The sequence below is a fragment of the Podarcis bocagei genome (genome assembly GCF_964188305.1).
Source record: "Podarcis bocagei genome assembly, chromosome: 13".
Lineage (NCBI taxonomy): Eukaryota > Metazoa > Chordata > Lepidosauria > Squamata > Lacertidae > Podarcis > Podarcis bocagei.
Window position 1 is genome coordinate 11,577,307 of NC_138138.1, and position 60,948 is coordinate 11,638,254.

Genomic DNA, 60,948 nt, shown 5'->3' on the forward strand with positions numbered 1-60,948 from the left:
ATCCAGCCCCCAGGCCTTAGTTTGCCTACCCATGTCCTAAAGATTCTCAATATTTCCTCTGCCTCCTTAATCCCCCTTACCTGATATTAATCAGGGGACGTTCCTGAAGGGATTCCTTTCCTTTATCTATGAGCCGCCTTGGTATTAATTGACACTGTTTGCTCAGATGTTCAGCATTGAGGGTTCTCTGACTGGCATCCGGATTGTCTTATCAAATGTGGATGTTTTGTGTAAACTGTGTCTGGAACTATGCAAAACTTGCTAAAGCCTCAGGAATATCACCCCTTGGCCTGCCTGAGCCACAGTAACCCCACCTGAAGTGCGATGTAATTTCTGACTTTTTGTAGAATGGATGCCCTTCTTCTCCATGCCAAAATGCAAACCCTGGAAAAGAGGTTTTCTTCTGGCTTCTGGGTCTCTCTTGCCTCCTTGCTAGGAGGGGAGGAAACTCTGTTGCAACAGAAAAATAAAGATCTGCCTTGCTTTCACTTCATCCTGACCTCCATCCATTCATCTCTGACTGATCGTGGACTTAGGGGAATCAGTCCCTTGGGGAGTTCGGCAGCAAAAGCCAACCACCCCTATTTTCTCTATATCATGGGTCATGTGGCCAGCATGACTAAACTGCTTCTGGCGTGATAGGACACCATGATGGAAGCCAGAGCGCACGGAAATGCCGTTTACCTTCCCGCCGCATTGGTACCTATTTATCTACTTGCACTGGCGTGCTTTCGAACTGCTAGGTTGGCAGGAGCAGGGACAAAGCAACAGGAGCACACTCCATTGTGCAGATTTGAACCGCCAACCTTCCGATCGGCAAGCCCAAGAAGCTCGGTAGTTTAGACCACAGCGCCACCGGCTCCCCTTCTCCAGAAACAGAGTGGTGTTTGAGCATTTTCCTGGTTTGCAAGTCTTGCCTAGGGGCATCGCACGTTAAAGAGTGCTGTGGAAAAGCAACAGTTTATGGTTGGGTAAGATTCTTGTGATTCTTAAAGGGGAAAGTCGCCCATTCCTGGGGGGTAACAAAACGCAGCTTGTTTTGGGGTGCAGGAGCAGGGAAACCTCACTTTCTTATTGAGGCATCTCACGTTTGGCTCTGTTTTTGAGCTCCCCTGAGAATAAGGGGAAAGGAAACAACTGTAACCTCATAGAGCAAACATGCTTTTTTGAAAAACAAAACAAAAAAAACAGAAGTGCTCAACACTGCCGCTTTTATCTTGAAGGAAAAGGAGTTGATTGGCAGTTGTTGCTGGTGGAGTGAAGAGGGACATCCAGATAGGAAACAGTAAGTACAACATCTCCCTTACCCTGCCCTGAGACAGAGGTTAAAAAAAGCAGTGGTGGTGGTGGTGGTGCTAAACACACACACACGCGCGCACACACACACACACACACACACACACACACACACACTTTCTCTTTCTCTTTCTCTTTCTCTTTCTCTCCCAGGACATTTCCAGATAATCCCTTGAACATTCATCCCAATTTGTTTCTAGGGAGATTAGACGACGTTGGCAATGGCATGAGCATTCATTCTGTTTGCGGGGAGGTTAGATGATGCTGCATCAGACCACTGTAAGCAGACGAAAACATTAAAGGTAAAGGGACCCCTGACCATTAGGTCCAGTCGTGACCGACTCTAGGGTCGCGGCGCTCATCTCGCTTTATTGGCCGAGGGAGCCAGTGTACAGCTTCCAGGTCATGTGGCCAGCATGACTAAGCCGCTTCTGGCAAACCAGAGCATCGCAAGGAAATGCCGTTTACCTTCCTGCCAGAGCAGTCCCTATTTATCTACTTGCACTTTGAGGTGCTTTCAAACTGCTAGGTAGGCAGGAGCAGGGACTGAACAACAGGAGCTCACCCCGTCATGGGGATTCGAACCGCCAACCTTCTGATCGGCAAGTCCTAGGCTCTGTGGTTTAACCCACAGCGCCACCCGCATCCCGACGAAAACATTAGCAGGGTTTTAATCTCACTTGTAATGTAACAAATGCTATGGGCAATACGTATAGATACAAAACACAGACTATGAAATTATATGCAGTTGGAAATGTTGACAATAGGACCCATGGCGAGGATGGGGGTGGGGGAAGCCTCAAGATTCAGAGAAATTTGTATTTTATGGATATGTATTTGGTATTGTGGGACGCAATTTCTATTACACATTGTTATCCATCTTATTTAGTATTCCTGTATTTAAAACGGAACTTTTTATTCTAATAGGAGTTCTGATTTTTCGATATGGTTTTGCAAGTATCCTTTAAAAACCTTCCAGTCCCTGTCTATCTTCTCTTTTGAGATCCTTCCAATTTCTCCCATTGTTTTGGATATATTGTAGTACTCCAATAATTTGGCAAGCCACTCTATTTTTGTCGGTATAATACCACTTTTCCAATTTTTCGCAATCAATAGCCTTGCGGCTGCAACCCCATAGTTGCCTTTGACTGGAGGTAACCGTCCAGGGGTCCTTTACCTTGTTTTACATGCTGTTTTCTAGCCTCTGCTGAAGGATGGGAGAACGAGGGAGAGGCTACTGTTTACGGCTTGATCGTTCTTCCTTCCAGTTAACAGCGGCAGTAAAAAGCATGCTGAACACCACAGTGTACTTTCAGTCGATGAACTTGATAAGGCCCTTGGTTCAGCACTTGCAAAAGAAACGACTTATCTTCTCTGTTCCTTTCTGGCACAGTGCACGAATTAATTCCCAGCATTTGCAAGAGGTGGGTGGGAACCACTAACTCATGCGCCTTAAAAAAGAAAAGAAAAAGGATTAGAGAAGCTAGGGGATTGTGGCCTGTCTTTGGATTGTAGTTTTGTTTGCACCCAGCAAAGATGATTCATTTCCCTTTGCCAAGGGATTTATTTACAGCACTGCTCTTTGGTCTCGCCTGCTTGGCCCTCAGATCATTGACCAGATGAAAATCTGGCCCTTGGACCAAAAAAAGGTTGCCAACCATGGAGTAAGTAGACCACATCAGTCAGTAAAAGGTAAAGGTAAAGGGACCCCTGACCATTAGGTCCAGTCGTGGCCGACTCTGGGGTTGCGGCGCTCATCTCGCTTTACTGGCCGAGGGAGCCGGTGTACAGCTTCCGGGTCATGTGGCCAGCATGGCTAAGCCGCTTCTGGCGAACCAGAGCAGCGCCCGGAAATGCCGTTTGCCTTCCCACCAGAGTGGAACCTATTTATCTACTTGCACTTTGACGTGCTTTCGAACTGCTAGGTTGGCAGGAGCAGGGACTGAGCAACGGGAGCTCACCCTGTCACAGGGATTCGAACCGCCAACATTCTGATTAGCAAGTCCTAGGCTCTGTGGTTTAACCCACAGCGCCACCCGCGCCCCACACCAGTCGGAGACCCACCTTAATTTTACGGTTGTTGTTGTTTTGTTGGCATCTATCTGCCTTGAGAGACAATGGAGTATGCCTTCGGAGGTGAAGCCAAACCGCTGAGTTAGCAGCACTGAAGTGACCTCCCTGGGCTGCGAGCCTGGGCAGTGCGCATGGAGGTCCTGGGCTGCTCAGACAACAAGACCCCCTCCAGGCCTCGCTGATGTGGTCCAAAGGAAAGCAGAGCAAGATGATTGGCACCAGCTTGGCTGCAGGAGTTGCCGGAAGGATGGAAGGCGCCATCAAATCTTTGAACTGTGTGCTTACTGACCAGGATGTTCCTGTGACATTGGCATAACAGTGCAATAGCAGTGGATTCATACAGGACCTTCCTCGTATTATTCTGCTTTATTAGTTGTTCTGCGTTGCCTCCCCAATATTATTAAAGGAAAAGGGACCCCTGACCATTAGGTCCAGTTGTGGCCGACTCTGGGGTTGCGGTGCTCATCTCGCTTTATTGGCCGAGGGAGCTGGCGTACAGCTTCCAGGTCATGTGGCCAGCATGACACAGCCGCTTCTGGCGAACCAGAGCAGCACACGGAAACTCCGTTTACCTTCCCGCGAGAGCGGTACCTATTTATCTACTTGCACTTTGACGTGCTTTCGAACTGCTAGGTTGGCAGGAGCTGGGACCGAGCAATGGAAGCTCATCCCGTTGCAGGGATTCAAACCGCCAACCTTCTGATTGGCAAGTCCTAGGCTCTGTGGTTCAATCCACAGCACCACCCATATCCCCCAATATTATTACATTAAGGTAAAAAAGGTAAAGGACCCCTGGACAGTTAAGTCCAGTCAAAGGCGACTATGGGGTTGCGGCGCTCATCTCGCTTTCAGGCCGAGGGAGCCGGTGTTTGTCCACAGACAGCTTTCCGGGTCATGTGGCCAGCAGGACTAACCTGCTTCTGGTGCAACGGAACACCGTGACAAAAACTAGAGGGCACGGAAATGCTGTTTACCTTCCCGCCACAGCGGTACCTATTTATCTGCTTTCACTAGCGTGCTTTTGAACTGCTAGGTTTGCAGGAGCTGGGACCGAGAAACAGGAGCTCACCCTGTCTGGGGATTCGAACCGCTGACCTTTTGATCAGCAAGCCCAAGAGGCTCAGTGGTTTAGACCACAGTGCCACCCACGTACCATTACATTGGTACCTCTGGTTGCGGACAGCATCCGTTCCAGAGCTCCGGTCTGGAGGGACTGCTTCTGGGCATGTGTGCACGGCAAAACCCAGAAAAATACTTCCAGGTTTGCCACGTTCGCATCCTGAAGGATATGCAACTGGAGGTGTGCGTATCCAGAGGGACCACTGTATTACATTATTGCCATGCAGAAGGGCACCCTGGAACTATAGTGCGATTTAGGCTTCAGGGGAGTGTCTGCAATATTTTGGTCATGCCCAGAAGACTCTTGTTTAGGGAATTTGATCCTCCATTCCAGTGCAAGTCATCCCTAAGGGACAAATGTGCCGTTTCCTTGAACCTGCGCTGAACTCCTGCCAAATCCTCAGGGCTGGCTGACACAAGGATGAGCCCAAGTTTTGTGGTCGGGATGTCTGGCCCTAAGACTGAGGGTGTGTCCCAAAGAAGAGATTGCAGCGCTTTAGCCTCAGCCAGCCAGAGTCAGGAAACACAAACATTTCCACACTCTGCTTATCAGTTAAATACGCCACGTATCGGCTCTAATCCCATGAAACGCAAGAGGAGAAAAACAGCTCTTGCATCTGGAGTACGATGCTCTGGAATGATTCATGGAGAGAACAGGGCAGACTGCTGCTTGTCCGTCCTCTCAGAGCCAGCACAGGGCTGAGACTCTGGTTTAACCAGCAGGGCCAGCCCTATCATTAGGGAGAGTGAGGCGGTTGCCTCCGGCGGCAGATACTGAGCGCTGGAGAGTGGCAACGTGGTGTCAGAAGTGCCTAAGCTAAGTCGCTTTCTCATCACCAGCGCTGGGCCAGTTTGGTTGCTTCCTCTATGAGCAACTGTGTGTGTCACTAGTTCCCTGTTCACTAGGTCTGTGTGTCACTAGTTCCCTGGTCATTAGTTCTGTCTGCTTTGCTTGTAATTATGGCAATTTTCTGGATTAGGCATGGGAGACTCGGATGCTAAGTGGTTGCCCGCATGCCAAATCAGAGGCCGGAAGTAAGTGTGTGGGTGGCTGCTATAATAAGATACCGTATTTTTCGCTCTATAAGACGCATCAGACCATAAGACGCACCTAGTTTTTGGAGGAGGAGAACAAGAAAATAAATATTCTGAATCTCAGAAGCCAGAACAACAAGCGGGATCGCTGCGCAGTGAAAGCAGCAATCTCTCTTGCTGTTCTGGCTTCTGGGATAGCTGCGCAGCCTGCATTCGCTCCATAAGATACACACACATTTCCCCTTACTTTTTAGGAGGGGAAAAGTGACTCTTATAGAGCAAAAAATACGGTATTCACTTGCTGACAGTCCATATTTGGGGGGAGGGTGTTGGAGGGGCCCCTTCATCCTCAAATAGACCCTATGTTAGAGCAAGTCGCTGTGATTGGACCACATCTCAATCAAATCTCTGTGTGCTGCGCAATATTTAATTTCATTTGCTTTTGCATCTTCAGAAAACACTCGCACCTTTGAAAGCAGCAGTTCTTTCCCTTGCCACCTAAAGGATGCCCCCCCCCCAGCAATAGACATGCTATTCTCTGCATTTAAATTTTTTATTTATACTTTTCATATATATACATTTTGTAGTGGGTATGAGTTACTCGTGCGTAAACTGGTGCCTCTCTAGGCTAATTTGCCTTGTTAAACCTTTCTGACTGCACAGCCCCTTCTCATAGTGGCTGCCTCAATCGCTGGCAGAATCCGTCAGTGGGCGTTTCTTGAACCTCTTCCAGCATAAACGTTGTTTGACGCCCAGTCTCCGCCTTCTCTCACTGCGCGGGAGTCTTCTGCGCAGGGAGGGCGTGGGTAGCGGAGGACCTGGGCTCTCCTCACTGATGTCCAGTGAAGAGTCCTGGAGCCCTCTCTCCACTTCCCCCGTCTGCCCCCCTTCATCCCTGGTGTTGCGCTGAATTGCTTCCCCCTCTACTGGGCTGTTTCTCCCCCTGTTGCTGGGTCCTTCTTCCGCATCATCCGAGAGCCTCCCCTTCGCCTCTCGCTCTGATGTCTGTTCCCTGACACATTTCATTGATTTTACAGTCATTTTCACATTTTAAAACTAGACTTCCTTCCCCCTCTTTCTGCAGTTCCTTAAATTTATTTTTAACATCTTCTGCATATCCAAATTAACTTAACTTACTCATTTATTTATTTATTTATTTATTTATTTATTTATTTATTTATTTATCTTCTTTAAATATATACCCTTATGTAACTGCAAGGTTATTACAATAATCCCGCCAGTGTTTTTATCTGTTTACAATTTGTCTGTAAATATTCCAAAAACCATTTCCATTCTTTTATAAAAAGTTTGTTATCTCGATTTCTTATTCTTCCGGTACGTTTCACCATTTCTTCATATTCCATAAGTTTTGAATCCATTCTTCCTTTGCTGGGACTTCTTCTTCTTTCTGTTTTTGGGCAGCTATCATTCTTGCCACTGTAGTCGCATACATGAATAAATTTCTATACAATTTAGGTAGTTCTATCCCTATAATTAGGGATGCGGGTGGCGCTGTGGGTTAAACCACAGAGCCTAGGACTTGCCGATCAGAAGGTCAGTAGTTTGAATCCCCGCGACGGGGTGAGCTCACGTTGCTCGGTCCCTGCTCCTGCCAACCTAGCAGTTCAAAAGCACATCAAAGTGCAAGTAGATAAATAGGTACTGCTCCAGCGGGAAGGTAAACGGCGTTTCCATGGGGTGCTCTGGTTCGCCAGAAGCAGCTTATTCATGCTGGCCACATGACCCAGAAGCTATACGCCGGCTCCCTTGGCCAATAAAGCGAGATGAGCACCACAACCCCAGAGTCGGCCATGACTGGACCTAATGGTCAGGGGTCCCTTTACCTTTACCTTTTTATCCCTATAATTCCCAAGAGAAAAACTTCTGGGTTGTTGTTTTTTATATACAAACATTCTTTTAAACATGCTATTCTCTGGCACATACTATTAGCGCAAGAAAAAGCTTCAGAGCAGAACTAAATGACATTTTAAAAAAATGTGTGCCTTCAGCTAGGCATGTTGTCACCAGCAAAGTCACAATCTTTTGCTTCACATGTGCAATATTGGGAAGTTTCTGGGCTCCCCCTGCCCTCTTATGCAATATTTCACAGGCTGTCACTCGGAAGCACTTCCACAAAATGTGCTGAAAAGGCCATCTGTGCTTTGAGTCACAGAAAGCCAAGAACATACAAAGAATGAAACGTTCAAAAAATGACCCTGTCTGCTAATAGGCTGAGCTGCTTGGTAGCTAATCAGGGTATCTGGCAAATGTTTACCTGCCCAATAGCCAGAGCAAACCATTTCTTGATCTAAGGCTTGCGCCCACCTATCCTGTCAAGCCATTTCCCCATTTATTCATCGCATTTAAATCCCACCTGGCTGTAATTGTAATCCAGTTCTTTCATCTTGCAATAGTCCCTTCATATTCTCCACCACCCTAAGGCAGTGATGGCGAACCTTTTAGAGACCGAGCGCCCAAACCGCAACCCAAAACCCACTTATTTATCACAAAGTGCCAACACGGCAATTTAACCTGTATACAGTGGTACCTCGGGATAAGTACTTAATTCGTTCCGGAAGTCTGTACATAACCTGAAACTGTTCTTAACCTGAAGCACCGCTTTAGCTAATGGGGCCTCCCGCTGCTGCCACGCTGCCATCTCATGATTTCTGTTCTCAACCTGAAGCAAAGTTCTTAACCTGAAGCACTATTTCTGGGTTAGCGGAGTCTGTAACCTGAAGCGTATGTAACCTGAAGCGTATGTAACCCGAGGTACCACTGTATCTCATTTTTTTCTGTGTGTTTCATGTTTCTTCTTTATGACTGGTGCTGTAATAAATAATCCTTCAGAAAAGTTATTGCATTACATTCTTCATTAAATTATCTTTCCATAATTTTATGGTATAACTCAGTGTGTTTTTTCTTTAAAAAATGCTTAGGGGTACTCTCATATTGACTCAATAAAGTCACCACAGGGCGGGGGGGGGGGAATACAGTTCAAATAGGGAAAAATAAATGCAGTGGTACCTCAGTTTTCGAACAGCTTAGTTCTCGAACTACAGTGGTACCTCGGTTTACAGATGCTTCAGGTTACATACGCTTCAGGTCACAGACTCCTCTAACCCAGAAATAGTACCTCGGGTTAAGAACGTTGCTTCAGGATGAGAACAGAAATCGCGCGGTGGCAGTTGCATGGTGGCAGCAGGAGGCCCCATTAGCTAAAGTGGTACCTCAGGTTAAGAACAGTTTCAGGTTAAGAACAGACCTCCAGAACAAATTAAGTTCTTAACCCGAGGTACCACTGTACTTGGAACCTGAAGACTTCAAGCCCGGAAATGAGTGTTTTGGTTTTGGAACTGGTGGTTTAGTGAGTGAGAGCAGGTAGCAGAAGTTATAGGTCTGGATAGGCACCCCATGATTGTAATGGACCGATACGGTTTATGAAACCACAAACTTGTTAAGCTGCAATAAATACAAGATCTATACAAGATCTCAAAGTAGCTGTTTTACTACAAAGGAATTTCAGAAATAGACTGGAAAGAGAAGCTGCTGAATTGCAACTCATTACCAAACTCAAAACCATGGAGAGACCTGGTCTGAACAGAGACATTGGATTCTTATCTCATTATACATGACTAAGCCATTTCTCACCTTCTCACCCCTTGCCTTTTCCTGTAAGACCTATTACAGTCGTTAAGAGTCGTCAACAGGCTCATCTCAGCTATCTGCCAATCTCCCATTCCCACCACTCTTCTGAGTAATACCCCTCCCCACCTTCTCACTATATAGAAGGATCTGGCAACTTCTGTTTCAGTGTATCTGAAGAAGTGTGCATGCACACGAAAGCTCATACCAAGAACTAACTTAGTAAGTCTCCTAGTAACAGCCCACTAAGTATGGGCTGTTAAGCTAACAAAGGAACTGGCTTGAGGAGGGAATGTGTTGTCTGTTTCCTCATTATGCCCCCTCAAAAAACGAGCCTGGAGCCACGGCCCGCCAGCCTCCTCTGCTATGCCACTGGTGAGATCTCACCCAGAATCGGAGCCAATGTTGATGCCACTCTCGCTCTCTTGCTCTCAAGCCGCAGCTTCTCCCCAGCTTCCTTAAACCTATTTATGTTGTTACAGGGGTGGGAGAAAGAAAGAAACTTCAGATGTTCAAAGAAAGATTATGTCCACGCCCAACAGGCTTCGAATTAATCCTTCTTTGAGGGCATGTTTTGAAAAGCGTTTCTCAGCAAGTACATCAACGGTGACAACGTCTCCTACTGTGATAGAAGAACGATTATTCCGAAACACATCGGGCCTGAATAAAGTTTTTTTTCCAAGTGCATAGAGTTTCTTCCTCTTTGCCCACCCCCACCCCCCATCCTGTCAGCGGTGCTTTCCCAGTTTTATAGACATTTTTCTATCGTTGAACTGAAAGATTTGTCAGTTTTCGTCCTCTCACTTCCTCATATTTCCTGTCTTAACCCTAGTTCTCCACAGTTCTCTAGCAATTTCAATTGTTTAAAATAAAGAAAACCTCACAGAAATCCAACACTGAATTTCTCTTAATAAACAAATTTTACAGGCAGTTTTGACTAATGTACTTTTCTTTTGCAAGCAATGTTCCCTGGTATAATGCACTTTTTGTATACAATTTTCACTAATATATAAATTGCTATGCATACTTTCCCATAATATATGCATTTTTTCGAAGCACTGGTTGGTTGGATTACTGAATTGCAAATTTGGATAAGTTCAAATTTCAAAAGAAAGCTGTGTTTCAGTTCTCACCTTATTTCAGAACGATCAAATTTGATAGATTCGCTTTTAAATGTGAACTGAATCAAATTTCCTTCCCATCCTTAACACTAACATAAACATAAACATATCAACACCTTTATTAGCCCCTCCCTTCAGATGGGAAGGAATAAGAAAATGTTTGTACCCCCCCCCCCGAAAAAACCCCTTATGATATATTTTCCCATTCAGAAATTTCAAGAAATATCTCCAGCTATTTTCCGTCCATTAGTTCTGATAAGGAACCATAAACCACTCACCCCAAGCCATTAATTCTCATTTGTCCAATACAGTCGTACTTTGGTTTTCGAACAGCTTGGTTCTGAACATTTTGGCTCCCGAACGTTGAAAACCCGGAAGTGACTGTTCCAGTTTGTGAACTATTTTTGGAAGCTGAACGTCCGACGGGGCTTCCGCAGATTCTGATTGGCTGTAGGAGCTTCCTACAGCCAATCAGAAGCTGCGATTTGGTTTTCAAACTTTTTGGAAGTCGAATGGGCTTCCCGATCGGATTCTGTTCGACTCCCAAGGTACGACTGTACATGCAAAAAGTCGTGGTTTTTAATACATGGGTTCACATGCACTGAATGTACAGTGTTGGAAAGATTCATTTATAAAATAAATATCATAGCAAGCAATAGCCAATGGTTAGTAAAAGTAAAGGGACCCCTGACCATTAGGTCCAGTCGTGGCTGACTCTGGGGTTGCGGCGCTCATCTCGCTTTACTGGCCGAGGGAGCCAGCGTACAGCTTCTGGGTCATGTGGCCAGCATGACTAAGCTGCTTCTGGCGAACCAGAGCAGCGCACGGAAACACCGTTTACCTTCCCGCTGTAGTGGTACCTATTTATCTACTTGCACTTTGACGTGCTTTCAAACTGCTAGGTTGGCAGGAGAGCCAATGGTTAGGTCTACAGTTTGGGGGAGGGGTGGGCTCTATGCTTCAGTCCAGAAAGGGTTAAAATCTAATAGAGGACCTCATTGTTGAATTAGCCAGGCAAAGGGCCATAATGGCCCCCAAGTATGAGTTGTTCTGTGCTAGAGGGCAAATGGATGGACTTGGTTGGTAGATAGACAGACAAAGGCTAGGGCATGGGTGTGAGAGAGCTGAGATAGAAACAGGCTGAAGCCAGATGCCAGAGAGTGTATGTCGCACCCCTTGGAGATTGGCGTGCCGTACAGCAATATATGAGATTTTCAGACTGGTGTTCCATAGATCCTAGGGTACACTGCCATATGCAGTTTGCACAAGACAAATATCTTCCACAGCCAAGCATGTTTTGATCCAACTCAGTGACAAAACCTATTTGTTGTTGTTTAGTCATGTCCGACTCTTCGTAACTCCATGGACCAGAGCACGCCAGGCGCTCCTGTCTTCCACTGCCTCCTGCAGTTTGGTCAAACTCATGCTGGTAGCTTCGAGAACACTGTCCAACCATCTCGTCCTCTGTCGTCCCCTTCTCCTTGTGCCCTCCATCTTTCCCAACATCACGGTCTTTTCCAAATACAGTGGTACCTCGGGTTACATACGCTTCAGGTTACAGACTCCGCTAACCCAGAAATAGTACCTCGGGTTAAGAACTTTGCTTCAGGATGAGAACAGAAATCGTGCTCCAGTGGCGCGGTGGCAGCAGGAGGCCCCATTAGCTAATGTGGTGCTTCAGGTTAAGAACAGTTTCAGGTTAAGAATGGCCCTCCGGAATGAATTAAGTACTTAACACGAGGTACCACTGTAAAAGTAAATTGTTGCATGTCATAAGGCTTTTTCAGCCTATTGGCTTTAAGATGAAGAGACAGCACCCTGGGGATATTTTCATTCTGATCATGAAACTGTCCCAAATAATTAACACTGAACTGGTACGCAGGCTGAGACCCTACCTCCCCATGGACTGTCTCGCCAGAGTGGTGCATGCTCTATTTATCTCCCACTTGGACTACTGCAGTGCGCTCTACGTGGGGCTACCTTTGAAGGTGACCCAGAAACTGTAACTAATCCAGAATGCGGCAGCTAGACTGGTGACTGGGGGCGGCCGCCAAGACCGCATAACACCGGTCTTCAGAGGGCCTTCTCAGTAGTGGCACCGGCCCTGTGGAATGCCCTCCCACCAGATGTCAAAGAGAAAAACAACTACCAGACTTTTAGAAGACATCTGAAGGCAGCCCTGTCTAGGGAAGCTCTTAATGTTTAATAGACTATTGTATTTTAATATTCTGTTGGAAGCCGCCCAGAGTGGCTGGGGAAAGCCAGCCAGATGGGCGGGGTATAAATAATAAATCATTATTATTATAAACCCACTTGAAGAATCCTACCAGACACACAAAGGATCAAAGAGAGAGTGCCTGATCATTATTATTTTTAGTAATTTTAAAATTAATTTTCAATTACAATCCTGTTTATTGCTTAATTCTTTTCATGGCCAGTTCCCCATGACCCTGGGCAACCTAGGCTGCAAGTAGACAGCAATTTGGACAGCTCTGGTGACTAATCCCTTTAAAAGCTCACTCCACCCACAGTTTGAAAATCCCTATTCCGTTTCACGTGGCCAAACCTGTTCTCCCTGCTTGTTATTTCATGGTGCATTGCTCTTCCTGTAATTGTGTGCATTCCATGAAATTCATCTATAGATCATAGAGTTATTTTTCCTCCGCTGCATGTTTGTAAACAGAAGTCCTCAGATGTGTTCCACCAGTAGCTGTTCCGGCAAAACCTTGTATTGCGCCGGGAATTCAAGGCTTCTTCACTTGCCAACAACAGCATCCTCAGAAGTAGCAATGAGTTAGCAGAGCCCCAGCTTTTTGATCACAATGATTTTTGCAGCTTCCTTTTATGTGTGTGTGTGTGTGTGTGTGTGTGTGTGTGTGTGAAGGTTTTTTTTAAAAAAATTACATATAAAACATAGCGATTTCAAACATTAAAATACAGAGTTCTTTCGAACCCTTAGACCTCCTTCTCTCCCTCCATGGGTTCCATCTTTAAGATTAAATTTACTGCATCTTTTACCCTTATCTAACTATTGCCAACTATTGCTCCTGCCAACCTAGCAGTTCGAAAGCACATAGTGCAAGTAGATAAATAGGTACTGCTCCGGCGGGAAGGTAAACAGCGTTATCGTGTGCTGCTCTGGTTCACCAGAAGCGGCTTAGTCATGCTGGCCACATGACCCGGAAGCTGTACGCCGGCTCCCCCGGCCAGTAAAGTGAGATGAGCGCTGCAACCCCAGAGTTGGTCATGACTGGACCTAATGGTCAGGGTCCCTTTACCTTTATTAACTATTGTATAATAAGCACAATTACCATTAAAACTTCCACATTACAAGTGTCTTTACATCCCTGCCAAAGATTTGAACAGTTGGGATTCAAACCGCCAACCTTCTGATTGGCAAGTCCTAGGCTCTGTGGTTTAACCCACAGCACCACCCATGTCTCTTTCGCAATTTTACTCGGTGTTAAATACCAATGATACATCATTTTCATATAATTTTCTTTCAATGAACGGCATGCAGTCAATTTTATTTCCTCTTTCCATAACTTTTCTCAGGATGAAAGTTGGCTATTATATGCAAAGTCTCTATCATCACTGCCTTGATTTTTGCAGCCTTCTTGGGGCATGAGCAATGTGCAAGACATGACTTGTCCTGAGTGCTGGATTTACGTATAAGCTGAAGAAGTTATAGCTTAGGGCCCCACAAAAAATTAAAAGGGAAAAAACAACCGGATGTACATTTCCAAAATATAAGATAAAAAACAAATAAAATAAAACCTACCTACAGCAACAGCATTTTGTGTTGTGTAGGCTCCTATGATGTAAGTAATGGGGCCCCCGCCTGCTAGCCTGCTCCCTAAAATATCACTGGTTTGTTCATTTCTATATATAGGGTGCCTACATTCTGCATGTGCAAATGGCTTTAGATACCTAGTAAAAGTAAAGGGAGCCCTGACCGTTAGGTCCAGTCGCGAATGACTCTGGGGTTGCGGTGCTCATCTCGCTTTATTGGCTGAGGGAGCCGGCGTACAGCTTCTGGGTCATGTGGCCAGCATGACTAAGCCACTTCTAGTGAACCAGAGCAGCGCGTGGAAATGCCGTTTACCTTCCCACCGAAGTGGTACCTATTTATCTACTTGCACTTTGACGTGTTTTCGAACTGCTAGGTGGGCAGGAGCAGGGACTGAGCAACGGGAGCTCACCCCGTCACGGGGATTCGAACAGCCGACCTTCTGATTGGAAATCCCTAGGCTCTGTTGTTTAGACCACAGTGCCACCCACGCTGCAAATGGCTTTAGATTTTTATTTTTTTAATTTGATCCTGTTATGGCTTTAGATACCTATTAGGCCGATAAATTACCATATAGCATATATTCAACATGAAAAACAGCAACAATTTGTTGTTGACAAAGGACAGCTGGACATATAAAGGGCCTGTTACCTTCAGTAGCTTAGGGCCTCATCAAACCTAAATCCAGCCCTGGCTTTGCATTTTAGCCTCACAACAATGGCTCCATATCCATACTCCTGGAACGGCATGATGGAACACAATTTTGAATAGAAAGAGATGCAGGGGCAGTCTTCTGAAGCTGCTCCCGGGCTTCGGGTGTGCAGAGTTGAGTAAGGGCTCTGTTCCACACATTTGAGTGACACGTGTCATTTCCCCCTCGGTCAAGGCAGAGCAATGCACGGGGAAGAGGACATTTGTGCAAAGAGCAGCCAAATTCAAATCACAGGTCAGGAAAATCTCTGTCTTGTGGCTGCCTGCTTGCAAGGAGTACAACATCCTGTCCCATGCCTTGGCCGGCTTCTGAACCGTAGAAAATACTTGCGCAGCCAGCAGCCTTGTTTACGCAAAGGAAAATGCCAAGAAGCATGTCAACTGTGTGTGCTACTCCTCAGAACGCGCCCAAGCATTAATGCTTACGTAAAGGGAGAGGCTGGGGACGGTGTAGTCTTTTTTAAAGATTAAAGGTAAAGGTAAAGGGACCCCTGACCATTAGGTCCAGTTGTGACTGACTCTGGGATTGTGGCGCTCATCTTGCTTTACTGGCCGAGGGAGCCGGCATACAGCTTCCAGGTCATGTGGCCAGCATGACTAAGCCGCTTCTGGTGAACCAGAGCAGCGCACGGAAACGCCGTTTACCTTCCCGCCAGAGCAGTACCTATTTATCTACTTGCACTGGTGTGCTTTTGAACTGCTAGGTTGGCAGGAGCAGGGACCGAGCAATGGGAGCGCACCCCGTCGCGGGGATTCGAACCACTGACCTTCTGATCGGCAAGTCCTAGGCTCTGTGGTTTAACCCACAGTGCTACCTGCATCCCTTTTTAAAGATACCCCATCATAAATCTGGTAACAGGAGAATTTGGTGTGGGGTGAAACCTTTAGACGAATGTCTCCCTCATTCCTTCTGAGAATGTGGTAGTGATGATGATCTTTGCCTGGATCAAAAGGTAAAAGGGGTGGTGGTCTTGTAGTGAGGTTAAAGCTTAATGATATATAATGAAATGAATAAGATGTTTACAGTAACGTTTGTAAAAACAACACAGAAGCTTTTCTTTTGGGAACTGTAGGGACATATAAACTGTATATTCATGTAGGTGACTACAGTGCTAAGAATGTTACCTGCCCCCAAATGGAAAGAGGCAGAAGTCCCAGGAAAGGAAGAATGGATACAAAAACTTATGGATGGCAAAACATACTGGAAGAATAAGAAATCAAGGTTACATATGCTTCAGGTTACAGACTTCGCTAACCCAGAAATAGTACCTTGGGTTAAAAACTTTGCTTCAGGATGAGAACAGAAATTGTGCTCTGGCGGCGTGGCAGCAACAGGAGGCCCCATTAGCTAAAGTGGTACCTCAGGTTAAGAACAGTTTCAGGTTAAGAACGGACCTCCGGAACGAATTAAGTATGTAACCCGAGGTACCACTGTATCTTAAATTGTAAAACAGGAAAATTAATAAAAATTATATACAAAAACACATACACAAAGGGAATCAGAGGATAACCATAGCTCTCCTGAGACCACCATACCCTGCCTGGGGAGGCTGCCATTTGGGGGGAGCCAATGCACCCTGACTGCTCTCAGACACCACATACACCCAAGTCACCCCCAGGAGAAGGGACAGCGGCATCTCTGAGTGGCAACCCCAAAATGGAGATGTGTCTGGTACCACAAAGGCGACCATCTCCTGTCCTTGCTTCTCAGGAGGAAGTCAGATTCCTCAAGTGCCCAAAAGACAGTGAGGTAGAAGAGCAGTCTAGGCCTAGGCCAGGCTGAAGCAAAAGCTTCTTCTTGCTGGACAGCTCCCTGTTTGTCCTGAATACCTTGATTCCTGACTCACTGGACAGCTCCTCGTACTGGCAAGCAGGCCATTAGGCAGTTAAAGTGGCCATTGGAATAGTCAAGGCAGCTTTCAGACTAGGCAGCCAATGTCAAATCTGTTCTTCATTCAATTCACTCTGTTCTTCTTCAGATAGCAGGGGAGGGTGTGGCCAGGAACACGGCCTTTCAGGGTTTTTCCATGCTATCCTCCCATCCTTTTACAGAGCTGGTCTGCAGCAATATTTCAGAAACTTAAGGTGCAGTCGCAGTGCTTGCTTGTCCAGCACAGGCGGGCAAGGTAAATTTGAGGTTTTGCAGGGTTGCTGTTTCCTTTTTGTTTCCCTCAGTACACCAATGCAAACCTTGATCAGTCCCTCATGCAAGTCGCCAGGTAAAAGGTAAAGGGACCCCTGACCATTAGGTCCAGTTGCGGATGACTCTGGGGTTGCGGTGCTCATCTCGCTTTATTGGCTGAGGGAGCCAGCGTACAGCTTCTGGGTCATGTGGCCAGCATGACTAAGCCGCTCCTGGCAAACCAGAGCAGCGCACGGAAATGCCGTTTACCTTCCTGCTGGAGCGGTACCTATTTATCTACTTGCACTTCATGCTTTGGAACTGCTAGGTTGGCAGGAGCAGGGTCTGAGCAACGGGAGCTCACCCCGTCATGGGGATTCGAACCATCGACCTTCTGATCGGCAAGCCCTAGGCTCTGTGGTTTAACCCACAGCGCCACCCGCATCCCTAAGGGACCCCTCACCATTAGGTCCAGTCGCGGGCGACTCTGAGGTTGCGGCACTCATCTCGCTTTACTGGCCGAGGGAGCCGGCATACATACCTTCACATCTCAGGCTTGGCTAGACAGGTATCCCTAGAGGGAGGGACAGAGAAACATGGCGCCCTACAAGCTACAGCTGGGGTGGGGATCCTTTGGCCCTCCAGATGCTTTTGGGCTCCAACTTCCATCAGCCCCAACCAGTATTGCCAGTTGTCAGGGCTGAAGTGAGTTGCAATTCAGCAATGTCTGGAGATCCACAGCTTCCCCATCCTGGGGACAGTGACACTTCAGATCATAGAATTGTAGGGTTGGAAGACCACCAGGGTCATCTAGTCCAAATCCACAACGCTGAGATCAAGAAGCTCATGCTCTACCGACTGAGCTATCCCAGCTATGTCCTCATCATCTTCTAAACGACGTCTTTAGCCTAATTACACTTTTAACACAGTATTTCACCTCAGAATGAGTTAGTTAACAACACAGGTTGCCTTTTTTACTATTATAAACAGTACTTTTTGTTTCTAGTTAACGATATACATCTATAGATAGGGAAAAAGAAAACTCTTCACTGCACCGCATATGAATATCCGCTATAATTTTTCTTAGAATCGTTTTATTTACAGCACTCTAAAGTGATTTTATGTTTCAGAAGGAAGGCTTCTGATATCCCTTTGTGTCTTTGGGGCTGAACTATGTGTTCTGGTACTGGGCACATAATTTTGGTTTTCAGGGTGTTTTGAGAGGAGATGGCTCTTCACATTTGATGCCTCAGGGATATCTGTTCCTTGCTGTTGATGCTCCCTAATTTACCTCAACTCTTTCAAACTTCTTCCCCTTGCCTCTGACCTTCACATGATCCTCTCTGGCCTTCACCATTTTAAGATCCAATTAGCCTCTTACGACTCATGTAGATGAATTCCAGGCCAACTGTTATCTGTAGCATTTATGGCTTCCCTTCTTCTGATATTCTGTCCCTTCTCCTTCGGAGCGTCAGTTCCATTTAGGGCTCTTTTAGCCCTCAGCAAAAAAAGACAGTTTTACTTGATCTGAGAGACCATTCTAGGAGCCCCTCAAGTGGGGTGAGGGGCTGATTTGGGGTGGGTTTCAGGAGAAACTCTCCTACTTTCTGTTTGAGGCTGGGCAGTTTCAATGATAGCAATGTATTGGCTATCACGAGGAACCATAGCTGTAATTTTCCTTTCTTTAAATTAATTGGCTTTCAGCTAATTGTAGACTAGCAGTGGCCAAGCAAGACCAGAATCACTATTATTTATTAAATTTGTATACCTCCCTTCATCCACAGATCTCAGGTTCAACATCATAGTCACAAAAGGAGAACGTCACAGGGGCTGTGGCTTTCCTTGTACCAAACACCTTTCAGAAATATTGTAATTTTTCCTATATTTGTTGGCTTTAATGCCCAGGGTGGACTTTTAGGGATATATTCAACTAAGTAGTTCCACACATGTAATATTGGTAGTGCAATGGGACTCCCCCCCCCAACTCCTCTTATCCTTCCTGTGTCATTCAAAATTGAAGGTTGGGAGAAACCCTAGGATGGATTTAGGGGGGCAAGGGAGGGAAGGGAAGGGAAGGGAATGAAACATTAAATTGTGCAAGGATAAATCCTTCCACTGACAGTACTAGCCATTTTGCCTATGTGGAATACAGCCATTACCTTCTAAACAAGATTTTAATAATGTGCCTTTTGTTTCGTTGTAAAAAACAACAACACAAAACCTATCAAGTCTGTAGATCATAGCAGAACAGAAATACGTATATAATATGGTGGTCACAGAGCTGAGATATCAGAGCTCATGAAGCATTCATCTTTCAGGAACTAATATTATTCAGCTAATCTGTGCGTAGATTAGAGGGTCATAAACAGGGTGGTTGTTGAAGATTGACACATTCTGACGACAAAACCCTTACTCACCTGTGCAAACAGGCCCACAGACTCAGTTTGGATTAGCAATGTCAATTTTGTGTGTGTTAACAGCTCTGGGGATTAGGCGGAAATTCTTTAGCGGGTCTCCTGTCATTGACCTAATTTATCGCTTCACACACAACCGACCAATTTCTCTTCTTGAGCGAGGCATGAACGAGACCATATGCTTGATATTCCTTCTGTTTCTGAAAAGCTGGCTTCGTGCCATCATCTTACGCAAAACATTTCTGGAATTTCCCCAAGGAAAACATCTGTGTTGTTGCTGCGTTTCCAACCGAGTGGAAAGGAGCAGCGCCCCAGCCGCTAAACCGAAATGTTCTTACGCATCGGGGTGATCCAAAAGCAACATAAAGTAGGAGATTTCGTCTTAATAATGACTGTGACAAAACAAAAGCTTACTTGTGCGATAAAACATGCTTACTCAGACGGCATTTTCCCCCACCTTACTTCAGAGACTTAGCTTTCACTCAGATGTTAAATGTGTATCTGGCCTGTACCAGATCAGACTTCGGGGTGGAGTTCAGATGACTGAACGCTGCTCCATACGATGCTATTTCCCACAAGTTGAGCTAAATAAGGCTGCACATAGTAAAGGTAAAGGGACCCCTGACCATTAGGTCCAGTCATGACTGACTCTGGGGTTGCGGCGCTCATCTCGCTTTACTGGCCGAGGTAGCCGGCATACAGCTTCTGGGTCATGTGGCCAGCATGACTAAGCCACTTCTGGCGAACCAGAGCAGCGCACGGAAACGCCATTTACCTTCCCGCCGGAGTGGTATCTATTTATCTACTTGCACTTTGACGTGCTTTCAAACTGCTAGGTGGGCAGGAGCTGGGACTGAGCAATGGGAGCTCACCCCGTCGCGGGGATTCAAACCGCTGACCTTCTGATCAGCAAGTCCTAGGCTCTGTGGTTTAACCCAAATGCCACCCGCGTCCCTAAGGCTGCACATACACAGCCTTTAAAACACACAGCATCCCTCAAAGAATCTTGGGAACTGTAGTTTAAAGGTGCTGTGAACAGTAGCTTGGCGAGGGTTAAAATATAGTTCCCAGGATGCTTGAGGGTAAGCCATATGTACATGTGCTGGGGGTTTGTTTGGCTTTTGAGTGGAGGGACATTTAACCATGAGAAACCCTACCTGTAACTTGAATGGGGTGGATGAAACACTGGTTGACCACCTCAGTATAAAGCAAAGGTTAAGTTACCATATTTTTCGCTCTATAGGACACACTTTTTCCCCTCCAAAAATGAAGGGGAAATGTGTGTGCGTCCTATGGAGCGAATGCAGGCTCCTTGGCTTCAGCGATAGCAACGCAAAACCTCCGAAGCGCAGAGGGAGAGCTCCCCCCGCGCTCCTTGGCTTCGCGTTGCTTTCGCTGAAGCCGCCTGAAGCCCCCGGAGCGCAGGGAACTCCCGCTATGCTCCGGGGGCTTCAGGCAGCTATCCGCAAGCCTTCGGAGCGCAGCATGAGTTCCCACTGCGCTCCAAAGGCTTGCAGATAGCCGCCTGAAGCCTGGAGAGTGAGAGGGGTCGGTGCACGTTTCTCCTCCCACTTCGCTGAAGGGGCGCTGAGCAGAGAGGGGGAGAATTTTTCCCCCCTGTTCTCCCCCTCCTGTGGTCCAGTGCGTCCTATAGAGCGGAAAATACGGTACTTTCCAAAGACTAAACCAGGGGTCTCCAATCCTTCGGGGGCACATTTGGAATCTGGAAAGAGTGCTGTGGGCATAACAGTGGGGGGGGGTGTCCATTGAGACTGGTAAAACAGAAGCCAGCAGTAGATTGAGCCAGTTGAAATGACAGGCAGATGGTTGGTATATAATAATAATAATAATTTCTTATGTATACCCCGCCCATCTGGCTGGGTTTCCCCAGCCACTCTGGGCGGCTTCCAACAGAATATTAAAGTACAATAACCTATTAAACATTAAAAGCTTCCCTAAACAGGGCTGCCTTCAGATGTCTTCTGAAAGTCTGCTAGTTGTTTTTCTCTTTGACATCTGGTGGGAGGGTGTTCCACAGGGCGGGTGCCACCACCGAGAAGGTTTTCTGCCTGGTTCCCTGTAACTTGGCTTCTCACAGGGAGGGAACCACTGGAAGGCCCTCGGCACTGGACCTCAGTGTCTGGGCAGAATGATGGGGGTAAGGAAGAAGACAGACAGGCAGGCAGTGGTTGGCTCAGGGCAAACTGAGGGTGGTGGCTTCCTGCCTCCCCACCCCACCCCAACAGTCTTGCATACATACATACATATTCTTTGCTTTCCCAAGGCTTTGGGACTGAAGTTGGATCCAGGAGAATCAAAACACTCCCCAGAGATGCTCACCTGGTGCCTTCATCAAAAAAAAGGTAATGGTAAAGGTAAAGGACCTCTGGACAGTTAGGTCCAGTCTAGTGCCAGATTTACGTATAAGCTAGACAAGCTTTAGTTTAGGGCCCCACTCTCTTGGGGACCCCAAAAAAATGCAAAGGAAAAAATCCTGGATGTACATTTCAAAAATATAAGATAAAAAACAAATTACCATATTTTTCGCTGTATAAGACGCACCAGACCATAAAACACACTGTTATGTAGTGTAGTTTCACCCTGGGCCAACAGGGGGATATTGTATATAGTTTTCACTCAGGTCTGTAGATAGTTTTCACTCAGGTCCGCGGCAGTTAGTTTAGGCGGGAACTCTGGGCTGTTGTGGTTACGATGTTGACAGCCGGCTGCCTATAAATACAGGCCGGCTGAGCTGTTCGCAGTCAGTTCTATTCCAGCTTATCTTAATAAAGAGCTACTTGAAGAAATCGCTGTGCCGGCTGCTATGTCAACCCACTACTTAACACTGGCGACGAGGGTGGGATAGATGGACATCAGAGCACAGCCAGATGCGGCCATCCTCTGAACTGAGCTGAATCACAGAGCGAAATCACTGAGCGAAATCACTGAGCGAAATCACTGGGCAGAACCAATTCAGAGCTGACTGTTCTGGCTAGAGCACTGTGTTCCATCCATCGCCCTTCACGCCGGCATCGGAATCATGGCTTCACTTGTGCCTCTACCGCCGTTTGCGCCAGCCTCTGAGTCATGGGACTCCTACCTCGCTCGGTTCGACTGCTACCTCCAAGCCAACGAGCTGACAGCAGTATCAGTGGATCGGAAGCGGGGCCTATTTCTCAGCCTCTGTGGGCCTGAGGTGTTTGAGACGGCCCGAGCATTGGTTGAGCCTGAAGCAGTCCAGGCAACACCATGGGACACGATCCAAGAGAAGCTCCGCAACCACTACGCACCAAAGCCGTCCAAGATTGCTGCCCGCCATGCGTTCTACCACCGGAACCAGGCAGAGGGGGAGTCAATCAACAACTACGCCACCGCCCTGCGACAGGCTGCAATGCACTGTGAGTTCCGAGACTTAGACGATGCCCTGATGGATCGAATCGTCTGCGGAGTCCGGGACATCCATCTGCAACGGTGTCTCCTAGCCAAGCCAGACCTCACGCTACAGAAAGCCATTGAGGAGGCTGTGGCCTCAGAAGCTGCTGAACGCTCCGCCCAGGAGATCCGCAAGTCCAGCAGCCCGCGTCTTGCTAGGGGGCCAGTTCCGGTGCATCATGAAGAGGCCAGCAGTGATGAGGCATCCTCCAGTGAAGACGATGACGTGCACCAGACAAAGCGGGAGCGCCGGAAGCTCCAACAGAAGTCCAAGGGCCAACCGGAATGTGCTGGCTGCGGAGGCGACCATTCCCGTGCCAAGTGTCGATTCAGAGACGCCATCTGTAGGTGGTGTTCCAGAAGGGGCCACATCGCTAAGGTCTGCCGATCGGCTCCGTCTGACACCCCCCCTTCATCGACTCGCAAGTTCAAGTCTTCACTCCAGTCCGCCAAGGAAAGTTGTTTCGCTCTCACCAACTGCCGCTGCCCGTCTGGAACCACGATTGGCCAAACCAACTCGTCTACGCGACGCAAGCTGAACGTCACGGTGCTCATTGAAGGAGCTCCATGTGACATGGAGATCGACACCGGGTCTGCCCTGTCCGTCGTGTCATGGAGCACCATCAAAAGACTGGTACCCAGAGTATCCAAAAGGCAACTCGACTCTCACCGCGTACACCTGAGAGACTACCAGGGAAACGACATTCCCGTGGTTGGCGTTGGCCGGTTCCGGATCGCCTTCAAGGATTTTTCGGGCCTGCTCCGGTTGGTGGTGGTCAAAGGTCAGCGGCCAAGCCTCCTAGGGCTAGAATGGTTTGATGCCCTCGGCCTGGAAGTCACCGGCATCAACTGCATCTCTAACGCAGAGACTGACGGAACGGAATTACAGCCAGCTCGACAAGGAGGCATTGGCACTTGTGGCTGGAGTGAAGAGGTTCCATGAATACCTCTATGGCAGGACTTTTGACCTCATCACTGACCACAAGCCACTCCTGGGCCTCCTCGCCGGTGATCGTCCAACTCCACCGGTCCTCTCACCACGCATGCTGCGATGGACTGTTTTCCTGGCTGCCTACCACTACCGGCTCATCCATCGCCCGGGAAAATCGATGGGCCATGCCGACGCCCTCAGCCGTTGCCCTCTTCCAGCATTTGTGGAAGACCCGGCTCCAGCTTCATCGCTCCTTCTGATTGAGGATCTTCCGGCAGTGCCTGTATCGGCTGCCACTGTGGCCTCCGCGTCTGCCCAGGATCGCACCATCAGCCGGGTGCTCAACTGGGTGTGGAGGGGGTGGCCACAAGGGCCTTTTGCATCGGAGTTCCAGCCCTTCGCAACCAGACAACATGAACTCTCAGCTCATCGCGGCTGTCTGCTGTGGGGAGACCGCGTCGTGATTCCCCAGGGACTCCGTCAGCGCGTCCTGGAGGCTCTGCACGTTGGCCACCCGGGAATTGTCAAAATGAAGGCGTTGGCTCGGTGTTACGTTTGGTGGCCTAATATGGACGATGCCATCACTGCCTGGGTGTCCGCCTGTCAAGCGTGCCAAGAGTCGAGGCCTGCACCACCGGCAGCTAAGGGACACACCTGGGAGACGCCAAAGACACCCTGGTCGAGGGTGCACATCGATCTGGCTGGCCCCTTTCACGGCTGGACCTTTATGGTAGTGGTGGACGCCTATTCCAAATGGCTGGAGGTCGCCCTGATGCCCTCCACCACTACCGAAGCTGTCATCCGGGTGCTGCGAGGCCTGTTTGCAACGCATGGGTGTCCTGATGTCCTTGTCTCTGACAACGGACCGCAGTTCACGTCAGGCACGTTTGAGCGGTATCTTTTGGGACTGGGCATCCGCCATGCCCTAACGGCACCTTTTCATCCATCCAGCAACGGGCAAGCGGAAAGAATGGTGCGCTCGACAAAAGAGGCACTAGCGCGCCTGGACCGGGGAGACTGGCATGAGCGGGTCGCCGAATACTTGTTCGTGCAACACATCACTCCTCATGCGGCCACAGGGAGGAGTCCTGCTGAACTGCTTATGGGCCGCCGCCTCAGGTCACCGCTCGACCGGCTACACCCAGACTTTGCCGTGGCTGAACCCCCAGGCTGTGCCAACGCACCACGGTCATTTGTCCCAGGAAACCAGGTCTTTGCCCGGAACTATGTGGGGGACATCCCTTGGGTGCCAGCCACAGTAGTGGGAGTCACTGGACCTCGCTCGTACCAGGTGGCACTCGAAGACGGACGTTTGTGGCGACGGCACATAGACCAGCTTAGGCGCAGGGTTGGCGACTTAGACACTACCGAGGTGCCCCCAACTGCGCTTGCGGCTCCAGAAGAGACACGTACAGATGGCGAGGCCCCACCTACACCTCCCTCGCAAACTGCCAGCGTGGAGCCGAACCAAGCCGTCTCAGAACAGACTCAGACCACTCCACTTGCGGAGGCTCCACCCACAGCAGCGGATCCAGGGGAGTTGGTTCCAACGCCACCTAGGGTCGCACCACAGCCTCAGCGAGAACTGTGTGGCCCTCCGGACTTGGCTACCAGTCCCCGGCGGTCTGGCAGAGTTTCCAAGCGCCCAACTCATTTAAAGGACTACGTTGTTGGACAGGTATCACTGTTGGTCTAAGTATGGGAAATGTAACCGATATGCTTTTGTGCCTAATTGAACCATTACGCGTAGTGCTGTATATAAGGAAACCATTACAATTGTAACTAACGCCTTATCTCGGTGGGGAGGGGTGTTATGTAGTGTAGTTTCACCCTGGGCCAACAGGGGGATATTGTATATAGTTTTCACTCAGGTCTGTAGATAGTTTTCACTCAGGTCCGCGGCAGTTAGTTTAGGCGGGAACTCTGGGCTGTTGTGGTTACAATGTTGACAGCCGGCTGCCTATAAATACAGGCCGGCTGAGCTGTTCGCAGTCAGTTCTATTCCAGCTTATCTTAATAAAGAGCTACTTGAAGAAATCGCTGTGCCGGCTGCTATGTCAACCCACTACTTAACACACACCTAGTTTTTGGAGGAGGAAAACAAGAAAAAAAATATTCTGAATCTCAGAAGCCAGAACAGAAAGAGGGATCGCTGTGCGGTGAAAGCAGCATTCCCTCTTGCTATTCTGGCTTCTGGGATAGCTGCGCAGCCTGCATTCGCTCCATAAGACGCACACACATTTCCCCTTACTTTATAGGAGCGAAAAAGTGAGTCTTATAGAGCAAAAAATATGGTACTTTGATAAAATACATATTTTGTTATGAGCAGATGGCTTTAGGTCCATACATTACCATACAGAATATATTCAACACAAAAAACAGTGACAATTTGTTGTTGACAAAGGACAGCTGGACATATAAAGGGCCCCATTACTTTCAGTAGCTTAGGGCCTCATCAAACCTAAATCTGGCCCTGGCCCAGTCAAAGGCCACTGGGGTTGCAGCGCTCACCTTGCTTTCAGGCCAAGGGAGCCGGCGTTTGTCCACAGACAGCTTCCCGGGTCATATGGCCAGCAGGACTAAACTGCTTCTGGCACAACGGGACACCGTGATGGAAACCAGTGTGCACGGAAACGCTGTTTACCTTCCCGCCACAGCGGTACCTATTTTTCTACTTGTACTGGTGTGCTTTTGAACTGCTAGTTTGGCAGGAGCTGGAGTTGCTTATGATATGATGGTGATTTTAGGCGGATCCCATATATAATATTTTAAAAAGAGGATTCATAAGGATCCATGCCTTGGATCCATATCTTTGCACCATGGCAGCACTGGAAAGTACCACATTCATGACTGTCACAGTTAAGTCGATGGAGACAGATAGGCAGTTGGAAAAAAACACCATGTGGTTTCAAGAGGAATTTCAAGCAAGCACAATCTACTGCCAACCAGTCTTCTCAGTTGCAAGGAAACATTTAGTATAGCCATTGTATGATTAAAGGTCAAAATGAGTTACAGGCAAAATGCAGGCGCTTGGCTTCTAGAAATAATTGGCTCCGACAGTACATTTTAGAAGATATACACGTACCGGCAAGGAAGTACATCAAAATAAATGTCTAAGTGTGCTTTTCCCATATTAATTATACTCCCCGCTAGGAATGCGTTTCCCCCTGAGAGGGGAATCCACACAATAGTTTCGGTACAAACAATAGGCTGGAACAGCAAAACATGAAACTGCGGATTTGCATATGTGAACGGGCTTGACCTGTTTGATACGGAACAGATCAGCACGCCGTGGATACATGAATGTAATGCCCCGCCTGACTTCTGTCTCTTTAGTGGTGACATATATATTGGCCTTTAGGCTAGTCTTTTCAGAAAATAATAATAATAAAAGATTGAGGCATAAACTCTACAGCATGGGTGTCCAACTTGGGGAAACAATCTATTGCAGAAGACCAGGTCCCTGTGGGAACTTGACATCCTTCTGCAGGGCCTGCAAGACAGAGCTGTTCTGCCTGGCCTTTGGTCCAGCGCCCAGTTTGACCCCACTCTATGGGACCCTGTAAGTTACCTCTTTGGCTCTTTTATCTTTTATCATATGAGACTGTGATAGGAATTTTATGCTCTTAGATATATGGTAATGTTCATAAGTGTATCAACCAAGCACGTACATAGATCAGCACAGGAAGACCGACCTGGAACCATTTTGATTCCTAAACTGACCAAATCTTTTCTCTGCAAGGTCAAAAGCCTCCCCATTGTCTTTTCCTTCACAAATCCTGTTTTAATCATGTCTGTTTGAATAGGGTGTGAGCCTGTGACCTGGCCCAGGAACTAAGTATTTATCATTACAAAAGACTGGCCAGGCTACCCAGGAAATCCAATCAAGTAACCTGCCAGACAGGAGATAAACAACAACAGGAGAAAGACAACATTAAAATTTCTGTGATGTAGGTGTGATGTATCTGAGGGGTGGTCTTGGGTTACACCCCTTCTGTGATGTATGTATGATGTTTCTGGGGGTGGTCTTGATCTACAGGGTGGCAATTTCAAAAGTCTACATAAGGCCTTGTGCACCGTTTTTCTGGGTCCTCCTCCTTTCCTGTGGGTGAGGGGAGCACCCTGTTGCAACAGATCAATAAAGATCGGGCTTACTAGCTGCTTTGCTTCTCAATATTCTCTGGTTGGCCTCTGTTATTTTCTCCTACCAATAGGGAACCTATGTAAGGACTCTATATGGGCTCTTGGATACCCCATAAGGGAAAGGGGCAATTTTTGTTTACAACAGGACCAACATGGATAGCTGGCCCTGAGGAATACTTGAGGTTCCCAGCCCCTATGGTTGTGATTCGTGGGCAGTCATTTAATTTTATCCTGATTCTAATTTTAAATCAATTGTTTGATTGTGTTTTAATGTATTTGATGTTAGCTGCCCTGAGCCCGGTCTAGGCCGGGGAGGGCGGGGTATAAATAAAAATATATTTACTTACTTACTTACCTACAAAAAGCTCCACTTCCACAGAAGCAGCAGCAAGTATTGTTCTAACACTCTATCATGTTCAAACATGTTTGTCGGGGGCACTTCCTGGCCTGGCTAATGACAAAGCTCTCTGAGCCTGTTAAGAAGCTTTGCCCTTTATTACTAAAGGAACTATTGTTTGTGGTCCAAAATTAATATTACTGGATATGTCGATGGTGCCAATGCAGGTGTATTGCCAAAAGAATTGGTCCTATATATCAGGGCAGCCCAACTTTTCGTACCTAGTGGGTTGCAAGAGTACTTTGACATGGAATCTGCACATTGCCTTGTCGCATGCTGGGAGGGAGCGAGGCCAAAATTTGACACACACCCCTGCCCTCCTGCTATCTTCCCAAAGCTGGGAATGCCCTAACTAGGCTTTGGGAAGGTGTGAGGGCCGGGGTCAGGCCATCAAATGTTCCTGAGGGCCGCCAAAAAAGGCCTTGGGCTGTGCATTGGACCACCCTGTTGTATATTATTTTAACAGCAAGAATTATAATCGTAACTTGGTACCCCTCACTCTTGAATTTTTACTGCAATGGAGAAAATTACACATAATTTGAGATTTCAACAAGGTCTGGAACCTTCAGATACTTTATACGATTTGGAATTATTTTATGACATATACAGCGGAGCCATCATTTTCAAGACAACCCCCATTACAAGCCTAGAAAATCTGGAACTGTACTTGAAGATCTGATAAAGCTGATTAACTTTGTTGTTGTTTAGTCGTGTCCAACTCTTCGTGACCCCGTGGACCAGAGCACGCCAGGCACTCCTGTCTTCCACTGCCTCCCGCAGTTTGGTCAGATTCATGTTTGTAGCTTCGAGAAGACTGTCCAACCATCTCGTCCTCTGTCGTCCCCTTCTCCTTGTGCCCTCCATCTTTCCCAACATCAAGGTCTTTTCCAGGGAGTCTTCTCTTCTCATGAGGTGGCCAAAGTATTGGAGCCTCAGCTTCCGGATCTGTCCTTCCAGTGAGCACTCAGGGCTGATTTCCTTCAGAATGGAGAGGTTTGATCTTCTTGCAGTCCACGGGACTCTCAAGAGTCTCCTCCAACACCATAATTCAAAAGCATCAATTCTTCGGCGATCAGCCTTCTTTATGGTCCAGCTCTCACTTCCATACATCACTACTGGGAAAACCATAGCTTTAACTATATGGACCTTTGTTGGCAAGGTGATGTCTCTGCTTTTTAAGATGATTAACTTTACTTGGACTTTATTTTAACTTATGTTAAACTTAACTCATTCTATGTGCCTCTTTTGTAGTTTTGTTTCTCATCTTCTAATTTTCTCCTGTTGCTATAATTGTCCTCTTTAAAATATTTACAAAAAGAGTCAGCTTTGACCTTAGAAAGGGTGAGGAGACCACCTTTGACACGAACAGATAATTTATAAGCTTTTACTCCATCTTCAGGAACGACATGTTTACCTGTTTCCTATGGAATAAATTGCAGGCTTTCATGAACTTTTTCCGCCTCCATCTCAAAGAGAAGAAGAAACCTGAGCTGCTTTTTGAAATAACAATTTTCTTTTAAGGACCTGTCATGGTTTTCTGATGAATTGTGAACGTTGTGACAGGGGGAGGGGAAGCCGCGTATAACAGGAAATCGGAATCATGAGTCACCTGCAAATATTTATTACCAGCCTATTTGTAAGATCTGAATTGACTTTTGTGGAACTCTCGTTTCTAGGATAGGTGTGGAGGGAGTGGGGGAAATTCCTACTTCAAAGGTCAAAGCCAGGACTCTGAACCGAGTCCAGAAACTAATTAGTAGCCAGTGCAGTTGTGCCAGAATTGGCATAATATGTTCAGACTTTCTGGTCCCAGTCAATAATCTGCCCACTGAGTTCTGCACCAACTATAGATGGATTCAAGTTACAAGAAAGGGGATTCTGGCTAAATATCAGGAAGAACTTTCTTGACAGTGGAATGGGAGGTTGTGGACCTTCACCGGAGGCTTCTAAGCAGAGTCTGGATGGTCATCAGTCATGGATGCTCTAGCTGAGATAACTGCATTGCAGGAGCTTGGACTAGGTGACTCTTGAGGTCTCTTCCAGTCAGTGTTAGAAATTATTCAGGAGCCAGGAGCATTTTGCTACTAACATGGGTTCAATTGTGGAGATCTCTGGATGCCAGATTGGCTTTGACATTGGTTCCTGCCATGTCAGATGGGAACCCTCCCAAGCGCCATCTGAAAACCAGTTGGATCCATCAGCCTCCTAGGGTGGACCATTCTAATAGATCCCCCACCTCTCCAGAAAAGCCACTGAAAATCTAAAACTCATCAGAAGAGGACCCAACCATGAAAGATGCAGCCCTACACATTTACAGAGGAAGGACCGGGGGAAAAAAACCCTAAGATGGCAAAGTTAACATGCTTAATTAGAGAAAAATCAAAATTGTCAACATTTATTCAGAACTGGAAACTTCTTACAGACTTCTTGCATGAAAGAGAAAACAAACTTGTAATGTTGGGACATGGAGATTGAAAAGAATACTGGTTTACAGAAGATGGTTGGATTTTATGAGTGAATACTATATTTAGCTGCAGGACAGAGAACCGGAAGTCATTTTATCTTTCTTTAATCTCTCTCTCCTTCTCTTCTTTTGCTTTCTCTCTCTCTTTTATTTTCGTTCTTTCTGCCTTTGCTCTTTTTAAGATTAAGAAGCTGTTTTGTTTCAGTGTATTATGTAAAGATACCTTGCCAGGGTATGAACCTTTGTATATTTTTTAATAAGTAGATCTATCTATCTATCTATCTATCTATCTATCTATCTATCATCATCTAATCTCTGTCCTCTATCTATGTATCTGAAGGACCAGGTGCGCAGCCTGGGAGTCATTCTGGACTCACAGCTGTCTATGGAGGCACAGGTTAATTCTGTGTCCAGGGCAGCTGTCTACCAGCTCCACAGGATAATACCCTACCTGGCCACAGACTGTCTGGCCAGAGTGGTGCATGCTCTAGTTATCTCCCGCTTGGACTACTGCAATGCACTCTATGTGGGGCTACCTTTGAAGGTGACCCGGAAACTGCAATTAATCCAGAATGCGGCAGCTAGACTGGTGACTGGGAGTGGCCGCCGGGACCACATAACACCAGTCCTGAGAGATCTGCATTGGCTCCTAGTACGTTTCCGAGCACAATTCAAAGTGTTGGTGCTGACCTTTAAAGCAGTGTTTCCCAACCGGTGTTCCGCGGCACACGAGTGTGCCGTGAGACATCGGCTGGTGTGCCGCGAGATGCCTGGAGGGAGGCGGGCGAGTCGGGCGGCGAGAGGCGGGGCGGCGGCGGCGAGGAGAGGCCGCGCCTTCTGCTGCTGCCTGGCGCTCCTCCTCGCAGCCGGCAGCGCTGCCTGGGCGCCTCCGCGCGACTCTGCCTCACTGGGTTTGGTCTCCCAGCAGAGACGGGTCACACGCGCACCTCCCTCCCTCCCTCAGCCTGCGCGGAGGGAGAGCCAGAGAGAGGCATCGCTCCTGCGCGGCGGGAGAGGGAGCAGCCGGAGCGATGCCCCAAACGAGCTGAATTCCGAGCGAGGGACTGAGGGGGGAGGGGAAAAACTTTCACTTTCGTGCGTCCCTCCCGGCGTGACGCTGCGCGCTGACGTCACGGGGCGGGGCTTTAATGGTGGTGTGCCGCGAGATTTTTTTTCAGTAAACAGGTGTGCCGTTGCCCAAAAAAGTTTGGGAAACACTGCTTTAAAGCCCTAAACGGCCTCGGTCCTGTATACCTGAAGGAGTGTCTCCACCCCCATTGTTCAGCCCGGACACTGAGGTCCAGCTCCGAGGGCCTTCTGGTGGTTCCCTCATTGTGAGAAGTGAGGTTACAGGGAACCAGACAGAGGGCCTTCTTGGTAGTGGCGCCTGCCCTGTGGAACACCCTCCCTTCAGATGTGAAGGAAATAAGCAGTTATCCTATCTTTAAAAGACATCTGAAGGCAGCCAAGTTCAGGGAAGTTTTTATTATTTAATGCTGTACTGTTTTTAACATTTGATTGGGAGCCGCCCAGAGTGGCTGGGGAGACTCAGCCAGATGGACGGGGTATAAATTATTATTATTATTATTATTATTATTATTATTATTATTATTATTAATATTATTATTAATCATCTATCAGCTATCTATCTATCTATCTATCTATTAAAAAAGAGAAGGATTCAACCAAGACAAGACATTGATGTTACAAATTCCCCACTCTGAGATCACCCTCTTCCTGCCCTGTTGAGAAAACCAGATCAGTGTGTGGCCTGCCACATGCATTGGGCAGATGACATATTGGGAGAGCCCCATGGTTGTCACAGTGGAGATGAAGTATAGCACCACCCCAGACTTAGTGACCACAATATGAATGTTGAACCATTAAAGGGGATTAAGGGACTTGGTGCAAGACGGCAAATGGTTGCCCCCCCCCCCACAGACAAAGCCAGAGTTTGGAGTAATAATAATAATAAATAAATAAATAATTTATTTATACCCTGCCCATCCGGCTGGGTTTCCCCAGCCACTCTGGGCAGCTTCCAACAGAATATTAAAAAACACAATAAAACATCAAACATTAAAAACGTCGCTAAACAGGGCTGCCTTAAGATATTTTCTAAAAGTCAGATACAGTGGTACCTTGGGTTAAGAACTTAATTCGTTCCGGAGGTCCGTTCTTAACCTGAAACTGTTCTTAAGCTGAGGTACCACTTTAGCTAATGGGGCTTCCCACCACTGCCACGCAGCCGCTGTGCAATTTCTGTTCTCATCCTGAAGCAAATTTCTTAACCCGAGGTACTGACGTAATTTTCACTCTATAAGATGCACTTTTCCCCTCCTGAAAAGTAAGGGGAAATGTGTGTGCGTCTTATGGAGCGAATGCAGGCTGCGCAGCTATCCCAGAAGCCAGAACAGTGAGAGGGATCGCTGTGCAGCGCTCCCTCTCGCTGTTCTGGCTTCTAGGATTCAGAATATTATTTTTCCTTGTTTTCCTTCTCCAAAAACTGTGCGTCTTATGGTCTGGTGCGTCTTATCGAGCAAAAAATAGGGTATTTCTGGGTTAGTGGAGTCTGTAACCTGAAGCATCTGTAACCTGAAGTGTCTGTAACCCAAGGTACCACTGTAGTTGTTTATTTCCTTGACATCTGATAGGAGGGCATTCCACAGTACAGGTGCAACTACCGAGAAGGCCCTCTACTTGGTTCCCTGTAACCCCACTTATTGCAATGAGGGAACCGCCAGAAGCTCCTCGGAGCTGGACCTTAGTGTCCAGGCTGAACGATGGGGGTGGAGACGCTCCTTCAGGAGCACAGTTTTGGGGAGTGTTGTGAATTGACATTTGTTCTTCTGATTCAGCAGTAAACTGCAGGTTTTCCCAAGCGGTGGGACAAAATAAAAATCTCTCAGACCTGTGCCTAGAAATAACAGAATAATCAGAAGTGTGGATGAGCCCATTCTCTGGAATTCTTAGAAAAATCTGATTAGGCGCATGTTTCATTGGCCTCACAAAATAAATCACTATCTCTCTTTTTTAAAAAAATAACTTTTTATTCAAAATTAAGACAAAACATATTATCCAGAAACATATCATCCTTATTCCCCCTCCATTTTTCCTCCCTCCCCCCACAGAATCCCCACACACCCCCAACTTCCCTCAGTTCCAGTCTTTGATTTCTCTAAAAAATGCTGTTTTCTGCATGTAACACAGTTGTATAGATCCTCAAACTATTTAGCTGGTTATTATCAATAAAAAGTTTGTGAATGTTAATTCAAAACCAGCCAAGGGGTCCAGTTCGCTTTGTTGCGTCTTCAAATACTTTGTAAAGGGTTCCCATTCATCTTTAAGTCACAGTTATCCTTGTCCCATAGCTTGTATGTCAGTTTTGCCAGTTCTGCATAGTCCATCAATTTTTCTTGCCATGATTCTTTAGTTGGGGTTTCTTCAGTCTTCCATCCTTGTGCTACCAGAACTCTCGCGGCCGTTGTCGCATACATGAAGATGTTTTTCAACTTTTTTGGCAGGTCCTTCCCTACAATCCCTAACAAAAATGCCTCGGGTTTTTTAACAAATGTTAAATGGAACATTTTCTTCAATTCGTTGTATATCATTTCCAAAAAATTTTTAATTACCTTACAATCCCACCACATATGATAAAATGTCCCCTCCTTTTCAAAAGAAATCACTCTCTACCCTGAAACAATATGTGTCATCCACCCGGCGGATGCCTGCCTTTGCTGCCTAGCTAATGAAACGATTCCAATTTTTAAAAGGACGCACAGACTACAAAGGTGTTTGCCTACGGAAGTTGCATCAAAATGGATTGGTTAAGAGCCCTTTAGTGCTCTTCAGACTCAGCCACCAGTCGTTTCAACAGAGCTTGTGTAGAAGGAAGTTTAAGTGGATTGTGCTGTGGGGTTTCCTTGTGTTCTTTGTATGATTTAATGTGGCTGACAAAACTCGCTTTCTCAAGAGTTGGCCAAGGAACGTGAAACTGAGATACTAACAATCTTGCTCTCTAGCTTTAGACAAATGCAAGTTCCCTAGCTCCGCAAAAAAACACACAAAAAAACCACTTTGGGAATTTTGTGGGGAAATTACCCAAACGCTTCTGGAAAACTAGAAATCTGTTTAGGAAGTTTATGACTGTGTGAGAAGCATACGTATTTGAGGAATTCTTCTAAGCATTAATCATGAATTTGTTGAAGCAACTGAACTGAAACATCAGTTAATATGTTAACCACTGCAGCTTCAAGTGGATTTATAGAGTTAGCAGAAGCAAAACTCCATTCTTAGGGTAAATTTGTAGCTATTACCTCCTTGGTTATCAAGGACTTAGAAAAGATTGTGATCGGGTTCTTTTTTTATAATCTTCTAGCAGCCATTAAGGGTGTCCCAGTTGTGTCCCAGAGATTCAACCCCCAAGATATCATTTAAGCTACTGAACTGAAAAGTCAATTAATGTGTTACAACTGCAGCTTCCAAGGAATTTGTTGCTGTTTCATTATTTAGCAAAATGCTTCTTACGTACTAGAACAAAAGACTTCTAAGGGGTTTACAGCAGGCAGCCTAAATTACTCATTAGAAACACCAACAAAAACATTAAAAACAAATTACTTTATCTATCTATCTATCTATCTATCTATCTATCATCTATCATATATCGTGTGTGTGTGTGTGTGTGTGTGTGTGTGTGTGTGTGTGTGTGTGTGTAATTTTAAAATGATGGGGAATAAATTGGTAGATAATATTTAATCCTAGATCCCTATGTGATGTATGGAAGTGAGAGCTGGACCATAAAGAAGGCTGATCGCCGAAGAATTGATGCTTTTCAATTATGGTGCTGGAGGAGACTCTTGAGAGTCCCATGGACTGCAAGAAGATCAAATCTATTCATTCTGAAGGAAATCGGCCCTGAGTGCTCACTGGAAGGACAGATCCTGAAGCTGAGACTCCAATAATTTGGCCACCTCATGAGAAGAGAAGACTCCCTGGAAAAGACCCTGATATTGGGAAAGATGGAGGGCACAAGGAGAAGGGGACGACAGAGGACGAGATGGTTGGACAGTGTTCTTGAAGCTACCAGCATGAATCTGACCAAACTGCGGGAGGCAGTGGAAGACAGGAGTGCCCGGCGTGCTCTGGTCCAGGGGGTCATGAAGAGTCGGACACGACTAAACAACAACAACAGATCCCTATGTGTGTAGGTGAATAAACAAAGGAATACAGCTGCCTGCTTGTATTCAAAGCAAAGGCCTGAACAGACTCCAGTGGGAGATTTTCACGAGGAATTTTATTGCAAAGTGATGTGGAAGCATGGGGAACTGAATTTAGGATTGGAAAAACGAGAAACTGATAGAAATTAACATACCTGACCATCCCTGTTCCTTAGAGCTTGGAGCAGTATTCTGCTGGAGGACAACAGCATGGATGGAACTGTGAACAGGCCCATTCCTGTTTGGAAGTGAGGAGCCTGTGCTGCAACATTTTGTTGTAGATCCAACCTGCTTTCTCTAGTTGTGACCTCAGTTGAAAATAAAACGAGACTTCCCAAATAATAAGGTCGTGGCTGGTTTCTGTATGCTTAGTCAGGGGGATCTGTAGGTTGGTAAACACAAGTAAATTTTGTAAAGTTATAATTTTTATAATTTATAATTTTTTGTAAATGTTTGTAAATTACAGGGGAAAGGGGGGTGGGGAGCAAAAACAGGGGTGGGGTGGTATTGAAAGGGCTAGAGCCTTGGTTGTAAAGCGCATCACTTTCATTTACTTGCCAAATGAATTTCATTTATTCCAAACCAAATTAATGGAATGACTCAAGAATCTTAATAGCAAAATACTGGAAAAACGATTTAACACCAACAAAAGACGACTGGCAGTTAGAGTTGTGCGGGGACCCTGAACTCGCCAAAACGACAGAGTTAATTAGAAATCACTCAGAAGATAAGGTTAAAAAAGAATGGGATTGCTTTAAAAATTATCTGAAAAAACATGGTTCCAAATAACAACACTTGGTTGTGTTTAGATTAACTTCTCAGAAAGGGAATCCCCCCCCCCCGATTGTTTGGATAAACATTTAAATACAGATTATTTAAATGCAATATTGGAGTTGAAACCGCAAAGAGGTAGAGGGAAGTCAACAAACTCATAAGGGACTCAAAGCAGTATGAAGGTAACTTCTTTATAGGATTTTGTGTACAGAATACTCAAGTTTGTACTCCTTAAATAATGTTGCAAATGATAAAGAATTTTTCTTTGTTAGTTTTGTTTTCCTTCTTTTTTTCTTTCTCCTTTTTCTTTTTATTATTTTTTATTCATTTTTTTATTATTTTCTTTTTTGTTCTAGATATTTAAACATTCTCAATATATAATTTGCACCAGTTTTTTTCCCTTATTGTAGAATATGTAGTTTAGGTTCAATTTATTCTTGTTATTCTTCTCTTTGTACATTTCAAAAATGTAATAAAGTATTAACGAAGAAGAAGAATGGAATGATGCAAGGTGGTGTGTTCAGAGTCCATTTTTGTGGGGAAAGGTAGCTGTGAACTCGCTGGTCAAATGCCAGAAAGCTGGATGAACCAAACCTAACCATCTCCATGCTTCTAGAGGCTTCAACCAAGATGCATCTCTTGAAAACTGAGATCATCTTGCATCACATCCCAGACAAAGCAGTGATGAAGGCCTGCTGAATTAATGAAGAGAATTTTTATCATCCACTGGGTTCCCCTGACGCAGATCAAGTATATTTGCTTCTGTTGTTGTTGTTTAGTCATTTCGTCGTGTCCGACTCTTCGTGACCCCATGGACCAGAGCGCGCCAGGCACTCCTGTCTTCCACTGCCTCCCGCAGTTTGGTCAAACTCATGCTGGTAGCTTCGAGAACACTGTCCAACCATCTCGTTCTCTGTTGTCTCCTTCTCCTTGTGCCCTCCATCTTTCCCAACATCAGGGTCTTTCCCAGGGAGTCTTCTCTTCTCATGAGGTGGCCAAAGTATTGGAGTCTCAGCTTCAGGATCTGTCCTTCCAGTGAGCACTCAGGGCTGATTACCTTCAGAATGGAGAGGTTTGATCTTCTTGCAGTCCATGGGACTCTCAAGAGTCTCCTCCAGCACCATAATTCAAAAGCATCCATTCTTCGGCGATCAGCCTTCTTTATGGTCCAGCTCTCACTTCCATACATCACTACTGGGAAAACCATGGCTTTAACTATACGGACCTTTGTTGGCAAGGTGATATTTGCTTCTAATACCTCCTAACTCAGAAGCAAACTGAGCAAAATTAATTGTTGAGTTTCTCTTTGTTTTGGAAGGTTGCAAATAGGCACACACACAAAAAAAACCCACATGGACAAATACATTGACTTCTAGCAGCTTGTAACTACGAACCAAGGAGAGCCAGTAATGGTAAGACTCTGTTTTCAACAAATTCCAATGCTGTAGCATAGCCAATAAATAGCCTTGTTAGTTGGCTGCAGCAAAATCAGCAAAGAATCCTGACCCCTTAAAGCTAACCATTTTATGATAGTATCAGCTTCTCTCTTTTGGATAGTGCATCTGACGAAGTGGACTGCAGTCCACAAAAACTTATGACATGACAAATTTGTTTGTCTTTAAGGTGCCACAAGACTTGCCGAGCCTCACGGAAATCTTCCATTTTGGAAAATTGCAGATATAGTCACACTTGACTTTTGTACAACTCCGGAAAGCTTTTACAGAGTTACAATTAAATACAATAAACTCTGCTTATAGAGATGGGAGACATAGAGGCATACCAGTAACCGAACATGTTTGTATTAGGGGATGCCCTGAATTAGAGGACCTTACGCATTATATTTTGCTCTGCCCCTTATATCTTGAAGCAAGAGAACGGTTTTTGACACTTATAATGATAAGGTCCCCTGGCCAGAATCCTTCTGACATGATTCTATATCTCCTTGCAGACACTGATAAGTATGTGACCTGGAGTGTTGCACTTTTTGCAACCGCTGCCAGGAAAATTAGAAAAAAATTATATAGCCAATATCATTATCAACTGTAAAGGAGATGAATTTATTTGACCCCATCTACACCAAGCTGTATCTTTCTCACTAAACTTTGTACATAAATGTCTATTGTATTATTTAACATTACTTTTAATATATTAGTGGCCCCACGGTGATTTTAGCTTATAAATTCTATTGTTTAATGTTTCAATTTGTATACTAAGGAGTTTCTATAGCTTTGTGCAGATTAGGTCATGTTTTGATAATGTAAATGTTTTAAGTTTTTGTATCAAATTAGTATATATTATTATAGATAGATAGATAGATAGATAGATAGATAGATAGATACACAAATGGCATTGTATACATTGCAGCAGCCTTTGGCTATAAGCAATAAACTTGACTGACAGACAGATATAGTCACACAGGAAATCACACAAAATGTAGTTGCCCAGTATGGGACAGGTATGGTTAACATCAATAAAGCCGCTATTCACCTTATGTACTTCACTGGGTCACCATGGAGAGTTTGGGAGTTTCCTGGAAACATAAGCTAACTGGTGCGTTGGTAAATCGGTCACAAGACAGGGAGGTTCAACAACTGTTAGTACGACGACACGTTAGTGGGCAATTTTTAATGGGCATTTTCCAGGCGCCATAGGCCACACCAAGGTTTGATGGGCTGAGAAGATCTTGAGATCTTTAATGTAATGTGTAGTTTGTCCAAAAGACAAGAAGATGGCAACCGCCTGATCCATCTCAAATCTATTTGATATGTCCTATACCTGTTGCAGGACCCCCCCCCCAAATCATTCAGTTTGTACAAACACGACACACACACATTCACACACAACATATGCGACACTTCTGTTATAAATTCAAAGAAAATCAGCCTGTGCTGGTCCAGGGGGGAGGTTACCATGGGGCGAGGTCCTGGACCTGAGCTGAGGGTCGGCAGACAGTCCTCCACGGGTGAAGCGGGGTCCACAGCGAGAAGCCGGACAAGGACAGGAACTCTGGATGAACAGGACTGGATGCTGGCCGAAACAGCTCTTCAACGACGTTGCTCCCGCAACCTGGGACCGGGCTGACTGGCCTTTATCTTCTCTGAGGCCAGGGGCGGTCCCGGCCCCCAGGAGACCTGCCTCTCCTGGCCTTAAGGCGAGCACTCCTCCTGGGAGAAACCAGTTCCCTTCGCCTCTCTGCCCTGAGCCTCTGCAGTTCAGGAGAGGCTGAAGGGTTACTGGACCCAGGGGGAGACTCACCTGTAGGCACTGAGTCCTCAACCACCTCCAGAGCCAGAGTGGATTCACCTGGTGCCTGCTCCTGAGGATCCGGCACAGGTGCAGGCGCTTCAGAATCAAGGCCCTGCCCCAGTTCAGCTGGCCCTGGAGGCGGGGACTCCTGTGCAGGCTGGGATTCCTCCGGTTCAGCCTCTGAATTGGATTCCCAGGCCATCACACACCCGTACATCGGATCTGTACCGTTCCACTTTTATTTTACACCATGAAGGAAGGACTATCAAAGGGGGGAGTCTTGACACAAGGTAGCCAACACATCCGCAGCGAGCCCTACCCAGTTGGCATGACAACCTTGATGGTCCTAGACAGAAGATCATTACACTCACAAAGGACCTGCATATGGGAGTGGATTCACCGCGGACTGAAACAAAGGTCAGTGATCAGCTCTTCCCTCTGGAGACAGGAAACTGCAAACTCCCCTTTGTCTTCGGGAAAGTACTCATGGGGAGGGGGAAAGGAGGAACCGGCCAGGTGACAAGACACTCAGGTTACCACCCCAACTCCTCCCTCAACCCCTCCTTTTTGTGACGTGTCAATGATGTAGTCATGATGTAGTTGTGATGTAGTCTTAGGGGTGTAGCATGAGGGATTAGTAGCTAATAAAGGTTGGGGTCTCCTTTTGTTCATGGCTTCCATCTTGCAGTAAGTGGGAGTCCTGTCACGACAGTCTTCAATAAAGATCAAGCCTACTGGCTGCTGTTTTGCTCCAATTGTCCTGGTTGGTGTCTTTGCTTTTGTCCAGGGGAGCCCTCGGATTTCTCCGTTAACATATCAGGCTTCCTCAACCTCGGCCCTCCAGATGTTTTTGGCCTACAACTCCCATGATCCCTAGCTAGCAGGACCAGTGGTCAGGGATGATGGGAATTGTAGTCTCAAAACATCTGGAGGGCCGAGATTGAGGAAGCCTGTCCTATATTATTAACACACTGTACTAAACCATGTTTTGACTGTACACGTACAAGCCTGACTAAAATTCATGCAAACCTCTCTTTCTTCCACCCCACTCCCAGCATGTTGTTGTTTAGTCGCCTTAGTTGTGTTCAACTCTCTGTGACCCCATGAACCAGAGCATGCCTTGGAAATTCATCCTTTCTTCTCAAAGCTTCCCCTTTTTTATGTCCATGGAGTTTTCTTGCCAAAATACTGGAGTAGTTTCCCAGTTCCTTCTCCAGGTGGATCAGATTTAGTCTAAACTCTCGGCTATGACCTGTCCGTCTTGGGTGGCCCTGCATGGCATATCTCACAACTTCTTGGAGCTATTGAAGCCCCTTCGCCACGACAAGACAGTGATCCATGAAGGGGACCCCCAACATAGTTATTCCCTATTTTCTTTCCAATTTTTAAGCAAGCTGTGGCGTTTGCCCATTCCTCATGATGATGTTTGTACAGGGGGATGGAAACAGTTACTGTAGATTGACCAATGAGAAAGCTCAGAGGCGGAGCCTACCTGGTTTTGAGGTTTACCATGGGGAGATAGAGGAGTGAAGGTCAGACAGAGGCAGTAAAAGTCAAATGTAGTGGTTGTGACCGTTAGAGTGAGAGACAGGGATAGAACTGAGAGAGGAGTGTGACAGTGTGAGATATTGCCACATCTAGTTAAGGATGAGCATTTGAGGAACCGTTCTGAACATATTTAAAACTTGTTTGTTCTTCAATCAACTTAAATCTTCATTGTTGACTTTACAACCTGAATGAGACTCAGTATTTCACCAGAAGAAACCTGGTTGGTGGCAGCGGAAGAATAAAGCAATGGTGTACAGGTCAATAGTCCGTGAAACGACCGGGAGCCCTGTATGAATGCCACACAAGCCTTTGTTGTTTAGTCGTTTAGTCATATCCGACTCTTCGTGACCCCCTGGACCAGAGCACGCCAGGCACTCCTGTCTTCCACTGCCTCCCGCAGTTTGGTCAATCTCATGCTGGTAGCTTTGAGAACACTGTCCAACCATCTCGTCCTCTGTCGTCCCCTTCTCCTTGTGTCCTCCATCTTTCCCAACATCAGGGTCTTTTCCAGGGAGTCTTCTCTTCTCATGAGGTGGCCAAAGTATTGGAGCCTCAGCTTCAAGATCTGTCCTTCCAGTGAGCACTCAGGGCTGATTTCCTTCAGAATGGATAGGTTTGATCTTCTTGCAGTCCATGGGACTCTCAAGAGTCTCCTCCAGCACCATAATTCAAAAGCATCCATTCTTCGGCGATCAGCCTTCTTTATGGTCCAGCTCTCACTTCCATACATCACTACTGGGAAAACCATGGCTTTTACTATACGGATCTTTGTTGGTAAGGTGATGTCTCTGCTTTTTGAGATGCTGTCTAGGTTTGTCATTGCTTTTCTCCCAAGAAGCAGGCGTCTTTTAATTTCGTGACTGCTGTCACCATCTGCTGCAGTTTTCTAGTTCTGGCGTGCAGGGCCTGATCCGCAGGAAATGGCATACAGTTACTTGCCTGAAACTAGACAAGGAGCCAAAAAATCACTACGTGCAAGAGAAGGGAGTGCATGGGCCAAAGAACCAGGCAAAGCCCATGCCCTTAAGGCTACTTAAGGTAGGTGTGACGAACCTTTAGTCCTTCAGATGATGCTGAACTAGCTTCCGCTGGTACCCAACACCAATGCGTTGCTTTGATTGACTTCCAGTTGGACCTCTCACCATGGCATGCCCTCTCAACCAGGCGAATGGTCTCCTGGTAGCAATTTCCCACAAATATTCAGGAAAGGATGGAGATAAGAACACCCTCAATAAGAAAGGGTTGACGGACTTGGCCATTGCCATTTTTGAAATGGATATTCAAATCCACACCCTCGATCAGAAAGCAAATGATGGGTAATAATAATAATAATAACAATAATAATAATAATAATAATTTATTTGTACCCCGCCCATCTGGCTGGGTTTCCCCAGCCACTCTGGGCGGCTTCTAACAAAGATTAAAAATACATTAAAATAATAAAATTTATATCTACGTACCAAAAGATATTTACTTTCTCAACTTCCCCATTTCCCGAGAAATGGAATGTTTGCATAACACCCTCCCTGACCACTTAGTAATGTTCAGTCACTTAAAAACCAGGAAAGAGAGACATTTCCTTATTACCCAATATTTTTTTTTACTTGATGACAATGCAAAATATTGCCATGTTGTTATGTCGCATGCTCATGGCATTTTTATAATTACCCATTATAATGGTAAAAAAATATCTTTTTATATTATTTTTATTCTTATTATTAATCAGATTAATCCGATTTATCCCATGCATCACTTTGTGTACTTTGGTTAGAAGGGTGGTTTGGAAGATGCAGGAATTCAACCAATTACATTTATTACTGTTTGCAAACCTTCCGTTTGACAGTGAAGCGGGGTCCGTTCCACTAGCAGCTCTTACTGTCGGAAAGTTCTTCATGTTTAATCCGAATCTCCTTCATTGCAAATTGAACCCATTGGTTTGAGTCCTGCCCAAACAAGGAGCAGGAGAAAAACAAGCTTGTTCCATCTTCTATGTCTTCAGATGCTTGAATATGGCTAACATAGTCTCCGTCTCCTCTTTCTCAGGCTAAACATACCCAACTCAGTATGTAACACAAAATAACAGTATACAGTGGTACCTCAGGTTAAGTACTTAATTTGTTCTGGAGGTCCGTTCTTAACCTGAAACTGTTCTTAACCTGAAGCACCACTTTAGCTAATGGGGCCTCCTGATGCTGCCTCGCCGCCGGAACACGATTTCTGTTCTTATCTTGAAGCAAAGTTCTTAATCTGAAGCACTATTTCTGGGTTAGCGGAGTCTGTAACCTGAAGTGTATGTAACCCGAGGTACCACTGTTTAAGGGATAAAATGAGAGTTTTCATACTTCAAACAAACTGCCCAAGACAGGATCTAGACAGCTTTTTCTTCACTGCAGCCGTAATTTCCTCTTCTCCAATTTCCATTTTTGTGTGTGCATGCCAAATGATCCAGCTAAGGCAGGCTTAGAAATTTATATATATATATATATATATATATATATATATATATATATATATATATATATATATAAAAATTTTTATATATTATATAAATGGAAAATTTATTTTCCATTTAATAATATACGTTTACATCATTACAATCCACTTTACGTCCCTAGCTCTTTACAGCCTATCAACTTCCTTCCCTCCCACCACATGGCTTTCAAAATCAACCTTTGTATCATTACATTTTGTACATTTTCCAGTTCTAATTATGCTCATTACAAAATAACTCAAAATTTAAATGAATATAGAAAGGTAGAAAAATTTCTCGTTACAAGTCTCTGGACAGCCCTGTTAGTGATGTTAATTGCATACAATAATCTTTCAGATATCCTATAAATTTACTCCAGTCCTTTTGGAATACTTGATCTTGCTGGTGTCGGGGAGGGAAAAAATGAATTATTATTCATTTTGATTTGTTCGTTGCACGATCGGAGCGAGGCAATGCACCACAAATAAAATCAGTTACACACAGAACTCCAGTAAATAAAGCAAAATCTGGATCCGGAATTTAAAAAAGGCATTGATGACGGAGATCAATTCACTCAGCTGGCAAGAAAAAGAAAGAGATAAAAAAAATAAATCTAGGAATTATCTGTGGGACTGAGTGTAGGTATGTTTGAGCATTTTTAAGGATTGTATGAAATGTATGTTTGTATGCTTGTATATTTGCAATATGTGTGTATTAATGCTGAATTATTTTAATAATAAAAACTTTTCAAAAAAATAAAAACTAAAAAAAATTCTCCCAATTGGTTCCGCGGACAGCGACACCTGCTGCTTCCGAGGGGAATTGCCCCTCGCAAGGACCGCTCCGTCGCATCTCTCACCCGACGCCCGCACCCGGCCAATGCCAAGGCGGTGCGCGGGGAAGGGGGCGGGACTCGTCCCTCGCGCGCCCCTCCGCGGCGGCGGCGGGGATCGCAGCAGCTAGGGACCATAAAAGACCGGCCGGCGCGATAGAGCAGCCCAGAGCGTCTCGGCGGCCGCTGCAGCATCACGTCGGGGATCTGAGCGCCTCCGCATCCGCTGCTGCAACAATGAATCCGTGCCGTCCAGTCCCCTGCGTGGCCGCGCTGCTGGTCTTCCTGCTGCTAGCCGGGAGCGCTTCGCACAGCCAGGGTATGTTAACCTCAGGTGCATCGACGGGGCGGTCTATTAGCATCCTTTCTGCGCCGATTTGCATTTCTGGGGGGTGGGCGATTGCATACGGCGGGGCAGGTGCCGGGTTTTCTTGGAAGCTCTGCTAGGCTCCAAAATCCGTCCTTTTGGGCAGCCGTCGGGGGCCAGGAAACTCCGCAAGCTCCCGGAGGCACCGTCGGAGCCTCCGTTGCAAATTTAAAGCCGCATTCAGGGGAGGGGAACGAAACCAAAAATGCCAGCTAGATGGTTGGTAGAGAGGCAGACTTCGCTGAAAGGTCCTAAACATGATTTTAAGATCTGCGACGGGTGGGACGCATCTTCTGAAACGCGAGGTGATGGGAGATAGCAGATGCCATGCTTTTTGGCTTGAAAATTTTGTAAACCCAGCTCCCAGTCCCCCCCCTCCCCACTGTCTGTGGATTTGCTGTGTTTTGAGAGGCAGATGAACTCTGCTCATGCTCAGAGCACCTCTGGGCTGTTCACAATAAAGTTGCTTTTTTGCTGGATAAATGGGGGGCCGAGGGTTGAAGTTGTACCACTAAGGTGTGTCGTTTTAGGGGGTGAAACTTAGCTTTTGCAGATTTTTTTTTGGGGGGGGTATTAAAAATATGCTTTCAGCTGTGAGGGATTCAAATCTGCTTTTTTGTGATTGGATAATATTTAGCTTGGTAGGACTCTGTTTGATGATGAACTGCTTTCAGAAACCCAAAGAATTTGTTATTTTACCTTCAGAAAATGTCAGGTCATCAGCATCATCGCTGCAAATAATTGGCTATCATTTGTTTATTATTCCTATGCAATTTTACATGCCTTTTTACTTGACGTGCCAAACTAAATTATATAGATTTCACCAAAATATCTTTTGCATTCCCAAGTCATGCTACAGCTTTTTAGAACCCTTGTGGGGTTTTTTAATTTGTTTTTTTTTTTTTTATAAAATTTTTTATTGCGTTTCTTTCCATAGATGAACAAATTTGTTTGGACAACAATATACAAGAAACATTTTCCAAATATATATAAAAGATAAAACATAGAAAAAAAAAAAAGATCATTATAAAATTTCTTCGACAACTTTTTGGACCTCCTCGCATCCTCTCAGCATTGCATTCATCATTCTAACCAATTCAGCAATTTATTATCTTATTTCCCAACTTATTATACCTTTGTATTTATTATGTTACCAGTTTCAGAAATTTGTAATCTAATTTTAGCACTCTTAATAAACATAATATTTTGTTTCTAATTTGTCTTATTTTTTTTCCATCAATACTTACTTTATCATTTACTTAAAATAAATTGCAGAAGCGTAACGTTTCTTAATCGTGCACAATCTTAACACTCAAACAACTTATAATGTTTTTGCAAATAGTCCTTAAATTTTTTCCAGTCCTCCTCCATTGTTTCTTCGCTCAGATCTCGAATTCTGCCGGTCATTTCTGCCAACTCCATGTAGTCCATCAGCTGCGTCTGCCAGTCCTCCAGTGTGGGTAAATCTGGTGTCTTCCAGAACTTTGCGATAAGAATCCTAGCTGCTGTGGTTGCATACATAAACAAGGTTCTGTCCTTCTTTGGCACCTTCCGGTCCACCATGCCCAGAAGAAAGGCCTCTGGTTTCTTAGAAAAGGTATATCTAAATACCTTTTTCAACTCATTATGTATCATTTCCCAAAAGGCCTTTACTTTCGGGCAGGTCCACCAGAGGTGAAAGAATGTCCCTTCTGCCTCCTTGCATTTCCAACACTTATTATCAGAAAGATGGTATATTTTAGCCAACTTGACTGGGGTCATGTACCACCGGTATACCATTTTCATAATGTTCTCTTTCAAGGCACTACATGCCGTAAATTTCATACCGGTGTTCCATAACCTTTCCCAGTCCTCAGACATAATGTTGTGTCCTACATCCTGTGCCCATTTTATCATAGCAGATTTAACTGTCTCATCCTGTGTGTTCCATTTAAGCAGCAAGTCATACATCCTCGAAAGTACCTTAATCTTTGGTTCTAGTAACTCCGTCTCCAGTTTCGATTTCTCCAACTGGAAACCCACTTTTTTGTCCATTTTGAATACCTCTTGAATTTGAGCATAATGTAACCAATCTCGCACCTTACCTTTTAATTTGTCCTGGCTTTGGAGCTTCCAATTGTCTCCAACTCTTTCGATCAGTTCCCAATATTTTGGCCAATAGGCCTCCATATTGGGCTTTTTTTTTGAGATCTTGGCTTCCACAGGTGATAACCACCTCGGGGTCTTGTTTTCTAATAAATCCTTGTACTTCATCCAGACGGCAAAAATTGATTTTCTGACAATATGGTTTTTGAACAGTTTATGAACCTTCGCCTTGTCATACCACAGGTATGCATGCCAACCATACACATTATCAAACCCCTCCAGATCTAGGACATCAGTGTTTTCCAACAGGAACCAATCCTTCAACCAGCAGAAGGCTGCAGCTTCATAGTACAACCTTAAGTCCGGCAGGGCAAACCCCCCTCTTTCTTTTGAGTCGGTTAGTATTTTAAATTTTATTCGGGGCTTTTTGCCCTGCCAGACAAACTTAGAAATATCCTTCTGCCATTTTCCAAAACATTCCATTCTGTCCACGACCTGAAGGGTTTGAAATAAAAATAGCATTTTTGGCAAAACACACATCTTTATAGCTGCGATTCGGCCTGACAAGGTAAGTTTCAATCTTGACCAAATATCCAAATCCTTTTTAATTTCCAACCAACATTTTTCATAATTATCTTTAAAAAGATTTAAATTCTTGGTGGACAGGTATACCCCCAGGTATTTCACTTTTTTAACCACACTTAGCTCTGTCTCTTTCTGATACCCCTCTATCTCTGTAGGTGTCAAATTTTTGACCAAAACCTTAGTTTTTTGTTTGTTTAACTTGAATCCCGCCACCCGACCAAACTCCAGGATAAGTTCCAGAACTCTTTTTGTACTAGATACTGGCTCCTGTACTGTCAAGACTAGGTCGTCTGCAAAGGCTTTCAGTTTGTATTGTTTCGCTCCGACCTCTATACCTTGCACCAACTGGTCCTCCCTAATCATATTCAGCAATACCTCCAGAACAGAGATAAATAGCAGAGGGGATAAAGGGCATCCCTGTCGTGTCCCTTTTTCAATTAGAAGTTCATCCGACACCACATTGTTCACTATCAACTTGGCTTTTTGCTCTGAATAAATCGCTTCTAGTCCATTTTCAAACCCCCGTCCCACTCCCATCCCCTTCAAGTTTTTCTTCATAAACATCCAAGAAATGTTGTCAAATGCTTTCTCCGCATCAATAAAAATTAAAGCAGCCCTTGTATTTCTAATTCTCAACAACTCCAATATATCAACAATGTTCCTGGTGTTATCAGACATGTGTCTACCAGGGAGAAAGCCTGCTTGGTCCTTGTGAATTACTTCGTTTAAAACGTTTTTAAGTCTACTTGCTAAAATGTCTGCAAATATTTTGTAATCCACATTCAGGAGTGAGATGGGACGGTAATTCTTGAGCTGAGTCTTTTCCTTCTCTGACTTAGGGATCAATGTGATGAATGCTTCTTTCCACGTTTCCGGTGCCCTTCTCCCCTCCATAATCTGGTTGCAAACCTCCAACAACGGTTGTATCAAACAATCCTTCAGAGTCTTATAATATTTGGAGGTGAGACCATCTGGGCCTGGAGATTTGCCAAGTTGCATATTTTGTATGGCACCTTCGATTTCCTGTTGAGTTATTTTACTGTTGAGAATTGATCTTTTATCTTGACTTATTTTAGATAGTCCATTTGTCCTCAAGAATTGGTCTATTTCCGATTCTTTCTGAGGCCCCTGTGCATAAAGTTCCTTGAAATATCTGTGGAAGCACTTTCTTATTTCTTCTGGTTTCTGAACTATTTTTCCTTGAATCTCCAGGTTTGTGACTGTGTTTAGCTTTTGTCTTTTTTTCAATTGCCAAGCTAACAACTTTCCACATTTATTTGCTGATTCAAACGATCTTTGCTTCATTTGTTTAATTTTCCACTCAATCTCTTGGTTAATCAATTTCGAATATTGTGCTTGATGGAATTTAATCTCTCTTAGCACCTCTTTTGACTTCGGATTAGTTCTCAACTTTTTCTCTCCTTCACTTATTTTCTCTAGAATTTTTTCCTTTTTTCCATTCCAAAATTTTTTCTTTATTGTATTCTGTTGTATCAGAAACCCTCTCATTACGGCTTTGCTTGCGTCCCAGATTGTTCTTTTCTCCACCGTAGTGTTCAAATTTATTTCAAAGTAGTCCTTTAACGTTTTTTGGGCCTTCTTAACAATCTCTTGATCTCTTAGCAAGGTGTCATTCATTCTCCATCTGAAGGATCCAGTTGGGAAAAGTCTCAATTCCATTTTTAAGGCGTTATGGTCGGAGCAGGTTTTTGGGCAGATTTCCACTTTTCTCGTTTTCGGGGCCAGCCCTCTAGATATCCAAATTTGGTCGATTCGTGTCCATGACAAATGGGCATCAGAAAAAAAGGTTCCTTCTTTACCCAAGGGGTTCCTTGTCCTCCAAATGTCAATCAAGTCCATATTGTCTGTCATTTCAAAAAAGGTTTTAGGGAGTCTGCCGTCTGTTGTTAAATTTTGATTTTGAGATTTGTCCATATTTGTAGACACCACCCCATTCATATCTCCCATCACAATAATATTAGAATAGTCCAGATAGTCCATCATTGTCTCATGCAGCTTCTTATAAAATTCCGATTTTCCATCATTTGGCGCATAAACTCCTAATATCAAAATCTTTTCCCCTTGTGTTTGGATTTCAATTGCGAGAATTCTTCCATGATCATCTTTGAATAAGAATTTTGGTAATAGATTCTCCTTTGCATAAATTACAACACCTCTTTTTTTAACTTTGTCTGATGAGATAAATTCTTGACCAAGTCCTTTATTAATTAATACTTTCCTATGGAGCCTGGTCACATGTGTTTCTTGAAGGCATATTACATCCAATTGTTCTTTTTTCAAAATATGGAATATCCTCCTTCTTTTTTCCGGAGAATTCCCGCCATTTATGTTCCAGCTAAGTAGTTGCAGAGACATCTTGTTCTATTTTAAACGTTTTTAAGATGGGGTGCCTTCCTTTTGCTCAGATCCCGAGGGTGCAGGCGTTAGCCCGCTTTCAGGCAATATCGGTGCTGGTACAGCTGGAAACCAATCCACTCCTTTTTGGAGATCTTCTCCGTGGTCGTGAAGGAACTTTTGGTTATCTTCAGATGTTCTAATTTTAACCTTCCTTTCTTTGTAGGTGAAGGATAATCCTTGTGGAAACTCCCACCTATAGGGAATGGGGGTTTTTTAATTTGGAGAAGTTGAAAAAATTGACAGCCACTGTCAGTGGCGTAGCGTGGGTTCTCAGCACCCGGGGCAAGGCAAGTAATTTGCGCCCCCTAACCCGTGGATTTTAGCACTCGAGTCTCTTCAGAGCCCCCCCCAGATGTTGCGCCAGGTGTGGCAGGCCCCCCCTGCACCCCCACGCTACGCCACTGCTCCCACCACAAGTCTTCAGGACAGCCATCCGAAGGCTGGCGCGGGGAGAAGGTCTCTCCGCCCCACCGCCAGGCTTCGGAGCAGCCATCTGAAGGCTGGCGGCGGGAGGAGGTCTCTCCGCCCCACCGCCAGCCTTCGGAGGAGGTCCGAGGACAGTGGGGTTCCTGCTTCCTCGAGGAGGGCCGGCCAAACGCGGCCCCCAAATGTTGCACCCGGTGCGGCCGGCACCCCTGGCACCCCCCACGCTATGCCACTGGCCACTGTCTCTGCTCCTGACTTCTGCGTATTTAGTAGCTAGTTAAGGCAAGTTGATTGGATAGGCATGAAAGCTCGGATTTAGGCTATTTTCACACCATTATGAACACATTGAGGTTGGGAACAGAAGCCTCCCACCCCACTACCCATCCCCAGCAAATGTTTGAAGAGGGCTTTGCTAGACTTCTGCTCCAAGGCTGATTATGTAATGACCAGGTTCCAGAGACCTTCGGTCTTCATTTGTTGAAAATAACCATGCAGGGAACTTAGTTGTGCTAAAGCCCAAAGCTCTAAGACAGGGGTCAGCAACCTTTTAAAGCGGGGGGCCGGTCCACTGTCCCTCAGACCATGTGGTGGGCCAGACTATATTTTGAAGAAGAAGAAAAATGAACGAATTCCTATGCCCCACAAATAACCCAGAGGTGCATTTTAAAGAAAAGGACACATTCTACTCATGTAGAAACACGCTGATTCCTGGACCATCCGTGGGCCGGATTGAGAAGGCAATTGGGCTGCATCCGGCCCCCGGGCATTAGGTTGCCTACACCTGGTCTATGACTAGGCATCTGAAATCCTAATACATGATCTAGCCAGAGCTGGGCATCTCAAGTCCAACAGCGGTGAAATTTTAAAAGCGTCTGTGATTGGATGGCGCCTATACTGTTGAAGGGGATATGGGTGGCGCTGTGGGTTAAACCACAGAGCCTAGGACTTGCCGATCAGAAGGTCGGTGGTTTGAATCCCCGTGACGGGGTGAACGCCCATTGCTTGGTCCCAGCTCCTGCCAACCTAGCAGTTCGAAAGCACGTCAAAGTGCAAGTAGATAAATAGGTACCGCTCCGGCGGGAAGGTAAACGGCGTTTCCATGCGCTGCTCTGGTTCGCTAGAAGCGGCTTAGTCATGCTTGCCACATGACCCGGAAGCTGTACGCTGGCTCCCTTTACCTTTACTAAGGTAAAGGGATCCCTTTACCTTTACTAAGCAAACTAAGGCCTGGGGGCCAGATCCGGCCCAATCGCCTTCTAAATCCGGCCCACGGACGGCCCAGGAATCAGCGTGTTTTTAAATGAGTAGAATGTGCCCTTTTATTTAAAATGCATCTCTGGGTTATTTGTGGGACATAGGAATTTGTTCATCCCCCCCCAAAAAAAAATATAGCCCAGCCCCCCACAAGGTCTGAGGGACAGTGGACCGGCCCCCTGCTGAAAAAGTTTGCTGACCCCTGTGTTAGAGGGAGGTTGGGTTAAGCGTTCGGTGTGGTTGCGCTAGGTATCTTTTCCTGGGCGGAAGCCGGGAAAAGATACCTTTTGTCATTTGCTTCTCAGTAAATACGCCTAGGGTTGCATTGTTAAGTTTCTGTGCTCTCCTTCCGCAGCTGCTCCTATGACCGGGGAGCTACGGTGCCAGTGCATCCAAACGGTTTCCCGTGCGATTCCACGCAAGCAAATTGCTTCCGTCATTCTCCTCCCCGAGGGACCTCACTGCGTCGTTCCTGAAGTCATGTAGGTGTCCTGGCCTGGGCCCATGACCTCCCTTGCGACTCTGTGCTGTGCAAAAAGCCCCTTCACTCACCAGCTCAATTCTCTCCCTTCTCTCCCCTCCTTTGAACAGAGCCACCCTGAACAATGGGAGGAAAGTCTGCCTGGACCCCCAAGCGCCGTGGGTCAAGCTGATTGTCAACAAAATTATGGCAAAGGTAACTACAGAAAGCGCTGGGAATGAGCCGCACGCAGGATGCGGCCTTTGCAATACAGTGGTACCTCGGGTTACATACGCTTCAGGTTACATACACTTTAGGTCACACACTCCGCTAACCCAAAAATAGTGCTTCAGGTTAAGAACTTTGCTTCAGGATAAGAACAGAAATTGTGCTCTGGCGGCGCGGCAGCAGCAGGAGGCCCCATTAGCTAAAGTGGTGCTACAGGTTAAGAACAGTTTCAGGTTAAGAACAGACCTCCAGAACGAATTAAGTACTTAACTTGAGGTACCACTGTATCATTTAGGATCCATAGTGGAAATCTCAGCGCTCGTCTCAGGGTTTCCTTTTTGGGCTGCATTTCTGGGTGCAGGTCAGTGCTTTCTAATACCTACGGGACCCCCTCTCCTGGTATGTCCCACAGAGGACCTTAAAGGTAAAGGGGTCCCCTGACCATTAGGTCCAGTCGTAACTGACTCTGGGGTTGTGGCGCTCATCCCGCTTTATTGGCCGAGGGAGCCGGGGTACAGCTTCTGGGTCATGTGGCCAGCATGACTAGGCCGCTTCTGGCGAACCAGAGCAGCGCACGGAAACGCAGTTTACCTTCCCGCCGGAGCGGTACCTATTTATCTACTTGCACTTTGACGTGCTTTTGAACTGCTAGGTTGGCAGGAGCAGGGACGGAGCAACAGGAGCTCACCCCGTCGCAGGGATTCAAACCACCGACCTTCTGATCGGCAAGTCCTAGGCTCTGTGGTTTAACCCACAGCACCCCCCGTGTCCCTACGGAGGACCTTACGGTCTTCAAATAAAAACATCTTGGAGGTCCCGGGCCATAGGGAGGTTAGGCTGGCCTCAACCAGAGCCAGGGCTTTTTCGGCCGTGGCCCCGATCTGGTGGAACGCTCTGTCACAAGAGACTAGGGCCCTGCGGGACTTGACATCTTTCCGCAGGGCCTGCAAGACAGAGCTGTTCCACCAGGCCTTTGGCCAAGGCACAGCCTGACCCCTTCCTTCTGTAATCCTCATAAAACTCTAGCCCAATGGTTGCCATTAATTTGACTCTGAACTGATTTTAGAATGAATTGATTTTAGAATGTATTTCAATTACTTAATTATGATTTTATGTAAACTGTGTTATTTCTACTGTTATTAGCTGCCCTGACCCGGCTTCAGTTGGGGAGGGCGGGATACAAATATTTTTTTTTAAAAAAAAAATATTATTAAGCTCTGTGTCTGGGAGCCTCCCCCCCCCCCCCGCTTTTTATTGCTGAAGAACAATTGTAGGAAACCCAAATTAATGGCACCAGTCCATTTTATTTATAAAAAGGATTTCTGTACTGCCGTATTATAAAAGGTATCAGGGTGGTATACAGCCTCATTTGAAATTAAATAAGTTTAAATGAAATAAATGAAATAAATAAGAAATTAAATTAAATCATTCAGGCAGCTGACAATATGTAGCTCATGATGACATATACCTATTGGGTCTCAGCTTGAAGTGCTTTCAGAAGGCCAGGTGAGGCAACAAGCTTTGCAGTTTCTCACCTTCTCATTTGCATAAATTATATCTCTTCCTTTTTCTGGTTTCAGCCCTAACACGACAAGCTGCGAAAAATGCTCCAGCCATGTTGTACGGAACGGTTGTGGAAAGCCTCTGGTTAGAGAAGCTGGATGTTGAGCACCTTAAGAACTGAACCACTTTACAACTATCCACTCGTATTTATTATCGAAACTGATCGGAATGTATTTATTGCTACCTGTAGCTATAGCCGTCCGCCTGATGGATTCAGCACACTAGATGCCACTGTTATGTATTCTGCGAAGCCAACAGAATGTACACTGAGCACTGTTTCTGCAACGGGGGGGGGGGGGGAGAAATATTCTCTATTAAGTACAGTGGTACCTCGGGTTACAGACGCTTCAGGTTACAGACGCTTCAGGTTACAGACTCGGCTTACCCAGAAATAATACCTCGGGTTAAGAACTTTGCTTCAGGATGAGAACAGAAATCGTGCAGCAGCAGCAGCGGGAGTCCCCATTAGCTAAAATGGTGCTTCAGGTTAAGGACAGTTTCAGGTTAAGAACAAACCTCCAGAACGAATTAACCTAAGGTACCACTGTATATCGATAAAATGCCAAAGAGTGCCATTCAGCTAATTCTAGGCAGCCCCTGCCTAGAATGAATGGGAGTAGCACAAGAGTCCTGGCACATTTTTGATTACACGTATATTCATAGAATTGTGGAGTTGGAAGGGACCCTGTGGGTAATCTAGTCCAACCCACTGGAATTCAGGAATCTTGCCCACAGCTGTCCCTGGGTGGGCTTGAACCACTAACCTTCTGGTTTATAGCCAGACACACTGGCCCATTGCTGTGAAGGTACAACACACGGATATTATTCTGTTGTTATTGCTGAAAACCTGGCTATGAACCTATGGAATGAATTTTGCTTCATGAACTTTGCTTAATGAGTATATTTAAATAAGGATTTTTTATTTATTTAAAAAACCCTTGTAAAGAACAGTGATGTTCTATATACACTTGGATATTTCATGTCTTCAATGTATGGCATACTGCCATGTTTTTTTTAGGGAATGAGCATTTCATCATTGTGTCTCTGGATTATAAATTCCTTTTCTTATCTGTTTAACTGTGGAATACCACACGTTCTGTATAAAAATAAATAAAATGGTTTTTTTCTAATTATAGTGCATTGAACTACATTTTTCTTTCAGAATCTGTTGTTGAATTTTTTTTTATTTATATACTACCAATTAGCTCAAAAGTTAAAACAAACAGGGAAAGTAGATTTTTTTAAAAAATGCAGTTGATAACCCTAAGAGCACTATTAATTCCTGACCTTAAGGAAACACAGGAAAAGATTGAGAGCACACATGTTTTTAACAAACACCAAAATAGAACCAAAGTTGGAGCTTATTAAAGTTCTGAGGAGAGGCTACTTCATTAAGCAAGGGGCCACCACAGAAAAGCCTCTGCCTGGTTTCTGCTAACTTAAACAACATCCAAACCAAGAAAGCCTTCAGGGCTGAGCTCAATGCTCAGACCGAAAACACATTTATTTTTATTCTGGTCTGCCTTATGGCCTGTTTATATATAATGGAAATTAAAATTTTACATGGAAGCAGCAGACAATATAAAATAAGGAGATAAAAATGTTACAGTACAGCAAAAGTACCCTCCCGTTAAAAAAACAAAACAACCTCAGCACACACTACCTCCTACCTGAAAGGCTTTCTGAAATACAAAAGCCTTCACAAGCTTACCTAAAGGCCAAAAGGTCTGGCCTAGACTACTTCACGCAGCACAGTCATCAAGTTTATAACACTATAACGGCTTCATCCTGTGGCGTTTGGTAGCATTTTGCCTTGATAGGGCTGCAATTTTTAACTTTGCTGTTTATGTACCGTATTTTTCGCTCTATAGGACTCACTAGACAATAGGTTTGGGGGGGTGGAAACAAGGGAAAAAATTCTGAATCCCAGAAGCCAGAACAGCAAGAGGGATCTGGGATCTGGCTTCTGGGATAGCCTCTTGCTGTTCTGACCTCTGGGAAAGCCATTGAAGCCTCTCCTGGGCAGTGGGATGAAGGCTCCCGCTGCCTGGAAGAGGCTGCGCGCGGGTAAGCTGCTCTCTGTACCTTCCCCCATCTCCCGCAAGAACCGTGCGCTCTTTAAAGGGAGTGCGGTTCTTGGGGGCTTTTCTGGGAGGTGGGGGAAGGGACAGAGCCCCCCCACTTCCCACAAGAAACGCGCGAAGCCTTCACAGGGCAGCGGAGAGCCTTTGTCCCGCTGCCCTATGGAGGCTTCGTGGGGGCTATCCAAAAGCCAGAATAGCTAGAGGGAGCGCTGCGCAGCGGTCCCTCTAGCTGGTCTAGCTTTGCGCGAAGCCTCCGCAGGGCACGGGGAGCCTTCATCCCCATGTCCTACAGAGGCTTCTGGGATAGCCCGCAAAGCCTCTGCAGGGCAGCGGGGTGCCTTCATCCCGCTGCCCTCCGGAGGCTTCACGGGGTTGCCCCAGAAGCCAGAACAGCGAGATGGAGCGCTGCGCAGGAGCGCTTTGCACAGCTAAGCCCGAAGCTAGAACAGCAAGACAGAGCACTGCACAGCTCTCCCTCTCCCTGTTCTGGCTTAGCCGTGCAGCCCGCATTCGCCCCATAACACACACACACATTTCCCCTTATTTTTTAGGAGGGAAAAAGTGTGTCTTATCGAGCGAAAAATACGGTATATGGGAATGGGTACGAGGTGCAATTTTGTCATTTGCCTTGCGAAACAAATTATCTGTTTGTTCCTCAGTCACATCTACACAATATTGTGCAGTGCTGCTATAGTTATGCAGAGAGAAATTTGAGGAAGAGTCACAAAGATCCTGATCCCTTTGCGTGTTTATTCAGAAAAAAAGTCCTGTTGGCCTGGTTTGTACACAAAGCTAAGCCATAGTTTGTTTAACAAACAATAAGCTGTCTCGCTGATAATCAAGCACAGCATGGTTTTTCTCCAAAGTTTTTGTTTTCTTGCTGTTCCTTTCTCGTGCCTTTGTGGCTTGGAGAGTTTCGGGTACAGCATGGCTGAACAAACTGTGGTAACTCCAATCCACAGTTGAGCCAAACCAAGGTTTGTAAGAAGCAACAAACCATGGCTTCAGAGAATGGTTTCCTGGCAGTAAACAAGCCATGGTTAAGTCACTGGGGAGGTTCACACATAATGCTAAGGCATGATTTATTAAACGAGGAGTGAGATACAGAAACCACTGATGATGGAAAGGGATGAAAGCGTGTAGGATGCAGTGAAAAAAAGCAGGGCATTTTTGATGGAAAATGTGTTTAAAAATAAAGGCAGCACAATCTTCTGCATGTCTACTCACTAATGAGAAGTAAATCTGATTCAATCCAATGGGACTTTCTTCTAGGTAATATGTGTATAGGATTGCAGCCTTAGATTAGCGAAAATATAAATGTGGCTGTTAAGAGTGATGAATTTTGCACTCCTTTTCTGTACTTTCTGAAACATTCCCTCCAGTTTCAGCTATGATAGGAGAAGGGGAAGATTTCCTTGGCGGCTCTTAGCAGATTTCCTCTACAGCTGTTGATAATGATTTGTCAAAAGTCTCCAGAGTAACAAAGCAAAGCTGCAATGCCAACCGTGTCTACTCAGAAGGAAGTTCTATCAAATTCAATGGGGATCACACCCATATAATGGGGTGAGAATTGGAGTCATTCTTACTGTCAGGACACATCTGAGTCAGCTGACTAAATCCGCATCCAGGTTGTGGTTAGGAATTGCATAATTTAAAAATGGGACCTGCATCAAAGTGTTGCAGTGTGAAGTACACGTGATGAACAGGTAACGCTTGTGGGTTTCCAAGAAGCTCTGTGAAAGTATGAGGAATATTGTAAAAAAAAGGGAACAGGATTGGGGAGGGTATAATAAAAGGCAATATTAAAATTAGGAAATGCGTAAACAATAAACTAAAATGAGAGATTGGCAGAGAAACTGAGGGAAGTCCAAGAGAAAAATGTGTGAAAATTTTTGATATGGTTTTATAAATTTGTATTTGAAAATGAATAAAAAATATTATAAAAAAACAAAGTGTTGCAGTGTGGGTTGCTTCTGTTCAGAATACCAGCCAATCAGTCATGCTCACCATAATATCTGGTTTTCCACACACACACACACACACACACACACACACACACACACCCCAGTTAGCATTTTATGGCCACTGAACACTTTTAATTCTCCTTGGGGACTGTTACTCAGGTTTTACTCCTGCAACAAAGAAGCTCTTTAGCGTCATTATGAGATCTGTGCATGCAAGATGTTCTGGGCCTCTTTTTGAAACAAATAATTCTAATTCACAGCAGGACATTTCTGATCAGTAAATCATTGCGGGCTCTGAGAGATTGAAAACAGAGCACTCATGGACTGAATCACCGCTGTTTGATCAAGCCACAACTCTTTTGCAATACTGGGAATTACACACTCAAAACAAAAGCCCAGGATATCAGTAGCTCAACCATGTTTTTAAAAAGCGGGGGGGGGGGGGAGAGGCATAGCAATGACACAGACTTCTAAAATAGTCACATTCCATTTCCTGAATTTTTGAACACTGAGCAAATAAATGGATTTGGCACGTGCCATGATTTGTTCTATTTATTTTAATTCATCCTTTTAAACTTATTTTGCCAAAAATGAGGCATGCAATGAGATAAGATCAATCGTTTTTATTGCGTTAATGACATTTCAATCCTGCATTTTCTCGAAAGAGTTCAAGGTGCCATACACGATTCTCTTCCCCACCGCCATTTTTGTCCTCCCAACAATCTAAAAAAGGTAAAATTACCTGCAAGGTGTGTTTGGCTGGGAGATGGTGAGCTTCATAGCCCCGTGAGCTCCATAGCCAAGTGCAGGTTTGAATTTTTGGCCCTCCCTCCTGGTGTTAGTCCAACACTGTTGGACTAATTAGCACCACATTCTGGATAAGGCAGAGCTTAACATGAAATGTTGAACTCTATCAACTTTTATAGCTTAATGTCAGAATCACAGTAAGGAACATTGGGAGCTGCTTTATACTGGTATGTCCAGTATTTTGGTATGTCCCACTCAAATTGGGACCAGTGACGTAGTGTGTGCGTGCGTTTAGGGGGGGGGGTTGTAGTGGGGGGGCACAAAATTGTTAGGGGCACAAAATTTCAACACCTGGTGCTGCCTCAAAACATCTCTGTGGGCCCCGCTGAAAACAACTTCTCCATGCAAACCAGAACGTGACCTCTCCAGATAATGGAACGACTTATTTTCTTATCTCTGCGACTGTGATCTCCTGGGTGATGGAGATGCCCTTAGGTAGTTGAATGTGCATTCTTACTCCATCTGTTACCCATCCACCCCCTTCGCACGGCCCCGGGCACTGGCAACCCACGCTGCGTCACTGATAGGGATGGTTGAGGGGTAAGCTATAGCCCAGGGGTAAACAACCTTTTTCAGCCATGGGCCAGTCCAGAATCCCTCAGACCATGTGGTGGGCCAGACTATATTTTTTTTTTTGGGGGGGGGGAATTATGAATGAATTCCTATGGCCCACAAATAACCCAGAGATGCATTTTAAATAAAAGCACACATTCTACTCATGTAAAAACATGCTGATTCCTGGACCGTCCGCAGGCCAGATTGAGAAGGCGATTGGGCCGCAGTCGGCCCCCGGGCCTTAGGTTGCCTACCCCTGCTATAGGTAAAGATAAAGGGACCCCTGACAGTTAGGTCCAGTCGCGGACGACTCTGGGGTTGCAGCGCTCATCTCGCTTTACTGGCCGAGGGAGCTTCCAGGTCATGTGGCCAGCATGATTAAGCCGCTTCTGGTGAACCAGAGCAGCGCATGGAAATGCCATTTACCTTCCCGCTGGAGTGGTACCTATTTATCTACTTGCACTTTGACATGCTTTCGAACTGCTAGGTTGGCAGGAGCAGGGACCGAACAACAGGAGCTCACGGGGGAATCGAACCGCCGACCTTTTGATCGGCAAGCCCAAGGCTCTGTGGTTTAGACGACAGCACCACCCACGTCCCTTACCCCTGCTACAGCCTATCCCAAATTGCTTAGGCAGACCAGCTACATGTCATCATGATGCAAGGAGAAAGCCTGCCCCTTGCCTGTGCTGCCTGGGGTTGGTGGGAACTAGAGTCCACCAGCAAAGGGATGTGCTATATCTAGCCAGCCCCTTGGTCCATCTTGCACAGTCTACTGACCGACAGCATCTCTTCAGGCAGGGGACATTCCTATCCCTATCTGGAGATTGAAACTGGCACTTTCTGCATGCAAGGCAAATGCTTTATCATGGAGCTATGGCTCTTCCCCAGTCTGGAAGCCCATTCCTTCCCCACAATTTACCTTGCTGAGAAGCTTTTTATTGTGGAACTTTGGCGGCCGATGGACAAAGAATTACCCATCACAATCAGCCTTTCTGAAGTTAGTATTTGCCCTGTTTAAAAAAACGAGGACAGAGAGGGAATTATGAGGGGAGATTTCTGAAGCTTCTAAAAAATTACAAATACCTGTGTCTTAGATCCCAGGTTTCGCCATTCTGCCTAGGCTAGATCATTTGGATTTCAGCAAATTTATTCAGCGGTTGAGTGCACTGAGGAAATGCCTGTGTCTGAAGCAAGACAAATAAGTGCTAATTAGCCGGGGACTGCAGCAAACAATCCAAAGCCATCATTTTAAAAGCCTGCTAATAAATTAAATAAACACCTTGAATTATTGTATAAGCCCTCATCTCCATTTCCAGTCTTCTTGAAGGTCACAGAGGTCCTTCTGGAACTATCTGCAGCAGGGTTTGTGT

At 45.6% G+C, this 60,948-nt stretch overlaps 1 protein-coding gene across 1 annotated transcript; it reads left to right on the forward strand.

The window, feature by feature from the left end:
• Positions 1–44,962: 44,962 nt before the first annotated feature.
• Positions 44,963–54,632, forward strand: LOC308571352 (growth-regulated alpha protein-like). Its single transcript, XM_081167004.1, has 4 exons — positions 44,963–45,098; positions 52,270–52,396; positions 52,506–52,590; positions 54,183–54,632. The coding sequence occupies exons 1-4, from the start codon at positions 45,017–45,019 to the stop codon at positions 54,186–54,188; spliced, it is 300 nt and encodes a 99-aa protein (XP_081023130.1). The 5' UTR covers positions 44,963–45,016; the 3' UTR covers positions 54,189–54,632.
• Positions 54,633–60,948: the final 6,316 nt, after the last annotated feature.

Bases quoted from the DNA above. Each gene is read 5' to 3' on its own strand.
- LOC308571352 (XM_081167004.1), top strand. From the start codon at position 45,017: ATGAATCCGTGCCGTCCAGTCCCCTGCGTGGCCGCGCTGCTGGTCTTC. The intron at 45,099-52,269 runs GTATGTTAACCT...CTCCTTCCGCAG, and splicing joins GAGCGCTTCGCACAGCCAGG to CTGCTCCTATGACCGGGGAG. The intron at 52,397-52,505 runs GTAGGTGTCCTG...TCCTTTGAACAG, and splicing joins TGCGTCGTTCCTGAAGTCAT to AGCCACCCTGAACAATGGGA.